The sequence below is a fragment of the Pelophylax lessonae genome (assembly GCF_965119305.1).
Source record: "Pelophylax lessonae genome assembly, chromosome: 6".
Taxonomy (NCBI): Eukaryota; Metazoa; Chordata; class Amphibia; order Anura; family Ranidae; genus Pelophylax; species Pelophylax lessonae.
The window spans coordinates 20,362,684-20,434,772 of NC_138773.1; the positions used below are offsets into that span (position 1 = coordinate 20,362,684).

Here is a 72,089-nt window from a genome sequence, read left to right on the forward strand (position 1 = left end):
CATATGTTATACCCTATTGATATGTTGATGTTGCTTAACAAAGTGCCTTTGTATCACTAGTTTACTGTTGTACTCTGTAGTTTTTATATGTTATATGTTCAATAAAACGTTTGAAATAAAAAATAAATAAATGTAACCTTACAGAATAGCTCATGTGCTTGTAAAGGCAGGTGTCCCAATACTTTGGGTAATACAGTGTATTATATTTAGGGAAGAAAAAAAGTTAAGATTGTTTGTTTGCCAAAAATGTTATTGTAGCTAAAATTTTAATAAACTAAACCATCTCAAATTCACCCCCCCCCCCCCAATCTTCCTGCCTAGTATCTATTGCTGCAAAAAAAATATTTCCTCCCTCCCCCACCAAGGTAAGTTAATTCGTTTCAGTTTCCTCAACCAGCATATCTCTCTCCTTTGCTTTATTAATAAATTAATGACATTATAAATTATCTTCTGAACCTTTATCAGAGCTATTCTTTCATTCTAAGTAAAATGTTATATAGCTTAAATTGAGTTGTCCATCACTAAACCTTTCTCAAGACTTCTAAGTCCTTTCTACATTGGGGTACCCAAAACCAGACCACATTTTCTGGTAAGGGATGCAAATATGGAATCTCTTCTTCAAAAAGTTTTGTAAAAGAAATCCTGAAAATGTAATTCAAGAGGATAAACCTTCCTCCTATATAATATTTACATCAATTGAAGATATTATAATCAGAAATGAAAAAAGCTTAAGAGTGTTTGCCAAAAAACTATATTGTAGCCAAAAGTATAAAAAAATATATATTTTTACGCTCTCACCCCCCCCCCCCCCATTTCCTCCCCCACCACCAACATAGGCACACTCTAAATAAATAACAGAAAAGAGTAGATTTTACTTATTTTCTAGCCAACTTTTCCATAAGCAGTTAAATGAGCAAAATTTCTACTTTGGTCAAGTTTTGCCAAGAGCAGAATTAGTAATTTTGCAGCGAAATGATTAATCCTTGATCATTGGAAGCACCCCCCCCCCCCCCCCTTTACCAATGATTTCAGGAATCTTTAGGTTGGCATGGAAAGCTTAGATAGACAGTTCCCAGTTGGGCAGCTCATTGGAGGCCCAATTTTATTTGGTTAAACCTTTTCTTTGGTAGTCCTCCCTAAGAGCTAGGGTTAGAGCAGAATTTCTCAGTGAGCTACTTACCTGTGGCAAATAGGATGAGTAGAGTAAGCACCCCCATTCCGGCACAGTGCAGGATATTCAGCAGATATCTCTCTCTCAGTATTCTCTGAAGAGCACAATGTTCTGTTCATGAATGTAATCCCTTTCAACTTCGTCATTCTTTTTTATTACTTATAAAGTTTTTATTTGTTTTGCAAGAGCAGAGCATGATATATATATAACTTAGTTTCTCTGTTTTACTTATTACTAGAGTTGAGCAAACACCTGGATGTCCGGGTTCAGCGGGTTCGACCGAACTTGAAAAAAAAGTCTGGGTTCATGAACCGGACTTAACCCGAAACTTTACCCCGATCCCGAACCCCATTGAAGTCAATGGAGACCCAAACTTTTGAGCACTAAAATGCCTCTAAAACAAACATGGAAAAGGCTAGAGGGCTGCAAATGGCAGCAAACTCATCTTAAGAGCATGACAAGTGCTCTGCAAACAAATGTGGATAGGGAAATAACTTAAAATAACATAAAAAACAGAAAAATAAAAAATAATCATCTTGAATGATGAAGGAGGAGGACGAGCCCCATATGGAGTAGGAGGTTGAGGTGGCGGTGGATGTGGCGGTGTAGGTGGAAGCGGCAGTGGAGGAGGACGAGGTAGCCAACACTGGTTTTTGTTTTTAATTTTATTTCTTTTTAAATTAGGGTACACCCCAAAAAGAGTGAGAAAGATCAAAAATACAACAATGGCTGGGTAAGGCCGGTATATATGTCTATTCTGCACAAGGTACGGACAAGTCCTCTGGGATCCATGCCTGGTTCATTTTAATGAACCTGAGCTTGTCCACATTGGCTATGGACAGGCGGCTGCGTTTGTCTGTGATAACGCCCCCAGCTGTGCTAAATACACGTTCAGATAATACACTGGCTGCAGGGCAGGCCAGCCCCTCCAAGGCGTAAAGGGCAAGCTCAGGCCATGTGCCCAATTTGGAGAGCCAGAAGTTGAAGGGGGCAGACCCGTCATTCAGTACGTCTAGGCATGTGCTCACATACTGCTCCACCATGTTAGTGCTGGGTCGTGGTGCTGCTGGTGGAGCTCCTGTTGCAAGAAGAGGACGTGGTCGATCTGTGCCAGTTACACGCACAAGTGAAACACCTTTCTCAGCTGCGAGTAGGCGACCGAACCTTACAGCAGTATTTGGCAGGGCCTAATGCGCCTCTACAAATCTTGAGGCCAGAACAAGTAGAGGCGATAGTAGATTGGGTTGCTGACAGTGCCTCCAGTTCCTTCACATTGTCTCCCACCCAGTCTTCTGCTGAAAGGTCAGAGTTGGCACCTGCAGCCGATGTCCATCAATCTTTCACCTCACCCCCTTGCAAATTAGCCAAGCAGTCTGAGCCCCAAGTCATGCAGCAGTCTCTTCTTCTTTTTTGATGACTCTGTTAGCATGGTTTCCCAGGGCCATCCCCCTAGCCCTGCCCCAGAAGTGGAAGAGATTGAGTGCACCGATGCCCAACCACTTTTGTCTCAAGATGAGTACATGGGAGGACCATTGCAGCACGTCTCGGATGATGATGAAACACAGGTGCCAACTGCTGCGGAATTACGAATTGTGGAGACCGACAAGGGTTGCAGGGGTGAAGACTGCGTGGAAGATGATGTGGAGGACGATGAGGTCCTCGACCCCACATGGAATGAACGTCATTCAGGTGACCTCAGTAGTTTGGAGGAAGAGGCGGTGGTCGCACAGAGCCACCAGCACAGCAGAAGAGGGAGCAGGATGCAAAAGCGGAGCGGCCGTGCCCTAGACACTACGCCTGCTACTGCCCAACGCAGTAAGGGACCGAGCACACCAAAGCCAGCTCAAAGGAGTTCCTTGCGTGGCAGTTCTTCAGACAATGTGATGATGACAGGACACGAGTGGTTTGCACGCTGTGCAATCAGAGCCTGAAGCAAGGCATAAACCTTCTCAACCTGAGCACAACCTGCAATACCAGGCATCTAAGTGCAAAGCACGAGCTGCAGTGGAGTAGACACCTCAAAAAGCACCACCGAGGATTGCAGTGCGCTTCAGTTTGCCTCCTGTTCCTAACTCCTCCTACTCTGCTTCCTCATCCTCTACCTACTCCTCATCCAGTCAGCGTAACACCTTCACCACCAACTTCAGCACAACCAGGGGTAAACGACAGCAGGCAGTTTTAAAACTTGCCTGTTTGGGGGAAAAAAACACACACCGCGCACGAGTTGTGGAGGGGCATTGAACAGCAGACCGATGAGTGGTTGGTGCCAGTGAGCCTCAAGCCTGGCCTGGTGGTGTGCGATAACGGGCAAAATCTCGTAGCAGCTCTGGACTTAGCCGGTTTGACACACATCCTTAGAAATTACCCCGATATGTCAGAGCTGCTGCAGAAAGTGCAGGCCGTCTGTGCGCACTTTCGGCGTTCTCACCCTGCTGCTGCTCGCCTGTCAGCGCTGCAGCGTAACTTTGGCCTTCCCGCTCACCGCCTCATATGTGAAGTCCCCACAAGGTGGAACTCCACCTTGCACATGCTGGCCAGACTGTGCGAGCAGCAGCAGGCCATAGTGGAGTTTCAGCTGCAGCACGCACGCATGAGTCACTCTGCGGAACAGCACCACTTCACCACCAGTAACTGGGCATCCATGCGAGAACTGTGTGCCTTGTTGCACTGTAACATATGCAGACTAGGCAGCAATTTAATAATTTTTCCCTAAATGGGTGTTTATTGAATAGCGGAATAGAACAACAGTATCCAAAGGGTGTATCTCACAGTAACATATGGAGACTAGGCCGCAATGTAATATTTTTTCCCTAAATGAGTGTTTATTGAATAGCGGAATAGAACAACAGTATCCAAAGGGTGTATCTCACAGTAACATATGCAGACTAGGCCGCAATGTAATATTTTTTCCCTAAATGGGAGTTTATTGAATAGCGGAATAGAACAACAGTATCCAAAGGGTGTATCTCACAGTAACATATGCAGACTAGGCCGCAATGTAATATTTTTTCCCTAAATGGGTGTATGTTGTATAGCGGAATAGAACAACAGTATCCAAAGGGTGTATCTCACACGTACAGATACAGACTAGGCCGCAATTTAATATTATTTCCCTAAATGGGTGTTTACTGAATAGCGGAATAGAACAACAGTATAGAAAGGGTGTATCTCACAGTAAAATATGCAGACTAGGCCGCAATTTTTTTTTTTTTTCCCCTAAATGAGTTTTCATTGCAATGCGCAACACAACAGTATGCAATGGGTGTATTTCAATGTAACATATGCAGCCTAGGCCGCAATTAACATTGTTTTCCCCTAAATGGGTTTTTATTGCAAAACGGGATACAACAACAGTATGAAATGGTTGTATCGCACTGTAACATATGAATGAAAATCCAAAAAATAATTGTCCCCTTAATTGGTGCTTGTTGAATAGCAGATTTGAAATGCAGTGTCTAAACTCTGCAAGTCACAGTAAAATATGAAGGAAATTTTTTTTTCTTATTTAAATGCAGATTAAGCAGACACATATGCACTGAGCTTGCATTAAATGTGCAGCACCGCACCCCGTCCACCTAACAGACTGACAAAAGTTTTTTTTTTCTCCTCCTCACTGGGCTCAGGTCAGGGCATAAAGATTGTGCACTGCACCCCGACACAATACAATCAATGTAGATCGCTGTCTGATTAAAAAAGATTCTTTCTATTATTTCTCTCAAAGCGATCTCCAGCCTGACCCTACAGTAATCTCCTATCTCTCCCTCCGGGCAAAAAGATCGTGCACTGCACCCCCACACAATCAAATCAATGTAGATCGCTGTCTGGTTAAAGAAGATTGTTCCTATGCTTTCCCTCAAAGCAATCTCCAGCCTGACCCTACAGTAATCTCCTATCTCTCCCTCAGCAGCAGTCAGGAAGCTCTCCCTAGTATAGTTTGAGCAGAGTGACACGCGGTTCTATGTGACTCCAGCTTATATAGACTCTGGGTCACATGCTGCACTGGCCAATCACAGCCATGCCATTAGTAGGCATGGCTGTGATGGCTTCTAGGGCACACTAGTTAAACGCTTGCTGATTGGCTGCCTTGCACCTGTTGAAACCGCGCCATTAAAACCGCACCAAAACATCAAATAACATTACCAAACAACGGACAGTACCCAAAAATACAGTGAAAGGTTCGGGTCCGGGTCCGGGTACTGAATACTTAAAAGTCCGGTACGAACCCCAACAAAACAGTCCGGGTTCGCTCAACCCTACTTATTACAAAACATATTGTTCTGCATCAATTCTGAGTGGATAGACAAGACACAGGTTGGGTTAGGGGAGGCAGGAGAGGTACAAAGCACAATTTGGAAGAAAGGCCACTAGCAGCAATTTTCTTATATGGTTGTTTAGCTTGCTCATTCTTTTTTGCTTATTAAAGTTTTTAATAGCTTTACAACAGCAGAAAATGTGCCATATACAAGTCATTCTATCTCTCTTTTTGTTTGTATACTTAAAGTTTCTATAACAGTTTTGTGGGGATAGACAAGACTCAGCTAGGATTAGGAGGGAGGATGGGAAAGGTACAACCTGGAAAAGAGGCCGCTAGCAGCAGTTCCCCTTATCGTTTTTCAGTGCTAAGCACATAACACCTGTATAATATAACATAATATAATATAATATAATATAATATCATATATATTTACACTATATTACCTAAAATATTGGGACGCCTGCCTTTACACACATGTGAACGTTAATGGCACCCCAATCTTAGTCCATAGGGTTCAATATTGAATTGGCCCACCCTTTGCAGCTATAACAGCTTCAACTCTTCTAGGAAAGCTTTCCGCAAGGTTTAGGAGTGTCTATGGGAATGTTTGACCATTTTTTCAAAAGCACATTTGTGAGGTCGTGCACTGATATTGGAAAGAAGGCCTGGCTCACAGTCTCCACTCTAATTCATACCAAAGGTGTTCTTTCGGGTTGAGGTCAGGACTCTGTGCAGGCCAATCAAGTTCCTCCACCTCAAACTCGCTCATCCATGTCTTTATGGACCTTGCTTTGTGCACTGGTGTGCAGTCATGTTGGAACAGGAAGGAGCCATCCCCAAACTGAGCATGAAATTGTCCCAAATGTCTTGGTATGCTGACGCCTTAAGAGTTCACTTCACTGGAATTAAGGGGCCAAGTCCAACCCCTGAAAAAAACCCCACACCATAATACCCCCTCCACCAAATGATTTGGACCAGTGCACAATGCAAGGTCCATGAAGAAATGGATAACGGAGTTTGGGGTGGAGGAAGTTGACTGGCCTGCACAGAGTGCTGACCTCAACCGGTAGAGTGGAAGCTGTTATAGCTGCAAAGGGTGGGCCAACTCAATATTGAACCTTACAGACTAAGATTGGGATGCCATTAATGTTCATGTGCGTGTAAAGGCAGGTGTCCCAATACTTTTGATAATATAGTGTATACAGTATATGGACAAACAGTCCCTTGGTATGATGCCTCTGTCTGTTCTAGGAATCATTGTGGAGTAGTGTTATGTTCAATCTTTCGAGTGTTCATTTGAAGTGGAGTCAGCCAGCCTAGATTTTAGAATATTTATCATACGTAAAAATATGTGAGTTCCTTCATCAGCCTGATGCTTCTATGAAAAACCTTCCCTTTATCAATGGAAAGGGTGAATGCCAATGTTTCCATATAAGCGATGGGGTATGATTCATTTTTATGTATGTAGCATTGCCCCCTTGAGGACTGCTGGATTTCTCACCTTTTCGGATCCCTCTGGGTTACCGGTAGCAACTGTATGTAGAATCTTAACACTTTTACTCTCCGGCTCAGTCATTAAACAGTCTAGGGGTTGTTGTTTTAATATAAATAGGGATGGGAGAAGGGAAGAGTCCAAAACTTGAACTATTCACAATGTTGAGGACTTCTATCTGAGGATGCTGCTAGGCCACAGTTTCACCTTGCCACTAGATGAATCTGAGGTGAAGTTCCTGAACAGACAGCTTGCTTAGCACTTATCTTCAGGGTACTCGCCTAGCACCCCCTTTCATTCCACCAGCTGACACCCGTCCTCTGACTACTCTACTCTGGAGTGGCCGCCTTCCTGGTAAGGCCCTTACATACGATCCCCTGTACTCACGATACTGTTTTTCCAGGTTGTCCAGTGTCTCAACTCCTCTTAGTCAGCACCTCTGGACCTCTGGGTTCAGCTCCTGCCTTCTGGCTCACCAGGCTGACTGCCTGTGACCATATACCAACTGCTGCAGAAGAGAAGGCAGCGGCCACCCTCCTTCTGGGACTCTGCTCACCAGCCAAAGACATCGAGCACATGTGCTCCTGGCTTTTATATCACACTCCACAATGCACAGAGACTATCAGTCTGTGCCAATCCTTGGATCTGTATCAAAGCCTGTGTACTCATTGGCCAGGTTTCCTCCACTGTCCAATGCGTCTCCCCATTGGACCAGTGGGGACACTCCCCAGACCAGATGAATCACACACACTGAGCACATTGAGCAGACCTAACTTACAGATCCTGCTCCCTGTTAAGCAGAAAGCAATATAGAATTCACCTGCTGCTTATCTGATAGGTAGACAGAGGCAAAAACTATACTCGCTCTCTAGCACCTACCTAGGTGCTAGAGAGCGCCAAACCGAGCCACGTCCTCACTGGCTCTGGGGCAGCCGCCCCCTACAAAAATGATTTCTCAAAAATATCTGAAGAGTATGCCACAAACCTGGAAAAGGGAAAATACCAAATGTACACAGGCAATCTACATAACAAATTATGTGAAAAAATAGATACAGTATATAGCTTTGCTGTACAATATTCACAAGGGCATTTACTCATAACAGGCACATTAAACGTCATGCACCCCCCTCCCCAAACAAAAATCTGCTTGAGCAGGTGAAAAACGTCATCCTGGCTGACTAACTAGACACACTATTTACATTGCAAATGGTGCAGGGCCTAGCCAGACCCGGATATCCAGTGCAAGCCTATCGAAAAGGATTGAAAGGATCCTATTCTTCCAAACTTTCCTCCATGGCCGAAGGCCTAAATTTCTTCATAGAGTGTCCCTTTAACTCTGAGGTAGTGAATGATTCCTGGCCCGATGGCCCAAAGAATCTTCATTTTAGCAAGATCATGTGATTACTAGAGTCCTTCTTTAACAAGAGTGTCTTTGTAAAGTTACAGGATCAGCCCTCCTTGATGAAACCACCCAGCGGTGGTAGCTTTGCTGATTTTCCCATCCCTTTTGCAAGGATAGAAGGGAAAGGGGTATTGGGAATAGGGCTTTGGTCCTAACAACAAACTTGAACTGTGAACTGTAAGTTCAACATTACCTTCGGGCACTCTAGCCCCTCTTCTTGGTCTCTAGCCCCTCTTCTTGGTCAAGCAAACCTAGGCTAGCAAGCCTTAACACATAGCCCTGCAAAGGGTAACATCCTGCATCCTCAGCAATAGTAGTCTGGATGTGGGACTCAGACAACTTTCCCCTCAGAGTCTTTCACACGGATGGACCAAGCCTGGCCGAATCCATTTGGGCGACGGACAATGTAGATGGTCCGCCCCAAATTCCAGTTGGCTTTGACAGACAGAAAGGTCTTCCACAGCTCAGACTTAGACTGGTTGCGGTGGGGTTTCAGGATGTAGAGAAAGTCCCATACAGCCTCATCACACCAAGCTTCTCTCCTGGCCTCTACAGTGCCTTGCGAAAGTATTCGGCCCCCTTGAACTTTTCGAACCTTTTGCCACATTTCAGGCTTCAAACATAAAGATATAAAACTGTAATTTTTTGTGAAGAATCAGCAACAAGTGGGACACAATCATGAAGTGGAACGAAATTTATTGGATATTTCAAACTTTGTTAACAAATAAAAAACTGAAAACTTGGGCGTGCAAAATTATTCAGCCCCTTTAGTTTCAGTGCAGCAAACTTTCTCCAGAAGTTCAGTGAGGATCTCTGAATGATCCAATGTTGACCTAAATGACTAATGATGATAAATAGAATCCACCTGTGTGTAGTCAAGTCTCCGTATAAATGCACCTGCACTGTGATAGTCTCAGAGGTCCGTTTAAAGCGCAGAGAGCATCATGAAGAACAATGAACACACCAGGCAGGTTCAAGATACTGTTGTGGAGAAGTTTAAAGCCGGATTTGGATACAAAAAGATTTCCCAAGCTTTAAACATCCCAAGGAGCACTGTGCAAGCGATAATATTGAAATGGAAGGAGTATCAGACCACTGCAAATCTACGAAGACCTGGCCGTCCCTCTAAACTTTCAGCTCATACAAGGAGAAGACTGATCAGAGATGCAGCCAAGAGGCCCATGATCACTCTGGATGAACTGCAGAGATCTACAGCTGAGGTGGGAGACTCTGTCCATAGGACAACAAGCAGTCGTATACTGCACAAATCTGGCCTTTATGGAAGAGTGGCAAGAAGAAAGCCATTTCTTAATGATATCAATAAAAAGTGTCGTTTAAAGTTTGCCACAAGCCACCTGGGAGACACACCAAACATGTGGAGGAAGAAGGTGCTCTGGTCAGATGAAACCAAAATCGAACTTTTTGGCAACAATGAAAAACGTTATGTTTGGCGTAAAAGCAACACAGCTCATCACCCTGAACACAACATCCCCACTGTCAAACATGCTGGTGGCTGCATCATGGTTTGGGCCTGCTTTTCTTCAGCAGGGACAGGGAAGATGGTTAAAATTGATGGGAAGATGGATGGAGCCAAATACAGGACCATTCTGGAAGAAAACCTGATGGAGTCTGCAAAAGACCTGAGACTGGGAAGGAGGTTTGTCTTCCAACAAGACAATGATCCAAAACATAAAGCAAAATCTACAATGGAATGGTTCACAAATAAACATATCCAGGTGTTAGAATGGTCAAGTCAAAGTCCAGACCTGAATCCAATCGAGAATCTGTGGAAATAACTGAAAATTGCTGTTCACAAACGCTCTCCATCCAACCTCACTGAGCTCGAGCTGTTTTGCAAGGAGGAATGGGCAAAAATTTCAATGTGCAAAACTGATAGAGACATACCCCAAGCGACTTACAGCTGTAATCGCAGCAAAAGGTGGCGCTACAAAGTATTAACTTAAGGGGGCTGAATAATTTTGCATGCCCAGTTTTTCAGTTTTTTATTTGTTAAAAAAGTTTGAAACATGCAATAAATTTCGTTCCACTTCATGATTGTGTCCCACTTGTTGATTCTTCACAAAAAATTACAGTTTTATATCTTTATGTTTGAAGCCTGAAATGTGGCAAAAGGTCAAAAAGTTCAAGGGAGCCGAATACATTCGCAATGCACTGTATCTCCAACATTATCTCCCTAGGAGCATAAGGATAGTCGTATCCATATTCCAAGGCCACCTTTCTCTGTATCAGCTGTTGAAGTCTGGAGAACCTAATAAGGGTTTGTCTGTTTCCTCTCCCAGGTGGGGAATACAGGGTCTCTTCATGTTTGATGAGAGAGGCATAGGCCTTGTTTTGTTCCCGAGCTTAGGCGTAGGTTCAAGGTGGGAACAGGTCTGGGACCCGTGTAGCATAGGTCTTGCAGAACCCCAGATTCTTGGGACACTGTCCACATATCACTAAATCCCTTGTCTCCTCATAAGGAATGCTAGGACTGGCCGAAATACTCCTTTAATCCGTCCCCCAGTCCCACTCTGTATCTTCCTCCGACTTCCAAGCATCAATCCCCTCCTCCAAGAATCCATAGCGATGTTGGAAGCTAGGGGACCCCGTATCAATTTTCCCGGCATCTTCCTCACTGCTCACACTGACAGTCTTCCCCACCGCAGACCATCAACTCCCCTCTGCCACTCTTGAAACAGGACCGGTGTCTGCTGCTACAGTCTTCTGTGCATCAGGTGGCTGCTCCTCAGGCCTCACTACCTGCATGCACATTGCCTCTGTAGTGCGGGTCTCCCTTATTTGGCACACTGTAGTACAAACAGGTGTTACTGGGCCCAGCCCTAGCAACATCTTGAGTACTCCTCTCCCTCTGCACACAGGGATTCCAGGTTCAGAAGCCGACAGGACTTGAGTGACCTCAGTCTCCCACAACACATCCAATCTTCTGGGCTGACCATCACTCTTCTCTGCCCGTAGCAGCAGATTGCCACAGTGCCCGTACTGGCTCCACACTTGCAGCTGCATGGTAACATTGAAACACTAACTACATACCAGGCCCAGATGTTCCATGCCAGCTTCGGTACACAACGCCAGTCATCCATCTGCCACAAGTCACACCCCTGTGTCCCACAGGGTCAACATCAGCATTCCAGTCCACTTCGCAAGCTCTCCGCCAACACATGGGATAGCCTCCGCGTTCCGGTGCACCCGCCATCTTGCTCCTCCACACGTGTCTCCCTCTCAGCTACACCCGAAAGCGGAAATAATTTATGAACTCCCTTCCTCTTTCTGGATTGGCTGTTCATGGACGGTGACTCCGCCCACAATTACAGATTAGCTCATTCTCCGGCAGGAGCTCCTCCTGGTAGCCAGAACTCTCCAGCGCGCGCTTTCCTGCGCGATACAGTAACCTCTTCACTGCTGCTCCAACTCAGCTCAGCCAGCATGAAGATCACTGTACAGCAGATCGTGCTCCTCAATCTGCACGCATCCGCCATCCTTGTCTGTACCTGGGCCTCAGTTGCACCTAGATCTCGCCAGGCCAACTGATCTCCCTTGTTATTTTGGCAAATTGTCACGCTGTCAGGCATTGGACGGCCGACAGTTTTCTTTATAGCACATGTACAGACAACACTCGCCATACTATTTTGGAAAATTGTCAAGCTGTCATAAATTGCATCTCCTCCGATATCACTCTCCACACTATTTGGGAAAAACTGTTCCGCTGTCATAAATTGCACGGTCAACATTTTTCTTTATAGTGCATGTCCAGACATGACCCCTGACACACCGATCCCTGTGTCCCGGGTCCCCACTTTCTCCATCCACACTTGCACTGATCACTGTAAAGCAGACACAGTCCTTTTGTACAGTATGATACATCTCTTCTCCTCTAACTCTCCTGCACATTTCTTGAAAGAACAGATTACTTTTTTTGACAAAAATCCATCCGTTGCTGTTGGCAATTATCACTGTGAACTTGATTCTTCCTCCAACTCTCCCTAGTCCCTGTAGTGCAGACATCACTCTCTTTGCTGACACTCGAGTACATTTCTTGAGAAAGCCGGATCAACCAGCTCAGGCTCTCAGCGGCTCACTGAGTGGCTGAGCTGAGTGCCCGTCCAGGCTTGTGGGCAGATCCCAACTCTATTGTGGTGATGACGTCCAAGCCTGGACTGACTCTGTGACATCAGCAGAAAGCGGACTTCAGCCCGCTGTCTGTTGAAAATTGGTCACAGGAGTGGAGAACGGACTGTAATCCACAGGAGAAAAACAGCCAAATGACCTGTACATCTCTTTAAGATAAAAAAAACATCCTGCTTTCAGAACCTATTTAACCCTGATCTGTGGTCAGTGACCACAGAGCACGCCGGATGTGCACCACAGTGGGCGCGTGGGGGCATGGTTCTGGGAGGATGTCCATGGACACCCTCCCAGAACTGGACTACCATGCTGTCTGGCTATAGCGTGGTCTTGAAGAGGATACTTCAACCACTTTAGCCCCAGAAGGTTTTACCCCCTTCCTGACCAGGCTATTTTTTGTTATACGGGATCTTGTTGCTTTAACTGACAATTTTGCGGTCATGAGACGCTGTACCCAAATAAAATTGATGTCCTTTTTTCCTACAAATAGAACTTTCTTTTGGAGGTATTTGATCACCTCTGCCGTTTTTATTTTTTGCGCTATAAATAAAAAAAGACAGACAATTTAAAAAAAAATATATATTTTTTCCACTTTCTGCTATATAACATTTCCAATAAAAAAATGTAAAAAATCTAATTTCTTCATCAATGTAGGCCAATATGTATTCTGCTACATATTTTTGGTAAAACAAATCCCAAAAAGCGTTTTTTTTTTTTTTTTTACAAGTAATCAGTGATTTTTAACGGGACTTCGACATTGCGGTGGACAAATCTGACACAAAGTGACCCTTTTTGGTGATTAGTGACACCAATACAGTGATCAGTGCTAAAAAAAATGAACTGTCACTGTATAAATGACACTGGCAAGGAAGGGGTTAACATCAGGGGGCGATCAAAGGGTTAAGTGTACTCCTATGGGGTGCTTTTTAACTGTGGGGGGAGTGTTGTGTCCGTGTTTCTACTTAGCAGAAACACAAGATCTCCATTTTCCTCCCTCACAAAATGGCGATCTGCCTTGTTTACATAGACAGACCGCTGTTCTGCCTCTCCTCTGAACGACCGTCAGGTCCCGGCAACCATCGCATACGCCAGACCCGCTGATTGGCTCCTGCTATATCCAGCCACAGCTGAAGTTGGGGCACGTGCCCCAGACCTTGTGCACAAAATCACATATATGTGCATGATTTCACGTAGCCTGGGCCTCCCTGCTGCAGTATATCTGTGGTAGGCGGTCTGGAAGCGGTTAAGGTAGTTATAGGGCTTTTATGCCACTTCATCATTATCTATGAATAGTTGGGTATTTAGGGTGGTAATGGGGATCATCTTTGTTGTTGTAGAACAGCCTTTTTCAACCTTTTTTACACAGAGGAACCCTTGAAATATCTTTCCGGTCCCACTGAACCAATGCTAAATATCTACAACTCATGATACATTAGTGTGATGGTCAGTGGGAAGAATGCTCCTTACATTTGTGGTCATTGGAAAGAATTGTGTCATTGGGAACTTAACTGAGAGGCAGAAAGTGATTTCTCAAGGAACCTCTAGCAACCTCTGGCGGAACCCTAGTTGAGAATCCCTGTTGTAGAATCATCTTGCTGTGACCTCAGGAGAAGCTGTGGCTCCCTTAGATGCTCCTGTATCTGACACTGATAAGGAGGGGTGATGAGTGATGATGCCTTTGGTGCCAAGTTTGGTGAAAATGTTTTATTTCTTAGGGTATGAAATAATATTATCATGTTGTGTGTTGTATCGATTATTATACTATAAAACTATATTATTCTAATTTTGATTGTATTTCTTAATTTACTATAGATCTTACCTCCATTCAAACTCCTGATGAAGAAGTACTTCATTGAGTCAAACCTACTGAGGGTCACCGGGGAACCAGAACCTGAATAAATATCCTGCATTTTCATATAGCAAAACCTTAAATGTTTAAAAAAGTACAAAAGAAAGTTGCACCACTCCAAGTTCTGTGTATAATCCTCTGGTCCTTATTTACTCCAGGTGCTGGCTCCCAAGAGTTTGTCTCATTCGGCACAATACTGAAGTACAAACTGAATCCGCACTCCATGATGTCAACCCATAAGATTTATAAAAAGAAACAAGCTTCTTGACACAGTCCCTGCCGTAAGCCACACAGGGAATAAGACAGTGTTATCTGGATATGGATCGTAGATTTGAAATCTTCATAAAGTTTAAGGAACCAGTTGGAAGTCTCAAGTGTAGGCAAGTGGGGTTAAAATCATTACAACCATTAAAATTGGTACGATACCAGGCTGGTGTAACCAAATGTAGAAGGGCCAATGTCCATGGTTTAATGAAAGAAATGACTGGGACATAACCATACCAGGGTACTCTTTATACAGAAGAGACAGAGAAGGCAAGAAAGGAGGAGGAGTGGCCCTGTATGTGAAAGATAGCATTAAATCTAACCTAATACAAGTTGGTGAGGCCAACATAGAGTCAGTTTGGGTTACGTTGCAGTTTGCTAATCATGCAGTAACTCGTGTAGGTGTGATATATAGACCACCTGGTCAAGTTAAAGAACTAGATGATCTACTAGTTGAAGAAATAGCTAAAATGACAATGAAAGGAGAAGTTATCATTATGGGAGATTTCAATCTTCCAGATATAAACTGGAAAACCAAAATAGCAAGTTCTACCAGGAGTACAGATATTCTAAATTCCCTACTGGGGTTGTCTCTGCAACAAGTGATTGAGGAGCCAACCCGGAGGGAAGCCATTTTGGATTTGGTATTCACAAATGGGGATTCGGTATATGATGTCATTGAAGGCGAAACCTTGGGATCTAGTGATCACCAGTCAGTGTGGTTTAATATAAGAACTGTGAAAGAGTCACACCACACAAAAACAAAAGTTTTAGATTTTAGAAAAACAGACTTTTCAAAAATGAAATTAGTCATAAATGAGTCCTTATCAGACTGGAACGGATTACATGGAGTCCAGGAGAAATGGGACTACTTAAAAGGTGCATTATTGAAGGCAACAGAAAATTGCATTAGACTTGTCAGTAAAAGCAAAAAAAGGAAGAGACCACTGTGGTACTCAGCAGAAGTGGCCCAAATCATTAAAAATAAAAAGCTAGCATTTTGTAATTATAAAAAAACCCAGAGCAATGAAGATAAGGAAATCTACAAGATTAGGCAGAAAGAGGCCAAGCAAGTTATAAGAACTTCTAAAGCGCAGGCAGAAGAAAAACTAGCTCAGTCTATGAAAAAGGGGGATAAGACATTCTTCAGATATATAAATGAAAAAAGGAAATTAAAACAAGGAATAACTAAATTAAAAACAAAGGACGGAAGGTATGTAGAAGAGAATAAAGGGCTAGCCGACTGCCTTAATGAATACTTCTGTTCAGTTTTTACAGAAGAAAAAGAAGGAGAAGGACCTCCACTTGAAAGGATGACTAATGAATCGTTTGATGCATGTGTCTTTAAAGAGGAAGACGTTCTAAGATTGCTGTCTAGAGTGAAGACAAATAAGTCACAGGGTCCTGATGAGATACACCCAAAATTATTAAAAGAGCTTAGTGGTGAGCTGGCAAAACTATTAACAGATTTATTTAACCAATCATTAGTAACAGGAGTCGTCCCGGAAGATTGGAAATAGGCAAATGTCGTGCCCATTCACAAGAAAGGTAGTAGGGAGGAATCGAGCAACTATAGACCAGTGAGTCTGACATCAATAGTAGGCAAATTAATGGAAACCCTATTAAAGGATAGGATTGGAACATCTTAAATCCCATGGATTGCAAGATGAAAATCAACATGGGTTTACTTCAGGGAGATCATGTCAAACAAATCTTATAGATTTTTTTGACTGGGTGACTAAAATAATAGACGGTGGAGGTGCAGTAGACATTGCATATCTAGATTTTAGTAAGGCTTTTGACACTGTCCCACATAGAAGACTTATCAATAAACTGCAGTCATTGAGCATGGACTCCCATATTGTTGAGTGGATTAGGCAGTGGCTGAGTGACAGACAACAGAGGGTTGTAGTCAATGGAGAACATTCAGAACAAGGTCATGTTACCAGTGGGGTACCTCAGGGATCTGTACTGGGACCAATTTTGTTTAATATCTTCATAAGTGATATTGCAAAAGGCCTCGATGGTAAGGTTTGTCTTTTTGCTGATGAAACAAAGATATGTAACAGGGTTGATGTTCCTGGAGGGAAACGCCAAATGGAAAAGGATTTAGGAAAACTAGAAGAATGGTCAGAACTCTGGCAACTGACATGTAATGTGGATAAGTGCAAGATAATGCACCTGGGGCGTAAAAACCCAAGGGCAGAATATAGAATATATGACACAGTCCTGACCTCAGTATCTGAGGAAAGGGATTTAGGAGTAATTATTTCAGAAGACTTAAAGGTGGGAAGACAATGTAATAGAGCAGCACGAAATGCCAGCAGAATGCTTGGATGTATAGGGAGAGGTATAAGCAGTAGAAAGAGAGAAGTGCTTATGCCGCTGTACAGAACACTGGTGAGACTTCACTTGGAGTATTGTGCGCAGTACTGGAGGCCATATCTCCAGAAGGATATAGATACTCTAGAGAGAGTTCAGAGAAGAGCTACTAAACTAGTACATGGATTGCAGGAAAAAACTTACCAGGAAAGGTTAAAGGATCTTAACATGTATAGCTTGGAAGAAAGAAGAGACAGAGGGGATATGATAGAAACTTTTAAATACATAAAGGGAATCAAGATGTGTATAAAGAAAAAGTGTGCTGGATGGGGTAAGTGAAAAAGCAGCAACCTTAGAGCCAATAGGTGATATGAAATGAAAAAGAAAATCAGGTGCGCTAAATTCACATATGTCACACGTCAAGACTTGGGTGTGACACTATAATGAGTGACCAACCAACCTCTATAGTGTGTACCTGAGTTGATGTGCACTAAGAGGGTATATGGTGTTACCAGATACCCTGGTGCTAGCAAATGATAAGTGATGGATGAAGTAATGGTATATCAATGTGATAATATCAACATAATCAAATGGTGCTTCACAAATAATTCCAAATAAAGTCCAAAACTCCAGTGTGAACCACCTAAAGTGTATATAAACCCCTGGGGGGTACACAAGTCCCAAATTCCCACACAAATAATGATGCAATCCACAAAGGTGTATTGGGTGAAACTGTGAGGGTGCAATGGTTCCACCACCTTGATGGGGATTGGCCTCTTACCATAGGAAAGAGGTCAAGGGCGGATAATCAACCCAGTGATATCCTAGGGGTCCCGGGGATCACCATGGGATGTGCAGACAAAATTGGCCTCTTACCAGATCACTCAAAGTGTGGGCAAGTTGTCTCACTCTTGGTATTATGTCCCAATCCCGGTCCTCTATCTTCCTGGGAGTTCTCTCTATTATCCCGGATGGAGGCTTCAACTTGTGGCTCATGAAAATAAATCAGACCATAGTGCAGTACCTTGGGTGGTTTTATTAACAAAAGTAGATGCACTTACATTTAGACCGTCCGTTACGAATCACAAAAGCCAATTCCAATAATAGAGAGGCCGAGACCACCTGCAGTGCGGTCCGGTGACTAACGATGACGGCGCGGCGCTCCTCTCTGACGCGTTTCCACTCAATAGTCGTCTACGGAGATAGGAGTATACTCCTATCTCCGTAGACGACTATTGAGTGGAAACGCGTCAGAGAGGAGCGCCGCGCCATCATCGTTAGTCGCCGGACCGCACTGCAGGTGGTCTCGGCCTCTCTATTAGTGCACATCAACTCAGGTACACACTATAGAGGTTGGTTGGTCACTCATTATAGTGTCACACCCAAGTCTTGACGTGTGACATATGTGAATTTAGCGCACCTGATTTTCTTTTTCATAAAGGGAATCAACTCGGTAAAGGAGGAGAGCATATTTAAAAGAAGAAAAACTACCACAAGAGGACACCGTTTTAAATTAGAGGGGCGAAGGTTTAAAAGTAATATGAGGAAGTATTACTTTACTGAGAGAGTAGTGGATGCATGGAATAACCTTCCTGCAGAAGTGGTAGCTGCAAATACAATGAAGGAGTTTAAGCATGCATGGGATAGGCATAAGGCTATCCTTCATATAAGACAGGGCCAGGGACTATTCATAGGATTCAGATATATTGGGCAGACTAGATGGGCCAAATGGTTCTTATCTGCCGACACATTCTATGTTTCTATGTTTCCACTGGGTCCGGCGGGCAGGATGGAATCGATCCGGTGTGGTGTACAGCAACCACCCGCTGACACTGAGCCACAGACATCTCTCTAAGAAATCTCTGCTAAGTACCATCTGCATCTAATCAGTCCTTCTAACATAACCCAAATGACATCCAGTATACATCTACATGGAAGGTGGCTGGTGGCCAGTGAGTAGAGTTATATGAAGCACAAAGTCCAGTAATGTACTTCAGCGCAGTTTCTGGTGGAAGAAATTCCAGAGCCTCTTGGCCTTACTGGGCAGTCTTGTTTCCTTTTTAGAGCTGCTGTAAGCCACGCCTCCAAAGCATTTTGCCCCAAATTGCTTACTCATAGATACATGATGTTACCTGAGCAGTGGTAACAAAGGGAGGCTGTATATTTGGAGTAGTGATGCAGATGTAACATTAACCCAAAATACATTTGAACTCTTCATGGTTCCAGCAGCACATAACATTGATTTCAATGGCACCCGTTCCCATATATGCGACTTTGAAAATCAACGACTTTGAAAAGGTATCTGCACTACTTTGATGTAACTGTTGATGCAACTTTGATCGAGAGAGTGTAAAGTTGGATTAAAGTTGCACTCAAAGTCGCACTCTAAATCGCACAACTTTAGAGTCGCACTAGTGGAAATGTAGCCACTAGGTTAGAGTGGGACTTTGAGTGCAGCATTGATCCAACTTTAGACTCTTTGGATCAAAGTTGCATCAAAAGTTGCATCAAAGTAGTGCAGGTACCATTTGCGTAGATGGGAATGGGTGCCATTGAAATCAATGGGCTGGGAATTGTCATGTGACTTTGTGTGTCCAAAGTCGCATCACTGCAAGCTGACTGAGCCCCTAGAGCGCTTCCAGCTACACTGACTTCCTTCTCCTATGGTAGTCTTTATTAAACCTCCCTGGCGGTATGCTTCTTTCCGATTTTAGGTGCTGAAAGCAGTACCATTATTTTGCATGTAATTCTTAAGAATGAGCAGCCCAAACCAACTATTTACATATGATTTTTTTTTTTTTTACTGTGCGTTCTTCTTTATAACATCTCGGGTATGATAAAGTTTGAAACACAAAATCATAAATTATAATATAATAAATAACTATAAATAAGTTAAAATATGTATGTATGTATGTATGTGTATATATATATATATATTTATATATATATATACATAAAATGTACAGTAAAACTGCAGGAAAGGGCACTGGGGGGCAAATTAATGTGAATTTATTTTATATTGTAATGTATCAGTGTGTTTGGTGAGTTTTACTGTTTGAATTTGCCGCCAGTTCCACCCCCCTGTGAGCGTCACATCGCAAGAGAAGGAAGCCGGGGCTCAGAGCATCAGGAGGAAGATCCGGCTGCCGCACACCGCCGGGATACATCGCTGGATCCCGGGGACAAGGTGAGTACCCTCTCTACCAGGATCCAGCGATCTTCCTAGCGGTACCCCGAGTGTGGCTCGGGGTTAATGCTTTTGGCACTGAAATTTAACCCCGAGCCACACTCGGGAATACCACTAGGAAGGTTAAAGCCCAGCACAGCTATACTGTATATGTGCATCTCCCCACCCAGGTCCTGTGTAATTGGCTCTTTTTTATTTATTAATTTACTCATGAATTAGGATGTATAATGCAACCTTACTGATGAGAGAACACTGGGCGGAAACCTATGATTAGCTCCTCCCATCCTGTATATGCCCACTGGCTACATAGGAACAGTGCCCTTCCCTGAAAGTGATGTCACTGGCTTTCAGTAGCCACACCCACTCGCTGCTCTTGAATTCAGAAGGAAGAGGAATTGAAGTCATGTGACAGCACTGAATACTGCAAAATAAAGGGAAAAAACTGGGATTTTTTAATTTTGACACATAAGGCTGAACTCTGCTCACATTAGTAATTGCAGGGGAGAATTTAAGGTATTATGCTGTACTTCCGCTTTAGGCGTTTCTTTAACCAGGCTGTTTGCTGTGTTTGCTGCCTTATTTTGTTAGTGAACGTGCACCCTTCACTTGCCAAGATTGTGGTGCCATTACCAATGGATGGCACTGCAAGAACAGCATAATTTTTTTGGCCATTTTGCACACCCTTATATGCTATACAAGTGTGGATGCAGGCTTAAAGAAGTTGCAAAGTCAGAAGGTTTTTTATCTTTATGCATTCTATACATTAAGATAAAAAGCCTTGCTGTGTGCAGCAGCCCTCCTCAGCCCCCCAATACTTACCTGAGGTTCATCTACATCAAGCGATGTTGCAAGAGTGTCTAGGCTGCCCCTCCTCATTGGCTGAGACAGCAGCGTGGAGCCATTGGCTCCCACTGCTGTCAATCAAATTCAGTGAGCCAATGAGGAGCGAGAGGAGGTGGGGTAGGGTCGAGGCACCATATCTGAATGGCCACAGAAAGCTGTGACTCAGCTCAGGTGCCTCCAAAGCAAGCTGCTTGCTGTGGGGGCACTCAACAGGAGGAAGGGGCCAGAGAGACAAAGAGGGACCCGAGGATGGAATGTTTTTTTTTTTTTTAACTCAACGTTAAAGAAGAAAACATTTGCTAGGAAACTTCAGAGCGAGTTAAGCAAGCTGGGGCACACTAACTCCATGGCTTCTTCCCAATGGTCACCAGTCAACTCTCCTACATCCTCCTCCCACTAAGCCATGGCTCTACAAGTATGGTTCTCCAAATAAGTAGTAAGAATCATATTATAACAGAAATAAAATTAGCCCTTTTTTGTGTCCGATTGTCGCATCATGATAAAAATAGGGGTAGGGGAGAGGTGCATGTCTCCAGAGAGGGTTTGGGCCTTCATTGCATGTTGGAGGAGGGTGGAATGTTTTTTGTATTTTTTGGCATTCGGTTGAACTCAATGGACTTGAATTAGAATTTTTTCCCTTTTTTTTTGATAAAGAAAAACTAGCTGGCAGGGAAACACAATGTTTATTTCCTTGTAAAGCATTTTTGTGCACTTTGTCAGTGCTGGTGTAGTAGGTTGTATACATCCTACTTATGTGCCACTTCATAAGCAGTTTTAGGGCACTTCTAGGCAGGTTTCTTTTGGAGAAATGTTGCTTTAAAATGACATTTAAGCATTAAAATTGCTGCTCAAAAATATGTTTTGTATTATTACATGTCCCCCAGGTCAGTGCCTCCTTGCCATTTTTTTGACAATCCTCAGCCTTACAGTCAAGAAATTGCTATTATTGATTTATAGATTCAGATCCAGTTGATTTTATTTGTGTTTCGATTCAGTATCCAATGTTCTTTGAACCCTGTTCAAACAGAACCCAATTACATTCAGATAGTTTCCACTCCCCAGTCTGAATGTCTCTGACCCACCCATTTCATTCATTGAATTCCAGTTCTTTTAATCATGGAGGCTTAGCATAAGATGTGAGTGTTATCCAGGGTGGTCTGCATGCAGATGCTGCCTGCCTAGGTCTACCCACTCCTCCAGTTTCACACCCACCCATCAAGGCATTTTGATATTTTCATAATTCTTCCCAAGAGCCAGCCTATGTTTTGCATCATGGCTAAGGTACTGAAGCATGAGACTTCCAAAAAATATCACAGCGCCCTGCCAGCCCCTCCCACCAGCCACGGTCTACCTGCATTGTATAGAGAAGCAATAGACCTAGTGATGACACTGATCACTGCAAGTTTTAAAAAAAAAAAGTGTGGAGGGGCTTCAGAGGCAAAGAAGCAGCCGGCCCATGCCCAGCAAAACCGGTCAGGCGTACTTATTATCCATCTCTACTCCTAGCCCCATTTGTGATCGGTTGGTATAGAAGTATGGACTTTTGGGAGATGCACTCATCTGTATGAGAACCATGGTTCCACTTCTTTATAAATCTACTGGACAGATGAGTATACTACCATTTGCCTGTTTCTACAAACATAGCCATTAACTCTGTGACCTGAGGGTCCTATTTTGATCATTTGGAGGACATCTATTTGCCTGGTTGTGCGAGGGAGGTTTTGTTCACACAGTCCATTTTGGAATCAATCACCAAATGCTACATTCAGCTTGTGTATCTGTCTTTGCTGAACATTTATCCGCCTCTGGACTACACTAGCTTATATCTTCCCAAACTATTGTGGAAAATTTAACGGTATAAGCTAATCGGAAATGTATGTTTCCTCATTTGTCGTTCCATTTGGTGTTCTCAAGTACCAGCATTTATGAGGTTTCCATCACCTTTTACAAGGACATCACCATTGAATGATCTAAGGCTTGCTCTTCAGTAATATTGAACTGTCTTTTCTCCCATAGTTCTATTACCATACATGAGATCACCATTTTCAGCACTTTACTCCTTGAATGCTTTTCTAATACATTGATATATATATATATATATAGGGGTTCATATGCAGATACAGTATATGGAGTGAAAGAGGTGGATATGTGTGTGTGTTTTTAGGTGTATGACGTGTATTTTGGTACCATTTTTATGCAACTATTTTTGCACATTTTTCACTGTTTTGTGATATCCCTTTTTTGAATCATGAAGTACATTTATTCTTTACAGCCCAGTAAGTATTGTTATATACAATTTTATATAACTTTTCCTCTGGGTGGTTGAGTTCAAATCTGTTTTTTCTAACTCAGTTTCTCCAAATAATGGAAAGGATTGAACCAAGTGCTAAGAGCAATATTGTCCACCACTCTACCACAAGGGTTGCACTATGAACGCCATATATTAAATATTATACATAAAAAGGGGGGGGAGGGGGGATAAGGAGTTGAGATAAACAACAAAAAGCAGAAAAAAGGGGGGGGGGAACTAGATCAGATAACATTTAATAGAAAACTGACAACTTTTGGGTCTACCATCTCTAAAGAAGGTAAGAGGTGGTTTAAGACAGCTGCATGCATAAGGCAACCTTCCAAAAATAAAAGTCCAGTAACTATCCTAAGTGGTTATAGCAGTATAGTCAAGTGCAATCAACCATTCTTGCATGTAATATGTGGAGATATAAGAACAGAAGAAAATATAAGACATGAAAAGTGGGGGGGGGGGAGTTTGGGACTTTGGATGAGGCGTGTGGTCATGACCATAAATTATACAAATAATTATAAATGTATGTATATTCTCATATGGGTAAATTTATTAATATGCACAGATGGTAACAGCGTAAAAACAGTAGATATCATACATAATTCCAATGATCAAAACATGTCAGGAGATATACATTCGCATGTCAGAATGATATAAAAAACCACACGCCTCATCCAAAGTCCCAAACTCCCCCCCACTTTTCATGTCATTATTAGGGATGGAGATACAAACAATCCTTGTAACCTCACTCAAAGTCCCGTTTTCCCTTTCTCTGTCTTTATCCAAATAGGGATGGAGGCGTGTGACCATCATTGACCATACCCTGTTGTTCATGCATTGTCTGTTACATTCAGGGAGCAGGCCCTATTAACTCGGGGGTCGGCAATACTACTATATAATTATTTGATGTTATATAATCATATTTAATATACACACTATCATGCTTGGACAATGGTCTTGTCGGGAGCAATAGACATTGCTGTCATGACCATTTTCCCTCGGGGCTTGCTGTTTGGTGGATATCTTCTTTCTTCCCTCTGCTCCGGGAGCTGCGACGCGCCCTGGCCGCCATCCCCCTCCTCCTTCGTCCTTGTGACGCGGAGGTGGGAGCGGCCAGGCCGCGGCGCGTCGGCGCCACGCCCCTTCTGTGCGGTACTAGACGCCAATCCCTTGGTGCTCTGGCCGGCACGCTGACGTACCATCCACGTTCCTGCACGAGGTTGGCTTGGTGCCCACTCTGGTTTGGCAAGCCGCCAGCAGTTGCTGGGGCTTCCCCCCTGGAACAGTGAGCGTGACGCTGGGAGCTTTTCCTGTGCGCGCTTGGATGGAACTCTTTCAACTTTTCACTCTCTCATTGGATCATTGTTATTGCTATTCTTTTCCATTCCTCTCCGGCCCTATTTGACCTTGGAAGTCATTCACCCACAATTGGTAAATATATTTGGGTTCTTGGCTACTTCTTTTCCTTCCTATTCCTCCATTTCACTCTCTGTATAAACGGCTTTCCTTACTACACAGTTTTCATCTTGGTTATCCCTTCCTACCCATTTTTGTCTTCATATTTTCCTTTGCTACTCACTGGTTTGTTCATACTCATTCCATGGTCACTCCAACTATGCTATACTCTCATCACAGCTTTACTTGTACTCCCATTAGTACACAGCATGCATATTTTTATGGGGCACCTCTTGCTCATCCGTACTATTTGGTTTTTCTTTTGGATTTTCCTCTGGCTTTGGGAGTTTTCCATACTCTCTTCTTTATCTACTCTTGAACCATCTCACCATTTCGTCAATATACTCTATTATAACATATCTACTCCAATTTACTCTTAGAAACCATACGAAATGGACTATTGAGATGATGATTTTTCTCCCAGCCAATATGATTCTCTTATCCCATTCTAACGGTTCACCCCCATGCGTGCCTGGCATTGCTCCCTCAGCTCCCGGGGCGGATGGTACAGGGGTTCTTCCACAGCAGGTCACGAGAGGCAACAGCTCCAAAATCCAATTTCATTGTAAGCCATCTTTAATATTTACTCATTTGCCCAAGATAGGCGTTTATATATTCTCACATACATTGTGACTCTCATTATATTTCCCTTTCCATAGTCAATCATTTGCACCAGCTACTGAGGAAGTGTTACACACACGAAACGCGTAGAGAAATTATGATGCAATTCTGTGGATTATGTATTTATTTTGTTATACAATGTTCCTTGTTCTTACAATTATCTTTTTTAAATCATTCTGACATGCGAATGTATATCTCCTGACATGTTTTGATCATTGGAATTATGTATGATATCTACTGTTTTTACGCTGTTACCATCTGTGCATATTAATAAATTTACCCATATGAGAATATACATATATTTATAATTATTTGTATAATTTATGGTCATGACCACACGCCTCATCCAAAGTCCCAAACTCCCCCCCACTTTTCATGTCATTATTAGGGATGGAGATACAAACAATCCTTGTAACCTCACTCAAAGTCCCGTTTTCCCTTTCTCTGTCTTTGAAGAAAATATAAGAGGGGGGAAAGGAGTAGAAGACCAAGTGGAAAGTGAAAGCAGAAAAGAAAAAAAGAGTAATGTTCTGCTCGACCTTCCTTCCACAGCCTCTAAAGTTCCCCAACGTATATTAGTGACTGCAAATACCTAATCCGGGGGATCCAAACTCTTTCAAATGTAGCTTGTTTGCCCTGTAGAATGCAGGCCAGTTTTTTTTTTTTTTTTTGTGAAGCATGATCTAAGATATTTTATTGGTTAGTCTTAGATTTTAGTGGTTGCGTAGTTGGAGTTTCCCATGCTAGGGCTATGTATATCTTAGCAGCCGGGAGGATGAAAAGAAATGCAAGTTCTGGAGTGTTTGGGGATCTCATCCAAAAGGTCACTGAAAAGTGTAGTTTTTGGCTATAATAACACTGGTCACTAAATATAAAAGAATGAAAGTTCTGGTCCAGAATCATTGAACCTTCGGATAAGACCACAACACATGATATATAGTACCCTCTTGCCAACCCCCCCTATAGCATAGGGGCAAGTCATCCCAATACATTTTGGTGATTCTGGATGGGACTAGATACCAAGGAGAAAGCACTCTGTAATTTGCCTCAGCAATCATAGTATTCGGGATTTGTCCGAAGAAAAGGAAAACTTTTCAATTGAAAAACAGATGGCAAAAAATCACAAAAAACTGAAAGAAGTATTTACACTTTTCACACTCTATCCAAAATAAAATAAAAAAAATGGCTGTAGATCTACTTTAAACTGACCCATAAAGTTAGACATCTCAACACTTTCTGACCATCTCAAGATGTTTGCAGGATACTCAGGTGATACAAGAGCTCCTGTTAATGCTGTGCAGAAAGGTGAGGATTATTCTCAGTGATCTGTCATCCATCAGTATGAGGCCACCATAAACATTTTTTCTTTTGAGGAATTTTTATTGATTTTATAAATTAAAAAAAAAAGTTACAGACAGCATCTCAAATAGAACACAATTCAACAAAATAGTAAAGTGAGTAGCAGAGCAGCACAGATGAAAAAACAATAACATCTTAGAAATCAATAAAGTAAGTTAACATTGAGATTTAGCCAACCATGAGGAGCTTGTCAGGTGGTTTAAATTTGACATTTATGGACACCTCAAAGGAAACTTGTTATCACCGAGACATGAAGACTACCACTGCTAATCTCTGCACCTGAAATTCCGATTTGACTGGCTTTGTTTTAAGACTATCTATCCCAAATACTTTTTTAGATGATTAACTTTTTGATCTCTTACATTCATGACTCAGAAAGTGCTAAAACCTCCATGTTTTATTCTTGACAGGTTTTCTTAAAGATTTCCCAAAATTAGGATGATTCAGACCACATTTCAGAAGTTTTTGAAAGTTGGGTTAGGCCAGGACTAATCAACCTTTCTAGGAGTTTGCTCATTCCTAATTTCCTTTACTCTGCGCTGTTAAGCAATGAGATGGATAAGGTGAATGCCGACAACTAAAATGTTGATGTGTCAGATTCTGGAATGCTTATTAAAACTAAAGTTTAAGCATAAAACATATTTAAACAAGTATGTATTTATTTAAAGACATTGGATATGTTGATGAATTTGTACATAAAAGTAGCAGCAGTACCTATAGTAAATCTGTCTTACTGCCAGCCTGTTCCTTTACTTGGCAGCTCTAAGACTGGGGGAAGGCAACTCACTTGAATTGATGGCATTTGGTGGTGGAACTCACCTTAAAATGTGACATGGGTGTAATTTTTGCCACCGAAGCAGCATGTGCACCACCCAATCTGGCTGGCATGTAAGGTCAAGATGGGCTGTAAAACTGTGCCCCAACCTCATATTTTTCAGAATCTCCTGATTCTTGCCAGCTTCCAGCCCTGACCACTCGTGTGCAGCAGTGTGAATGTAGCCTAAAGGAAAAGTTTGGCAATAGACCCCCTATCAACTGATTTTGGGTCTCAAAAGAACAAAAATAAAGGTACTGTGTGACCCAAAAAAGAAGTATGGATGAGACAGGTTTGACCATACTTCACTTTTAATATTTTTCTCATAATATAAAATTTCCTTATAATATTATAAATCATATACCTTTCATCCACAGCACAGGACTCTAGTAGTAAACTGTCTGTGCTGACAGCTATCCTATTGCCTGTCCTAGATATGTAGTACTTTATGTTAAGATCAATGACAACAAAAAAAAGTTAGGAGGTCCCTACTAAATTTTGTTATGGGGCCCCAGGATTTGTAATTATACCCCTGACAGGATTTTACATCTTTTAACAACTTCAGATTTCACACCTGTTCACCCTTCTATGGACCAGAGCAATTTTAACCACTTACCGACCGCTTACTGTATATTAACGTCGGCAGAGTGACACCTACAGGCAGAATCACGTTAATAAACGGCATCTGCCTGGGAGGAGCTAGGGGGCGAGCAAAAGTGCTCCCACCCCCGATCGTCAGCGAGGAAGCTGGCGCATGTGTCAGGCAGCTCCGATTGCCGCCTGACACCCTTGATTCCCCCCTGCTGAGAGAGAAGGAGGGTCTGCTGATGTAAACACAGCCGTCCGTCCTTCTGCCTGCAATGATCACAGAGCCCATGTGATCCTTCTATATAGGATCGCATGTCTCTGTGTAATTTCAAAAGCCCAACCCCCCCCCAGTTAGAATCACTCCCCTAGGCTCACATTTAACCCCTTGATCACCAACAGTATTAACCCCTTCCCTGCCAGTGTCATTATTATAGTAACAGTGCATATTATTTAGCACTGATTACTGTAGTAATGTCACTGGTCCCCCCAAAAGTGTCAAAAATGTCAGTCAGGGGTCCGATCTGTACACCACAATGTCGCAGTCCCGCAAAAAAACACAGATCACCGTCATTACTAGTAAAAAAAAAAACACTAAAAATGACAAATCTTTCCCCTAGTTAGTAGACGTGATCACTTTTGCACAAACCAACCAAAATACGCTTATTGCAATTTTTTTTTTTTACCAAAAATATGTAGCAGAAAACAAATTGGCCTAAAATGTTAAAAAAATTTGATTTTTAATTTCTTTTTTGGGAATGTCATATAGCAGAATGTGAAAAAAATATATATATATACATATATATATATATATATATATATATATATATATATATATATATATATGATCATATAGGTGATCAAATACCACCAAAAGAAAGCTCTATTTGTGGGAAAAAAGGACGTCAATTTTATTTGGGTACAGCGTCGCACGAACACACAATTGTCCGTTAAATTCACGCAGTGCCAAATAGGGTCTGGTCATTAAGCAGGAAAATCTTCCAGTCCAGAAGTGGTTAAAACTTCTGCTAAGAGCCTGGTTATTAGGTGATAAATTTGTCATTACGTAAGATAGCAATGTAATACATATATTGCTTTTTGAAGGTCAAACAAGGCTTTCTTTTCATGAATATTGTCCTGCAGCAATGATTTTCACAATTCTTTGGACAATTTCATATAATACAACTAAACAAAAGGCACGTTTTATTTTTTGATCAGTTTTAGTTTAAAAATAAATAGAGTTACTGCATGTAAAAAGTGTACATTTCATTCTGTAATTTGTCCTGTTTAAAACAACACTAAAATTAGGATTTTGGTAAAAAGCATTGCAAAGTTATTTAACAAATGAAGTAAAGAAGATTTTTTTTTATTTTGCCCTTTTTCCAGTGTGATACATGTAAAAATATTAATACATTAAGCAAACAAAAACAGAAAAAAGTTTAAATATTAGTTAATAAAACAGAAAAAAAAAAAACAAATCACCATGAAAATTATAATTTAATGGAGAAGGAGAATAAGCAGTTAATAAAGGAGTAAACTAAGGGTTAATAAGGTTTTCAACAGAGGAATATCTATTTAAAAAACTTTGTTGCTTTAGCTGACTTAATTGGAAAATCAAACTTCATTCCATTGATCTGTAGATGAACAAACAGAAAGTTACAAAATGAAACAATGTTTCGTTGTATCTTTCTGTAATTGTTGCTGAGCAATGTTGTTGATAAACACTGCTAGACTGCTTTTTTTTTTTTTTTTCAGTTCCTGCTGCTTGGACCTTCTCTGTGTACTCGGCAATGCACCTATGATTAATCAGAGCTAAATTGCTGTGTATTATGACATGGGACTGGAGGTACTAGAAACATCTTGTGTACAGTGATGACTTTTTTCTGGCATGCCCAGAGTCTGCAGCTGGTTAAAGGCTCAGATAGTTCACACATCTGTGTATGCAGTCTTTTGCCTGGAGTTCATGTGTCAGATTTCAACCTTCCCTCACTGCATGCAAAAGAACTGAATGTGGCAATCAGAAATGTAAACTTTACTACAAAGCAAGCAAAAATGTCATCTACCTCTGCAATACGTGTAAATTTCCTCATGTTTTGTCTCTTTAAAAGAGAGACCCAATGGAAAATACCTACAGATTTGCCAGAAAATCAGTGAGCTCTTAAATTGTTGTGCCTGTTTTGAACTTGCATCCCAAGTCATGTGGACTACAGAACCCCCCCCCCCCCCAAGTGAACATGATAAGAAAGGGAGGTGTTCTGTTGCCCAAACACCTAGCCCTAATGTAGCCACCACATTCAAGGACTATTAAGTAGACTATATTACATTTTTGTCTTTGACTTTGAATAGGCTTTAAAGCAGTTGTACAAGGCTGAGGAATTAAAAAAAAAAAAAAACCTGTAAGACAATGGCATATTGTGCTAGTATGCATCACACGTACCTTACAATAAAGCCCTCCAGTGATGCCCGCTCGCCGCTGAGATGGCGTGTGGGAGCTGCGGTTACCTGTATGGCCTCTGAAGGTCCAGCACTGTTAGCCAGACCTTCAGAGCACATGCGCCGATCATGTCATCAGCTGCATGCACTATGAATATCTCCTAAACTCTGCAAGTTTAGGAGATCTTCACAGTACCTACAGGTAAGCCTTATTATAGGCTTACCTGTAGGTACAAGTGGTGTAACAGAGTTTACAACCACATTAAAAAGCTCCTCAGCCTAAACAAATACCTCCGTATTTCCATAAAAACTTAAATTATTTTCCATATGTTGGCAAAAGAAGACAGTTTGGTTGATTTATTAAATGAGTAGAACATGTTCAATTTGTAACGTGAACTTTTTGACTTAGCTCGTCCTAATTACTTAGCACATCCAATCATGTGTGAGCTCAAACACATTTTTTTTTTTTTTTCCATCCATGCAAATTGGCATTCTATGCAAAATGAACTTTCTCTATGCCTGTCTACATCAGCAGAGACGGCTGTTTATGGCTATATTAGTGTCAGCAGAAGAATAGTTGAGACCAGGATCACCCAGCGATAGTGTGAAAGACTGGAAGTTAGTACAGGAGCATTGGTGTACCCCGTGCTGGAGAGACTTCCTCCACATGTCATCGTTGGTGTAGGGATATTTGAGACATAATTGAATGTAACAGTCAAGTAGGTGCTGATCCAGGCTTGGTAGGATGTCACCTGTGTGTACACTCCAGGGAAGTTGGGGTATGCGCAGCCTATTCCCGAACTCACAATTCCAACCTGGTACCATACACCCTGGACCTTACACACCAGAGGTCCTCCTGAGTCACCCTGTAAGACATCAATAATCATTAGCTGCACCAATATCTATCTGTTCAAGATGAATCAAGAAAATGTTTGAGTCTTGGCTTTTCTTTTAATGTGTCAATAAAACTAGTTAAACACTCAGTAAATGGGTACGGAATTGGCACTGCGCAAGAACTTTAAGAAGTTGCAACCAAGTCCATGGTTATTTGCTTAAAGCAACTTTGTTGTAAAGTAAAAAAAAGTAAAAAATCAGGACCTGCACAGGAAGAAGAGTTACACTCTTACCCACCCTTCCATACATTCTCCTGTTTGCACAGCAATGGACTTGTCGTCACATCTAACATACTTATGGGTGTGTCACATGATTGGTCCCTGACTGACTTTGTGGTTTCTCAAGCAAACTTCTACATCCCTACAGGGCACAGTAGCGATGGTCAGCAGATGGACCCACAGTGCATGTCGGGGGTCACACTGGTTGAATGTGAAGGTCCTATTTTACATTTTTGAACTTAGTGATAGAGTCAAAGAAATAGGGCAGCGAGGAGAGAAATGGGGTGCAGGAGAATGGTATGTAAATGGTAACTGGAACGTAGAGGATTTCTAACCCTTGTGTATGTCATATGCTTGCTCTGTCGTTCTTTTAGCCGGCTTCTAAATCCCTACACAGCACAGTAGTGATGACCAGCAGATGGAACCGCAGATCATGGTGGGGGTCAAATTCGAAGATTCTTGTTGCTGAGCAGAACAAAGATTGGAGAAATGGATGGTGAAGGTCATGCGATTTGACATTTTTGTACTTAATGACAGTGTCAAAAAAAATGTAGCGGGGGGGGGGGTATAGAAGCATGTAAATAAGGAAAGGCACATAGAGGGATTCTAACCCTTTTGTGCATCATACTCATACATATACAGTGTAGGTTGGAGTTGAACTCAAGCTAAAACTATTTTAGTGTAAAGGGCCACCTAATTATAACATTCATGCAAGTGTAACAAATAATTCACAAAATGTTTGTAATATGTGTGTAATAGTTTCCTTGCTGTCTCCTTGTTCCTTGTTGGTAAACTTAAACTCATAAAATGTGATTCTAAGAGAAAAAAAGCTTTAGAACATTTGACCATGAGAAAAAAAAAATCGAAATTAAAACCCGCGCTAAAAAATAAGTGCAATTACTACCTGCATCAGCTGTACACTTAGATAAAACTAAGAATATAAAGGGGTTACAATGTTAAAACAGCGCTACCAGGTAGGTAGGTGTAAACAACATAAGGTGCATCTGTGCAAAAATACAAATATTAGAATGCACTATAACGTATTAATATAAAAGTGCTCTCGTGTACAAAATATATGCTCATAAATATATGCTGTGCTTATAAATAAATACTAATATAGTAACACATATATGATTAAAACCACAAATATATGTGCCAAATTGTGCAAAAAAAAAAAAAAGGTGCAGTCCAGAATAGTGAAAAGTCCACTTAAAGTGCTGATAATCGTGCTCCACGCAAAAAAGTGCCAAGTGCTTGCAACAGGCCCTCTTGGGGATCCACTCACCAGATCTTGGTAATTCACAAGCCTTTAACAAATACCAAGCAGACACCTCCAAACCAGCCTCCAACCTCAGATGAGTAGTGCTAATGAGCCTCGGTGTCCCCAAATGGACAGTGGGAATAAGCCTCCAAACATTCCTCCAAGATAACTCTGCACATAAACCCTCAGGCAAGAAGAGAGGAAGGAGCCAAAAATAGTGAAGCCCGTAGGTTGATTTTTATTATAAAAGCATAAAATACTACTTACAAACAGACGATAAGTTTAGGCATTAAAGAAAGTCAATCTCCAAGATTATCCAATACACTTCCGGGTACGCTGCGGGCGTGCGTTCCAGGGTGGTTTGCGGAAGTGACGTGGTATGACGATCAGCTAGCAGGAAATTACGTCAACGCGTTTCGCCCGCCTATCATGGGCGTCATCAAGGACTTGTCAAAAAGTGCCAAATTTGGCCCTTTTTTACATATATTTGTGGTTTTAATCATATATGTGTTACTATATTAGTATTTATTTATAAGCACAGCATATATTTATAAGCATATATTTTGTACACGAGAGCACTTTTAGGCCCCGTTCACATAGGGGCGACGCTACTTCGCACCGCGACCTCTGAGGTCACGGTGCGAGCAGCGCGCCGCGACCTCGGAGCGGCCGCCACGGACTTCATAACATTGAAGTCTATGGCGGTCGCCCTCCTGGTCGCCCCAAAGAAGCTCCGGACCCTTTTTCTAAGTCGGAGCGACTTGTGTCGCTCCTATTAGAACGGGTCCGCAGCTTCCATATGGGAGGTGACCTACGACGACCTGTGAGGCGACCAGGTCGCCTCACAGGTCGCCTTAGTGTGAACCGGGACTTATATTAATACGTTATAGTGCATTCTAATATTTGTATTTTTGCACAGATGCACCTTATGTTGTTTACACCTACCTACCTGATAGCGCTGTTTTAACATTGTAACCCCCATTTGACCATGAGAGTTCATAGGCTAGGAACAATCGACCGGTGAGGGAAACACTATGTGGGAGACTTGTGCACTGTGTGCAGCCTATGGTAAATTTTGTGCAAAAGGTCCAATGAATAGATGTTTGGCGAAATGAACTTCCAGCTGTAGAGTGACGTGATATGTCTAGCAGTGGTATTATTACTATTGATAAATGTGTCAGCTTCTTTCTTGTTGTTATTAGGTGACAGAGCAGGAAAGAATAACTTTGTTTAAAAAAACAAAAAAAAATCTGGCGCTGGAATGAAAATGTTAGAATGTTCTTGATGTCACTCACCTGGCAGGAGTCCTTTCCCCCATCCTTGTATCCGGCACAGATCTGATCATACTGGATAGTGATGTCACCTCCTGCATTGGTATACATTTTTTGACATGTACTGCGGTCTATTAGGGGAACCATGACCTCCTGGAGGGTCCCATAGGACACTGCACTCCCTGGTGATAAAACACAGAAAAGAAGATGAATAAAGGTCATCCTTGGCTGGGGCTAAACATAGACTGATCACCTTTATGTTCTGTTCACACATGTGCATTGTGCGATTGCACTTAAAATTGCGCGGTTTCTCATAAAGCCCAAAAAAATTTGTTTCTTTTTTACAAAAAGGACTGCAGTGCTATTCATTTTTAACAGCACCTCAATGCACCTTGCTAAAGTGAGTAAGAAATCAAGCAAAAACAATCATGCTTGCATAGTTCCATGCATTTTGGTGCGATTTAGATGCAGAAGGCAGCCTATACATCTCTAGCATCTGGGCGAGTTGCGAGTCATAGGAATGCTGGACCTGTCTTATGGTGTCAGAGTGGAGATGGGGGATATGTTCTACCCCCTCCTGCCTCGTGGCCTCTGCTTGAATGTCCGTTTTTAAGTCTGTGATAGCGGTGGGCTGTCTTAATATACGCGGCTACCTTTTGCAGGTCTAGCAGGCTTAGTGGGAGTGCCATGGGCAGTGGGAGCGTGTATACTGACCCCTCCATGTGTGCGGCCATGTCCGATTCACTCCCAGGCAAGCGTGGTGTTGGGGCCTGCGACGCCGCCTGGCTGTCTGAAGTTTGAGTGTGGAATAGATCCGATATGTTTGGGCCCGAAGCCTTCGGTGTCCGTGAGGCCGATACACTTCGTCCGAGTCTCCCCATGGTTGTTTCAAGGCGGTGGGACTCCCACAAAAGAAAATTATACACCTTGTTGTGCCGGAGCTCCTCTGTTAGGCGGCCATCCTGGTCTCTGGTTAAGCCACACCCCCTCATGTACCTCTTTGATGAGATTTAGATGCAGTAGGCAGACCATTCAAAGAATGAACAGCTCTACCACAACACAGAAAAATGCATAAAAAGAAAAAAAAAATATATATATATATTTATATATATATATATATATATATATATATATATTTGTGCTCCCACATCACATATATATAACCCTAGCCTTAAATCTGAACTCTGGGCAAAAAAACATTCTTGTAAATATATTCCTCAGTCACCACAAAGGATATTGATCCACTTTTTATACCAAATGCCTTTGTAAACCCAACTTTAATTGAATAAATCTAGCAGTGACATCATTACTGTGCTGTACAGAGCCTGTGCAGAGAGCAGAGCTGTTGGAGGAGCCCAGAAGGGAGGGACCCAAAAGGCTCTACTCACTACAGGCTGCCTGCAGAAAACTACATGAGGGGGCGGAGACAAGACCAGTCACTCTGTACAAAGAGAAAGTGCAGCAGTGACTGGTCTTCATTACAGGAAGCTCCTGCACAGATGTAAAGTTTCACACTGGATTACTGCACAGATCTGGAGGAAATACACAAAGCACACCATAATTGAAGTTATACACATGCAATGTTTGCTGACTCTGGACCTCAGCTTTAAAGAGTTACTACCCCTTTCTCCAAAACATTTTTTTCTGCCAGAGAGTTTTTATTTGACAATAAATAATTTGGTATATGCGGTATATCATATGGCCAGAACATTATGTTGACACACCATAAATCATTGAGACATGGATTCACTAGATCTCTGAAGGTATGTTGTAAAATGTGACACCAAGCCATCAGTATCATATTCTTTTAGTTCATTAAGTTGCGAGGTGGGGTCTCCACGGGTCAGCATGGACACCATGACCAGTCTGCGGCTACACAGCGCAATACACAGTAAATTGCAATGCTCTGCGTGTTCTGACACTTTTCTATCAGGACCAGCATTCACTTTTTCAGCAATTTGAGCTACATTAGCTGACCCTCATCAACTATTGAATAAAACGAGAAAATCTACCACCATCATCCAGGAGTAGAGTTTGTAATGAGGAGTTTTTTTTTATCAGAATCATAATTTTAGTGTAATTTCAAACCGAACAAAACACAGAATAAAATGCATTTATTTATTTATTTAAAATAATTAAATTTTGTTTTAAAATAATAATAATAAAAAAAAAATAAAAAATTAGTGTTGCTAGTTTTGTTGCATTTAATTGTCTTAGGATTGAAAGCCTTGTTTGTCTCTAAAAAAACAATATACAGTATGTATTACATTGTTGTCCTAAGTAGGGATGAGCTTCGAGTTCAAGTCGAACGTAATTTCGACTCAAACATCGGGCGTTTGTGTGTTCACTGAACACACGAACAATTGGGGCGCTCGGCGGGAAGTTCGCCTGCCGATGAGCGTCCCATAATGTACTGCACTGGTGTGGTGAATAAATTACTGATTGTCTGATGATTGGCCAAAGCATGCACATGACCTGTATGCTTTGGCCATTCACAGCACAATGTCCGTGATTGGCCAAAGGCTCATGACGTCAGGTTCCTATAAAAGAGCTGTCAAACTCAAACAGCTCATTACGCAGGAGGCGTGTGAAGAGGCAGGAATTTCTTTCTTTTTTTTTTTTTCCATTTTATGGGTGCAGCGGTGGGCGACGTGATTGATGATAGATTTACATCGGGGTACACTATTTTTTTATTTGTATTTGTTAATAAAGGACTTGTGAAAAACTGTTTTTTGTCTTTGTTTTTTATGTACACTTTTTTGGTGAATGGGTAGGGGTACGAGGTACCCGATATCCATTCACATGGGGGGGGGGCAGGATCTTGGGACCCTTGTCCCCATCTCCCCATGTTGATGGCAAGTGGCTGGGTTTGGTTCAGGAATGAGGGGGGGGGCGCCCCCCCTCCCCCCCTATCCTGTCCAGCCAGGCTGCTTGCTCGGATAAGGGTCTGGTATGGATTTTGGGGGGGACCCCATGTCGTCCTGCTATGGACTGGGGGGGCCCATGCCATTTCTTTTCATTTTTTTTATCTGTATTGCCGGGAGCCGACAATACATTACAGCTGCGAGTAAGTTTAAATAACATTTTTTGCTTTAGAACTGTCAGTATTGCTGCAGCAGGCTACAAACATCGCAAAAATGCGCCACTTTACAGGCACATTAATGCCCCCCCCCCCAGGCAGGATATATAAAGGAATTTTTCATTTTTATTGTTTCACTTTAAGCATTATTAAAATCAGTGCTCCTGTAAAAAGGATAGTTTTTAAAACATTTTTTCTTGCATTGGTACATATACCCGGGTCCCTATACACTTTTTTGGGCAATAACTTGAATTTAAGCCTTTAAAATTAGGACTTTTGATTTTTCATGTTCGAGTCCTATAGACTTCAATGGAGTTCGCATGTTCTAACAAACTTTTCTTCCATTCGCGGTGTTCTGGTGCGAACCGAACAGGGGGGTGTTCGGCTCATCACTAATCCTAAGTAATGACAAAATGATCACAGAATAAACAGGCCCAGAAATGTAAAAATGTCTCTGGTCCCTAGCTGGGAGTAAACAGCTGTGAGAGGCAAAGTGATTGATCAAGAAATAAATATTGGAGTGTATTATTTCTCAAACAATAGTGAGAAATATTGTGCACAGTATGTAAGCACCTTTGTTAGGCCACAAATTAGTAGGGAGAGACCAGGCAGATTTTATCATGAAATAAAAATTAGAGAGTAACATTTCAGACACAATAACCAGATATGTAGAACTGGGTGTAGCACTGTTCAGCATGTGTAGTAAAACAGCAACTTCTGTATGTCTTCCTACAAACACTCTGTCAGTATACACTATCTATTCCAGGTCTCTAAAATACACACGGACAAATGGCTTTTGGAAACCCTGAAGGGGCTGGACCATAGGAAAACCTCCATTATTGGCCCTTTGAAACCACATGACCAGAGTTCAGAGGTCAGGAAGCCCATTGTGGTAATTGGTTTCTATTGAAGCAAATGGTCAGATTAGTTCCCAAACTGCAAATGATTTGGGTTCAGGTTCAGCTTATGTTTGACCCAAACATGAAGCCCATTCCTACTCCTGAGCTTGTCATTGAAAAACATGGTGGTTTCTTTTAAATCCCCATGAAAGTTGCCTCAAAAGGACCCTCTCCGTGCTGTATGGTTTTTATTTATTTATTTTTTTTTTTGCTTTCCTAAATGTTCCCTATTGCAGTGTTCATCTTCCCATTCCCTTTTTGACAATAGCTTGCCTATTAGCCTTGAATATGGCCAGCATTTAGGATCAAGATTTACACTCCCCTCTTAGACTTCAATAGGATTCAATTAAAAGTTCGGGTTTCAAAACAGGACTTGATTAAACCCCTGCAAATCTAGCCCAGGTAGATTTGCCCATCATTAATTATCATGATTTATTGGATGTAAGTGACAGGTCTGGCTAACGTTTATTAAAAATGAGGGAAATCACTTTTGTTTATCATTTCATGGACTCACCTCCATAAGTTCTTGTTCCCCAGCCAGTCACCCAGCACTCCGTACCACAGGGGAAGGTGGTGAAGGAAGATGGCAGACAGATTGGCATGATGTACTGAGTATAGGTGACAGGTGTAGCCAGCCGCAGCAGGGCGATGTCCCCAGTGCTCCCAGTGCTTGTATATTGACCGTTGACGACAATAGTCCTTACATTGGCAGCAACTGTATGAGAGCTGATCAGATCCATCTGGTACATGCCCAAATATACTTTATAATTCGATAGCTGGATAGGACTGCAGAAAGAAAACAGAACATAACATGTATAAATGAGGATCCATCTGCTTCAGAAGGCAGTGCAATATCATTACTATCAATGACCTTCAGAATCTAATGAATGAAAGACAACTTGTTTATAATGTGTCCTCTATGAATGGACTGTATGTATACACACCCAATGGTAAGAACTCAGGCAAGATCATTAGAGTTTGCTGAGATGCTAAGTCGCAGTAATCTATATTATTTTTTTGTGGTAAAATCAGGGGCCTCGGCTTATACTTGGGTCGGCTTATACTCGAGTATATACGGTACTTTACTGGAATTGAGCTTTGATAAAGTTTCCTTTCTCTTTATGTAAATATATATTTTTTTTTATATTGTGTATATATCAGACCCATATGCGGTTTAAATACAATATTTTTGGGGTATTATTATGCCATTTGTTAAAAAAAAAAAATGTACTTTTTTGCTATTTGAAATAACTAGAAATAGTCCAGGGTCAGCAACAAATAAAACAAAAAGAATGTTAGTGAAGATATCAACAAACAAAGATTTAATTTGCAACCGGATTATCAGCAAGTAGGTGGCAGTACAGCAACAACAGGAAGATCCATAACTGAAGGTCAGGGTTTCAACAGAACAGAGAGACCAACAAAAGCAGAAGGACCGGATCCATGAACTGGTGATCAGGTTACGGGTACACAGGGCAGGCGCACAAAAACAGTAAAAGCTGCCAAACCTCTGTATGCAGAATGAAGCTGATGAGTGTCGCATCCTCATTTGATGAGGGGGGCAGGTGTAGGAATAGTTAAAGCAAAAGCTGCAGAACCACAACGAGATACAATAAATGAGCATGTGGCTTAGGATGAAGACTTCAAGACTTTAGGACTGCCAGAGACTTCAAATCTAGGCAGAGTTATGACATTGGCCCATTTATAATGGTGCTTAGACCTCCCCCTGCTGTCATGTAGACCTGGACCCTGCTTAGTTCTAGGCGGAGAAAAGTTCAAAGCACCCTTCATGATGTCCCAAGTGTGTTTCTAATATCCAAGTGGTAAACTTTGAGTTTAGGGTATTGTATGGGCTACTCTTTACCTCCGTCTATCTATCCATAGTGAATAAGCCTATGAAGTCAATTGCTGAATAAGGGGCCCAATATTAGCATTCATACAGGGACTCTTTGGTGATGTAAACCAATCAATAATAATCAATGGAGGCACACTTGGCACTTTTAAAGTGGACACTTTATAAAAGGTGAACACTGGATTAATAAACATGTCCATGACTGGATTTTAGAAACATTTCGAAAAGCAGAATGATTGGTGTCTGATGGAAGATTTGGTTTATAAAGGTAACATGTTATACTTACTAGTGGATGCAATGCGCTGCCGTCATAACCCACTCCTGTGAGATCAGGGAGCCTCCACATAAATATTCTTTATTTGATTCTGTATCTATAATAGCGACCTGCCAGGGCCACTCCCCATCCAAGGAACTTGTACCGCCAACTATCCGACTGGACACCAAGGGGGAACCGCACACTGAATAGTCTGCAGCAGATGAGACAAGCAAAAAAAAAAGTGTTTAGGTTATATAAAAATAATAATAATATAAACTGTATATACAGTATCTCACAAAAGTGAGTACACCCCTCACATTTTAGAAATATTTTATTATATCTTTTCATGTGACAACACAGATGAAATGACACTTTGCTACAATGTAAAGTAGTGAGTGTACAGCTTGTATAACAGTGTACATTTGCTGTCCCCTCAAAATAACTCAACACACAGCCATTAATGTCTAAACTGCTGACAGCAAAAGTGAGTACACCACTAAGTGACAATGTCCAAATTGGGCCCAAAGTGTCAATGTTTTGTGTGGCCACCATTATTTTCCAGCACTGCCTTAACTCCTTTGGGCATGGAGTTCACCAGAGCATCACAGGTTGCCACTGGAGTCCTCTTCCACTCCTCCATTGCAATATCACAGAGCTGGTGGATGTTAGAGACCTTGCGCTCCTCCACATTCTGTATGAGGATGCCCCACAGATGTTCAATAGGGTTTAGGTCTGGAGACATGCTTGGCAAGTCCATCACCTTTACCCTCAGCCTCTTTAGGAAGGCAGTGGTCATCTTGGAGGTGTGTTTGGGGTCGTTATCATGTTGGAATACTGCCCTGCGGCCCAGTCTGCGAAGGTAGGGGACCATGCTCTGCTTCAGTATGTCACAGTACATGTTGGCATTCATGGTTCCCTCAATGAACTGTAGCTCCCCAGTGCCGGCAGCACTCATGCAGCTCCAGACCATGACACTCCCACCACCATGCTTGACTGTAGGCAAGACACACTTGTCTTTGTACTCCTCACCTGGTTGCCACCAGAACAACTTAAAACACACTGAACCAAATAGGTTTATCTTGGTCTCATCAGACCACAGGACATGGTCCCAGTAATCCACGTCCTTACTTCAGCAAACTGTTTGCAGGCTTTGTTGTGCATTATCTTTAGAAGTGGCTTCCTTCTGGGATGACAGCCATGCAGACCAATTTGATGCAGTGTGCGGCGTATGGTCTGAGCACTAACAGGCTGACCCCCCCACCCCTTCAACCTCTGTAGCAATGCTGGCAGCACTCATGCGTCTATTTTACAAATACAACCTCTGGATATGACGCTGAGCACGTGCACTCAACTTCTTTGGTCGACCATGGCTAGGCCTGTTCTGAGTGGTCCTATTAAACCGCTTTATGGTCTTGGCCACCATGCTGCAGCTCAGTTTCAGAGCCTTGGCAATCTCCTTTTAGCTGAGGCCTTCTTTATGTAGAGCAATAATACTTTTTTTCAGATCTTCAGAGAGTTCTTTGCCATGAGGTGCCATGTTGAACTTCCAGTGACCAGTTTGAGAGAGCGAGAGTGATAACACCAAATTTAACACACCTTCCCCCCATTCACACCTGAGACCTTGTAACACTAATGAGTCGCATGACACCAGGGAGGGAAAAGGGCTAATTGTGCCCAATTTGGACATTTTCTCTTAGGGATGTACTCACTATTGTTGCCAGGGGTTTAGACATTAATGGCTGTGTGTTGAGTTATTTTGAGGGGACAGTAAATTTACACTGTTATACAAGCTGTACACTCACTACTTTACATTGTAGCCAAGTATCATTTCTTCAGTGTTGACACATGAAAAGATAGAATACAATATTTACAAACATGTGAGAGTTGTCCTCACTTTTGTGAGATACTGTATATACATATATATAATGAACAAAATTATAAACGCAACACTTTTGTTTTTGTCCCCATTTTTCATGAGCTGAACTCAAAGATCTAAGACTTTTTCTCTGTATATTTTTCTCAGATATTGTTCACAAATCTGTCTAAATCTGTGTTAGTGATCACTTCTTCTTTGCCGAGATAATCCATCCACCTCACAGGTGTGGCATATCAAGATGCTGATTAGACAGCATGATTATTGCACAGGTGTGCCTTAGGCTGGCCAAAATAAAAGGCCACTCTAAAATGTGCATTTTTATCACACAGCACAATGCCACAGACGTCACAAGTTTTGCGGGAGGGGGCAATTGGCATGCTGACTGCAAGAATGTCCACCAGAGCTGTTGCCCATGAATTGAATGTTCATTTCTCTACCATAAGCTGTCTCCAAAGGTGTTTCAGAGAATTTGGCTGTACATCAGACCGGCTTCACAAACGCAGACCACGTGTAACCACACCAGCCCAGGATCTCCACATCCAGCATCTTCATCTCCAAGATAGTCTGAGACCAGCCACCGAGACAGCTGCTGCAACAATCGGTTTGCATAACCAAAGAATTTTCTGCACAAACTGTCAGAAACCGTCTCAGGGAAGCTCATCTGCATACTCATCGTCCTCATCGGGGTCTCCACCTGACTGCAGTACGTTGTCGTAACTGACTTGATTGGGCAAATGCCTGTCTGGCACTTTGGAGAGGTGTTCTCTTCACATATGAATCCCGGGTTTTCTTAGATCTTTGAGTTCAGCTCATGAAAAAGGGGGGCAAAAACAAGTGTTGAATATATAATTTTAGTATTTTATATATATATATATATATATATATATATATATATATGTCACAGTTTTGAAGTGGTTTACCAGGGCCATGGCTGCAGCTGTTAGTACTGGTACGCTGAATATATTACATTTTTGTTCTTACCTTTGGCTAGCCTTTAAGAAGCACATTCCCCTCTATTTTCATAAAACTAGAATTCTTTTTTTTTTAGAAGGCAAAGTGGTTTGCCTGACAAGTCGCCCCAGTGTGAACCGGCTCTTACTAAAGAAGTATAGCATATTTACTTTGTAAAGTAGATTTTTTACTTAGCCTAACGAATGAAAGAAAGCTGTGCTGACTTCAATCCTCCAATCACATCCAACCATTTTTTTTTTTTATTCTTTCCACAGGGTTGGGTATTCTTTACAAAGTGAATGTCTTCTATTATTTAAATAAATCAAGCCCATTGTCTAGGTCAGCTGGGTTGGAAGCTTTCCATTATATTAGTTCCAGCACCATTATATTAGTTCCAGCAGAAAGAGTAGTTTGGACCAGGATCATCCAGTGATTATATGGAAGGCTGGGGGGGGGGGGGGGTCACTGCATTGTCTAGATCAGTTATGATGATGCATCATCCAGTTATTTGTGATGATAAAGTAACACTACCTATATAATGTTATTGTTGAAAATGGAACACTGGTGTATGAATAGACAGTGTCCCCTGACTGGAATTACCTGAGTTAGAGAGACTTCCTCCACATGTCATCGTTGGTGTAGGGATATTTGAGACATAATTGAATGCAACAGTCAAGTAGTTGCTGATCCAGGCTTGGTAGGAGGTCACCAGTGTGTATATCCCAGGGAAGTTGGGGTATGCGCAGCCTACTCCTGAACTCACAACTCCAACCTGGTACCATACACCCTGGACCTTACACACCAGAGGTCCTCCTGAGTCACCCTGTAAGACATCAATAATCATCAGCTGCACCAATGTCTATCTGTTCAAGATGAATCAAGAAAATGTTTGAGCCTTGACTTTTCCATGAATGTGTCATTAAAACTAGTTAAACACTCAGTAAATGGGTACGGAATTTGCACTGAACAAGAACTTTAAGAAGTTGCAACCAAGTCCATTTTGATTTGCTTAAAGCAAAGAAAAAAAAAAAGTAAAAAATCAGGACCTGCACAGGAAGAAGAGTTACACTCTTACCCACCCTTCCATACGTTCTTCTGTTTGCAGAGCAATGGACTTTTCATATCTAATATACTTATGGGTGTGTCACATGATTGGTCCCCTGACTGACTTTGTGGTTTCTCTAGCCAACTTCTACATCCCTACAGGGCACAGTAGCGATGGTCAGCAGATGGTACCTCAGTGCATGTCGGGGAACACAATGGTTGAATGTGAAGTTCCTACTTGACCTTTTTGAACTTTGTGATAGAGTCAAAGAAATAGGGCAGAGAGGGGAGAAATGGGGTGCGGGAGAATGATATGTAAATGGGAACTGGAACTTAGAGGATTTCTAACCCTTGTGTATATCATATGCTCGCTCTGTCGTTCTTTTAGCCGGCTTCTAAATCCCTACACAGCACAGTAGTGATGACCAGCAGATGGAACCATAGAGCATGGTGGGGGTCAAATTTGAAGATTCTTGTTGCTGGGCAGAACAAAGATTGGAGAAATGGACGGTGAAGGTCATGTGTTTTGACATTTTTGTACTTAGACAGTGTCAAAGAAATGTAGTGGGGGGGGGGGGGGGTAGAAGCATGTAAATAAGGAATGGCACATAGAGGGATTCTAACCCTTTTGTGCCTCATACTCATACATATACAGAGTAGGTTGGAGCTGAACTCAAGCTAAAACTATTTTAGTGTAAAAGGCCACCTAATTATAACATTTATGCAAGTGTAATAAATAATTCACAAAATGTTTGTAATATGTGTGTAATAGTCTCCTTGCTGTCTCCTTGTTGGTGAATGTTAACTCATAACATTTAATCCTAATAGAAAAATGGCTTAAGAACATTTGACCCTGAGAGTTCAGGAACAATCGACCAGTGGGGGAAACACTAAGGCCCCTTTCACACGGGAGTTCCGTATGTCTGTATATCATCCCATCCTTTTGCGGGTGATATACGGACATAATGAATGTCAATGGGATTGCGGATGTCAGCGGATGACCATCTGCTGACATCCGATTTGTGTCCTTTCAGTTCTGTTCCGTTTTTTGGAACGGAACAGAACCCTATTTTTCTTCCGTTAAAAAAACGGAACGGATGCAAAATCGGATGTCAGCGGTGTCACATAGACATACATTATGTCCATATATCATCCGCAAATGGATGGGATGATATATGGACATACGGACCTGATGACACAAGTGTCATCTGTGTCCGTAAAAAAAAAAAAAAAAAGTGCCGGAGCGGATCAAAATACGGTCCGCCCCGTATGAAAGGACCCTAAGTTGGAGACTTGTGCACTGTGTGCAGCCTATGGAAAATTTTGTGCAAAAGGTCGAATGAATAGATGTTTGGCGAAATGAACTTCCAGCCGCAGAGTGACATGAAATGTTTAGCAGTGGTATTATTACTACTGATAAATGTGACAGCTTCTTCCTTGTTGTTATTAGATAACAAAGCAGGCAAGAATAACTTGTTTTTTTTTTTTTAAAAATCTGGTGCTGGAATGAAAATGTTGGAATTTTCTTGGTGTCACTCACCTGACAGGAGTCCTTTCCCCCATCCTTGTATCCGGCACAGATCTGATCATACTGGATAGTGACGTCACCTCCTGCATTGGTATACATTTTTTGACATGTATTGCGGTCTATTAGGGGAACCATGACCTCCTGGAGGGTCCCATAGGACACTGCACTCCCTGGTGATAAAACACAGACAAGAAGATGAATAAAGGTCATTCTTGGTGGCAGGGGCTGACTGGCAACTTTCGGCCCAGGGGGCAAGTATAAACCAGAGGCCCATGGTGCAGCAACTCAGCCCCCCCCCCTCCACTCTCCCTCTTCCCGTCTCCTCCTGACCCCATTCCAGACTGAAGCTCCGCTCCAGGTACTCTCTACTTACCGAACCTGGGTTCCCGACCTGGCCAGCAGGAAGCAGTTGGGGGGAGCAAGGACAGTTCGGTTGGTGCTGGCCGGGGAAGGAGAGTCTCCAGTGGGGCATGGAACCGGCCTCTTCTCAGACACAGTTTTCACCATCCATGCTGGGGGGGAGGAGAGTGTCCAGTGGGGCATGGAATAGGCCTCTTCTCAGACACAGTTTTCACCATCCATGCTGGTGGGGAGGAGAGTGTCCAGTGGGGCATGGAACCGGCCTCTTCTCAGACGCAGTTTTCACCATCCATGCTGGGGGGGAGGAGAGTGTCCAGTGGGGCATGGAACCGGCCTCTTCTAAGACAAAGTTTATACCATCCATGCTGGGGGGGAGGCCTGCGCTCTGTTTTGGTCTTCAGCCCGCACTCAGTAGGTCAGCAGTGGGGACTTTTTACTTCTCTTCACCAGGAATCCTTTAGGCATGCCTGTGGCAGAAGCGGTGCAGCCTTTTTACAGGACATCAGAGTGGCCCAGGGGGCAATTGCCCTCCTGTCCCCTGGCCCAGTCCTCCCCTGCTTGGCAGGGCTATACATAGACTGATCACCTTAATGTTCTGTTCACACATGTGCCAGGGAGCTTGCCAGGGGTCTGCCCAGTAAGGGAACCACTCCAAGGAGAGTCAGTGGACAAAGGCCAGCACACACAGTGGGTGAGGAAGGGGGTGCCAAGATAGACCCTGAAGAGCAACTTAAAGTACTGTTCATCATTTAAAACCTTCACCTCAGTGGCAAAGTGAAGCAGCAGCCATGCCGCACACACCACAGATAAATGACCTCAAGTTGTGCATAGTTGCTAGTTGGAGTATCACACTCATCCCTTCTCCCATCCCAGTTCCAAAATAAAATACAAAAAAAACAAATCCCCTGGACTGTTTATTGAGTGAGCTGCGGACTTAAAGCTATAAGTTCAATTGACTGTTGCTATGGGTAACCCAGGGGAATCCAATCTAAGCAGCTCCCATGGGGGCAGCACTACACACATATATGAACCTAGCCTTAAATCTGAACTCTGGGCACAAAAAGTTCTTATAAATATATTCCTCAGTCACAACAAAGGATAATGATTCACTTTTTATACCAAATACCTTTTTTCGACTTGAGCTTTAAGCCCATCACTAGACTTCACCACATTGCCAGCATTGATTGGAGTTCTGGGTTGAAAATGTATTTAGGAGTAGTGATGGACGAACATCGGCCGGGGCGGATCGCGAACATCAGCTGCAAATTTTCTCAAAAGTCCGCGAACCGGCGAGTTTGCGGCGGGCCTCATTGACTTTAATGGGAGGTGAACTTTAAAAACCTTTAGGTCATATTTGCAGCCACAAAAGACGTACTAGCTGTGCACAAATAGTCCCAGCTCATGGACAATGTCATAACAGAAGTATTGCAATTGAAAAAGTTGCCCTAAATGTTTTATTTTTATATATATTTTTTTTTCATAAATCAGCCAGAACTGACAGCAGCCGGTAAATACATTGTCTAATACATATAGGGTCCATTCACACATCTGTGACAACCACAGGATACCTGGCCCTATAGTAAAGAGACTGTAATAGACCCTAAAACTATATTGGAGCACTTTAAATTACTTTTGTGGACATTGACAAAGCAATTTCTGTGTGACTGCAGCCAATCTCTAACTGCCCCTACAGCAACCACAGGATACCTCTCCCTAAGCTCTAAAGATACTAGACCTATACCGAAATACCAGCCCTGAATAGGACTTTTGTGGACATTGACAGAGCGATTTATGACTGCAGCCGATCTCTAACTGCCCCTAAAGCAACCACTGGATACCTGTCCCTAACCTGAAAAGAGACTGTAGAAGGCCTATACCAAAATACCAGCCCTGAAAAGGACTTTTGTGGATCTTCACAGGTCATCACACGTCTATATGTGTCTAGCAAACTCTCTCTGATGAGCACAGCAGACCTTTCCCTACACTGGCAGAAAGCGGAATGTGAAATGGCCGCCAGATCAGGTCTATTTATAGGGTAGGGGGACTGTCCATGTGCTGGAATGTTTCAATTGGCTGTCCCGTTCCACCTGACGGCTGTGTCATGGGTCAAAGTTCTTCTGAATGAAAAAGAAAATGGCGGCGCGGACATATTCGCGAACATCGGCAAAAGTCAAACTTTTTGCAAATTTGCGAACAAGCAAAATTCGCAGCGAACCGACCGTCGGGCGAACCGCAAGGCCATCTCTATTTAGGAGGGCAGGGGTCCTGTACCATGTGGTCAAAATTTTAAATCCACATTCCTGTGTTGCAACATTTAAGGAATCTTTATGTATAAAAGTAAAAATGGATTCCCATTTAGAATCTGAGAGCTGCATGTCAAGATTCTATGCCAAACACGAGGCACTAGAGCAGGGTTCTTCAAACTATGGCCCTCCAGTTGTTCAGGAACTACGATTCCCATCATGCTTAGTCTTGTCTGTGAATGTCAGAGTTTTACAATTCCTCATGGGATGCGTAGTTCCGCAACAGCTGGAGGGCCGTAGTTTGAGGATCCCTGCACTAGAGTAAGCTGGGAGGTCCCCAAATAATGATGAATATAATATAGAAAGAACATGTCTCTGAGGATTTGTCTTACAACAAAGAGATTCTAGTACTGTTAGAGGTCATATCCAGGAGTATGAAATATCGCACCTGGTTAAAAAATGCTTTATCTTTGTGTATGTCCACTATAGAATAGAGTGTGGGGCAAGTTCTGTATTAAGCATTTTTAAAGGTAGGAGTGAGCCCCTTCAAAAGAAATAGGAAGCTACAACATCCCTATGAGGCCAGATTTTAGAGAGGAAGTTGTCTTTTATGCCAGGGGAAAAGTCTGGATTGCCATAAACTGGGCTCAGTGGGCTAAGCCAAGGGTTTTTGGACCAATTTCTTTGCTGTGTAGTGGAAAACTTCCAATGTAGGGCCTATTAGAGGATGGGAGTTGGCGGGAGCTAGGATATGGCAAGGGTTAGTCCATGGCAGAGATCGCACGCAATGAGGAGTTATAGAATGTTCCAAAGTAACCCATTCCTTAACATTCTGGTGTATGTACCAATCTACTATGCGGGCTCAACGGGTTGCCCAATAATAGTGTAGAATCCCACCTTTTAGCTTCAGTAAGGTGGGAATATTTCACTCCCGCCATACGAAAGAGCAGACTTATCAAAAGGAAGCAAAGAAGGAAACAGGCAAATGGATGGGGATTGTTTGCATAGTGTATAAAAAGCAAGGAAGAATGGTCATTACTGCTCTGTGTAGTGGTATTGCACACAGGGGCGCTGATTCTTTTTTTCTCAGGTCCCCTGCAGGTGATCTTGGCTCTTCGTCTTCTTCATGTGTCCCCATAGCAAGCCATTTGCTATGGGGGCACACAGTGTCTGCTCACTCCTGAGCCATGTGTCTAGGGAGCCATGCTCTATAGCAGTGATGGCAACCTTGGCACCTAAGATGTTTTTGAACTACATTTCTCATGATGCTCAAGCACTGTGCAGTGTAGTTGAGCATCATGGGAAATGTAGTTCCAAAACATCTGGGGTGCCAAGGTTTGCCATCACTGCTGTATAGACACACACAGCAGTGATTAGCCCCACCCACCCCCACTTACTTCTCTCTACTTTTGATTTGACAGCAGCAGGAACCTCTCTTCCAGAGAAAGAGAGGGGAGAAGAGATGCAGCTGTGCACAGTGCATTATCTCTTCTCCCTTCTCTTCCCCTTCACACAGGGAAGGGGGAGGACAAAAAAATATAAAACACTTTTTACCTTAATGCAAAAAATGCATTAAAGTGATATTAAAGTCTTATTTTTTTGCTTAACCACTTAACCCCCGGAAGATTTTACCCCCTTCCTGACCAGGGCCTATTTTGCGATTCGGCACTGTGTGACTTTAACAGACAATTGCGCAGTCGTGCGACGCTGTACCCAAACCAATTTTGACGTATTTTTTTCCCCACAAACAGAGCTTTCTTTTGGTGGTATTTGATCACCTGTGCGATTTTTTGATCATGCGTTATAAACAAAAAAAGAGCGACAATTTTGCAAAAATAACAATATTTTTCACATTTTTTTATATGAAATTCCCCCCCAAAAAATGTAAAAATCTAATTTTTTTAACATTTTAGGCCAATTTGTTTTCTGCTATATATGTTTGGTAAAAAAAAAAAACGCAAAAAGCGTATTTTGATTGGTTTGCGCAAAAGTTATCGCGTTTACTAACTAAGGGAAAGATTTTTGTCATTTTTATTGTTTTATTGTTTATTGCTTTAGAATCACTTTAATGCATACTATACAGTATATTAAGGTAAATAACCTTCTGGGTGCAGTTGCCCCCCCCTCCCCTGTATACTTTACCTAAGCCCCATCTTGATCCAGCAATGTGCATGAGAGCAGTGGCTCTCCCAGGTCTCTCTCTCCTCGATGGCTCACACAGCAGCGGGAGCTATTTGCTCCTGCTGCTGTCAATTACATCCAGTGAACCAATGAGGAGAGAGTGGCACAGCTTGGGAGCGAGCCTGCTCGAGAGCCTCCATAGCAAGAGGCTTAGTTTTGGGGGCACTCTAAAAGGGGGAAGGGCCAGGACCCCCAGGGAGGAAATAAAAAGAAGAGGATTGGGGCTGCTCTGTGCAAAACTATTACACAGAGCAGCTAAGCATAAATACAACCTTTAGAATCACTTTAACCGCTTGCCGACTGCTCACAGTATATTTACTGTGGCAGTCAGCCCCTCACAGGCAGAGTGACGTAGGTCTACGTCGCTAGCCTGTGAGGCTCTGGGGAGCGAGCGCGTGCCGCCGGAGGCGCACTCCCACTCCCGCGTGGTCACGGACCCCCCCGCGCGTGTGACCGGCGGACATCGGGTCACTCGGCGATCGTCGGGGGAGAGGGAGAAAGTCAGGCGGCTTATGTAAACAAGCCACCTGTCATTCTCCCCGGTGTAGAAACACTGATCATACGGTTCTACAATGTAGGACTGTTGATCAGTGTTCCTACAGCTCAAGCCACAGCCAATCACAGTAAGAATCACGCCCCTAGGGACACACACAGCCCCTCCCTCTCAAATAAAGTTAACCCCTTCACTACCAGTGTATTTTTACAGTAACAGTGCATATGTATAGCACTGATTACTGTAGAAATGTCACTGGTAACCCCAAAAGTGTCAAAAATGTCAGTCAAGGGTCCGATCTGTCCACCGCAATGTCGCAGTACCGCAAAAAAAATCGCAGATCGCCGCCATTACTCGTTAAAAAAAAAAAAACAACAAAAATGACAAAAATCTTTTCCTTTGTTAGTAAACGTGATAACTTTTGCGCAAACCAATAAAAATACGCTTTTTGTGATTTTTTTTACCAAACATATGTAGCATAAAACAAATTGGCCGAAAATGTTAAAAAATTTTGATTTTTACATTTTTTTGGGGGGGAATTTCATATAAAAAATGTGAAAAATATTGTTATTTTTGCATAATTGTGGCTCTTTTTTTGTTTATAGCGCATGATCAAAAAATCGCACAGGTGATCAAATACCACCAAAAGAAAGCTCTGTTTGTGGGAAAAAAAGGACCTCAAATTCGTTTCAAATTCGACCGCGCAATTGTCCGTTAAAGTCACGCAGTGCCGAATCGCAAAATACCCCCTGGTCTTTTAGCAGCCAAATCCTCCGGGGCTTAAGTGGTTAAACACCTAAACCAAAAGTTATAAAAACACTAAACCTCACATCTTTTTCTTTTGTTTTGCCTTTTTGTTTTATAGCCTAACTGCACGTAAAAAAAAAGACAAATGAAATATAAAATAAAAAACAATAAAATACCAAAAAAAAAAAAGAAAGCTGCAATTCAATTTATTGTGGCACAATATAGAACTGGGTGTAGCACTGTTTAGCATCTGTAGTAAAACAGGAACAATATCTTCCTGCAAACACTCAGTATTTCCTATCTATTCCAGGTCTATCTGACACATGCTGACAAATAGCTACTGGAAACCCTAAATTTTATAGGGAAGGGGCTGGACCATAAGAAAACCCCCATTATTGGTCCTTTGAAACCACATGACCAGAGTTCAGAGGCCTGGAAGCGCAATGTGGTAATTGGTTGCTATTGCAGCAAATAGTTGGATTAGTTCGTGAACTACAAAGAAATTGGGTTCAGGGTAAGCTTATGTCTGACCCAAACCTGAAGCCTATCCCTACTCCAGAGCTTGTAATTGAAAAAAAATGGTGGTTCATTTTATCAAAAAAATTGTGTTTTTTTTTATACTTCCCTTAACTACTTTGCGACCGCCGCACGACTATATACGGCGGCGGTCAGCCCCTCCTGCGCAAAGCGACGTACCGATATGTCGCTCGCCCACGAGCCTCTTGGGGGCGAGTGCGCGCCGCCGGAGGTGCTCTCCTGCCCCCGCTCGTTCCCTGCCATCCCCGCGCGAGTGACCGGCGGCTCCGATGTCCGTCGGCCACTCGCGATCTCCCGCTGGAGAGGGAGAAAGGCAGGCGGCTGATGTAAACAAAGCCGCCTGTCATTCTCTCTGGTGTAACTGCAGAGATCATATGATCTTGCTATGTAGGATCGTATGTCTCTGTGGTTACATCACAAGCCACGCCCCTTTACAGTTAGAATCACGCCCCTAGGGACACATTTAACTCCGTGATCACTAATAAAGTTAACCCCTTCCCTGCCAGTGTCATTTTTACAGTAACAGTGCATATGTATAGCACTGATTACTGTAGTAATGTCACTGGTACCCCCAAAAGTGTCAAAAATGTCAGTCAAGGGTCCGATCTGTCCGCCGCAATGTCGCAGTCCCACAAAAAAAATTGCAGATTGCCTCCATTACTAGTTAAAAAAAAAAACAATAAAAATGACAAAAATCTTTCCCTTAGTTAGTAAACGCAATTTCTTTTGCGCAAACCAATCCAAACAAACTTATTGCGATTTTTTTTTTTAACCACAAATATGTAGCAAAAAACAAATTGGCCTAAAATGTTAAAAAAATTTGATTTTTACATTTTTTGGGGGGGAATTTCATATAAAAAAATGTGAAAAATATTGTTATTTTTTCAAAACTGTCGCTCTTTTTTTGTTTATAGCGCAAAAAGTAAACATCGCACAGGTGATCAAATACCACCAAAAGAAAGCTCTGTTTGTGGGAAAAAAAAGGACATCAATTTAATTTGGGTACAGAGTCGCACGACCACGCAATTGTCCCTTAAAGTCATGCAGTGCCGAATTGCAAAATAGGCCCTGGTCTTTGAGCAGCCAAATCCTCCGGGGCTTAAGTGGTTAAAGTAGCAGCGACCCTAGCACCCCCAAATACTTACCTGAGCCCCATCTCTATCCAGCAATGTCCAGGAGTGCATCAGCCATTCTGGACTTTCCCTCCTGATTGGCTGAGACACAGCAGCGGCACTATTGGATCCGCTGCTGTCAATCAAAGCCAGTTTGCCGATCAGGACAGAGAGGGGGCGGGGCCGAACGGCATGGAATGGAATGGACACACGGAGCTGCATCTAGTCTCAGGTGCTACCAAAGCAAGCTGCTTGATATAGGGAAACTCAACAGAAAGGAGGGGCCAGGAGAAAAAGGGACCCAAGAAGAGGAGGATCACACAGAGCCGTGTATAACATAAGTATAACATGTTTGTTATTTAGAAAAAAAAAAAGACAAAAGACTTTAGAATCACTTTAACCTGCCTAGCGGTATCCCCGAGCGTGACTCGGGGTGGATTTTCTATGCTGTTATCGGTATCCCCGAGTCACGCTTGGGGTAGATGTGCAGAGCGAGCAGCGGTGTTCCTTACCTTCTCCTGGTGATCCAGCGATGATCTCCCATTGCTGTGATCGCCACCGAGATCCCCGCCACTCGTCCGTCGGTGTGATGACTTCCTGGTTCCGTTCCCTGCAGCAGCAATGCTGCATGGGAGCAGAACTAGGGAGGGAAATTCAAACGTTGAACGTTGCACAAAACACAAACACATAACATTTATATTATATATATATATATATATATATATATATATATATACATATACATATATATATATAAACACATATATATATATATATATATATATATATATATATATATATATATATATACTGTATACACACACACACACATATATATAAAACGCATGAATTATAATCTAATCAATAATATAATTTTATTATATAATATAATATATATATATATATATATATATATATATATATATATATATATATATATATATATATATATATATTATATTATATATTATATAATAAAATTATATTATTGATTAGATTATAATTCATGCGTTTGTGTTTAAAATTTATCACATCTGGAATGTCTACTAGAGTCTTGTTTTGGTCAAGTTTGGTTTAAAGCGGAGTTCCACCCTTGGATTTTTTATTTTTTTTAAATACCCCCGGGACAGTCAGGGCTAGTGCATTCCACAATGGATAGCCTCTGATCTGTCCCGGGTTGCACTTACCTGTTAGGACAAATACTTACCTTGAAAACGTCTTGTCCAGCGCTGCCATCTCAGATGTGGGCAGCTTGAAGCCAGCGAGATCCTCTTCGGGGTCCTCTTCCGCCTTCTTCGGTCCCACGATGCTCTGCGCCGGCCCCGACGTCACTTCCGGGTCGCGCGCGTCCTCCCTCCACATGCCCAGAAGCTGTTTAGAAGGGGATGACGCGTGCGACCCGGAACTGACGTCGGGGCCGGTGCAGGCGCAATAATTCCTGGGAGCGATGACGTTCAGCTCCCAGGAATCATTGCAGAGCCAGGAAGTGACGATGGGCCGCGGCCGAGGAAGGAGGAAGAAGGAAGTAAGGTAAGTATATTTTCTTCGCTACGAGGTAAGTAAAAAAAAATAAATAATGCGATTATCCATTTCTTTTTTCAGGTGACCCGGAGCGAGAAGATGGAGGTAAGTATAAAATTAGGGTGGAACTCCACTTTAAGTCAGTAATTACTAAGAATTGTAGGCCTATAATACATAACGCCAAATTTCCATGCAAAAAATTGTACCGCTTTTGGTACAGAATTCCTGACATAATCATACCGCCAGGGAGGTTAAAGTTGCATTAAAAGGACCCTCTCCCCACAGAATGGTATTTTTTTGTCGTTTTTCTTTATTAAATGGCCCCAATGGCAGTGTCCACCTTCCCATGCCCTTTTTGACAACAGCTTTCCTATAAGTTTCCTATAAGCCTTGAACATGGCCAGAATTTGGTATCAAGATTTATCCCCCCCCCCCCCCAGACTTCAATAGGATTCAATGCTAAGTTCAGGTTTCATGTATTTCAAACAGGAGTTGATGAAGCCCATGCAAATCTAAATCAGGTAGATTTGCCCATCATTAATAAACATCATGTATTAGATGTAAGTGACAGGTTTGGATTACTTGGATTGAAAATGATTGAAATCACTTTTGCTTATCATTTCATGGACTCACCTCCATAATATCTTGCACCCCAGCCGGTGACCCAGCACTCCGTACCACAGGGGAAGGTGGTGTAAGAAGTTGGCAGACAGATTGGCATGATGTACTGAGTATAGGTGACAGGTGTGGCCAGCCGCAGCAGGGCGATGTCCCCAGGGCTCCCAGTGCTTGTATATTGACTATTGACGATGATAGTCCTTACATTGGCAACAACTGTATGAGAGCTGGTCACACCCAGCTGGTACAGGCCCAAATATACTTTATAATTTGATAGCTGGATAGGACTGCAGAAAGAAAACAGAACATAACTTGTATAAATGAGGATCCATCTGCTGCAGAAGGTATCAATACTATCAATGAACTTCAGAATTTATAACAATGGTGTAATAGAAAAATCTATAGATATAGATAAGCCCACAACACTAGCAGCGCTAATGAATATAGACAGTAATAAGCTTATACCACACTAAATGTCAGTCCTGCAAGAAAGGAATGATGACAAAGTCTCTGGGTGAGTCTAATCAAAATCCAGTGAGGCTCAGTCCAAGCATTGGGAAGGGTGTGAAGGATCTCTCAAACATCCACCAAAAATCCACCAATCACTGGTGCTCCCCCCTCTCTTTGGACACTCACCAGATACTAGAGCAAAACTCTCCCTTATACAATGAACCGATCCTCGAATGGTGTATCTCCAAACTCTTAGCCCCCGTTCACACTGGGGCGATCTGTCAGGCGACCTGGTCGCCTGACAGGTCGCCGTAGGTCGCCTTCCATAGAGAAGCTGCGGACCCGTTCTAATAGGAGCGACACAAGTCACTCCGACTTAGAAAAAGGGTCCGGAGCTTCTTTGGGGCGACCCGGAGCGACCTGCATAGACTTCAATGTTATGAAGTCCATGCCGGCCACTCCGAGGTCGCGGTGCGAGCAGCGCGCCGCGACCTATGAGGTCGCCCGGCAAAGTAGCGTTGCCCCAGTGTGAACGGGGGCTTAGGATCCAAATCCCATGTGACATTTAGTAGCCTTCAGAAAGTACTCCATTCATCATATCATGTAAATAAATAGAGTGGGGGCACATAGCGTAATTCCGCAACACTTTAATGGAATAAAATAAAACACAATAGCCCCTCTCTCCTCCAGGTTCTACTTACAAGAGCAAGCTGAAATGAAGGCATTTAGCAAAAGCATGCACGCTCTATGACCCCCGCTGAAGCTATCCCATATCCACCAGGAATCCGTAAAGTGACCAAGCGTGGCATCAGTAGTTGGCGACCGAGCACACAAGCCCTGACGCGTTTCGTCGTAAAGGACTTCCACTTCAGAATTTATTGAATGAAATACAACTTGGTCATAATGTGTTCTCTGTCGATGGACTCTATGTACACACACCCAATGGTATGAACTTAGGCAGGATCATCAGAGTTTACTGAGATGCTAAGTCACAGTAATCTTTACTGAAGGCTTAGAAGTGGAATGCAATTGTAAGTATACATGTGAGACCTAAAAGGTTAAAAAAAAGTTTAAAATAAAATGAATAAAAGGGCAGATATTAAAAAACACAGAATAATGCAGCTCTGTATTGATTAATACATCATTACATGCATTTTTTTTTAAATGCAAGCAGTGAAAGCACCTGAATTGGTATCAGCCTCTTATAGTCCCTCTACAGCAAAGCTCGGACTTGGAAAAAGATAGGCAGTACAAGGACAAACCAATCATGAAGCATGCTGAGAGAGATGAGCCTATCACGGTGCTGCTACTCCTTCACTGCCCAGTCACAGGTTGAAGGCGGGTCCATGACAGCATAGGCTCAGAAGAGATGGGTTGATTGATGCTGGCCGTAATTTAACCTAAAAGGCTGAACACATCTAGTGCCAAAAAAAGAAGTTCTTTTGGGAATGGCAATGGATTAAGGGTGAGTATTGCAGCAAAGCTGCCTTTTATATCCTTTTATGAGCGCTTTCTTTTTTTTTTTCTACTGGAGTTGAACTTTAAAAAAATATGTTTCCTTTGTCTTTATTTATTTGTTTATACATTTTTTATATTTTAGACCCCTACCCTATGACGACTAAAGACAATATTTTTGCGCACTATCCATGATAATAATCATGCATGAGGTGCAAAAGGAGAGTTTTGATGTAAATATCAACACACAAAGTCTTAATCCACAACCGGATTACATGCAGGTAGGTGGCAGTACAGGGGCAACAGGTAGAACCATAACTGAAGGTCATGGTCCCAATAAAACAGACAGGCAAGCAAAAGCAGAGGGACAGGATCCTGGAACTGGTAATCAGGTTACAGACCTAGACCCCGCTTAGTTCTAGGCAGAAATAAATTTAAAGAACCCTTCATATTGTCCCAAGTGTGCTCCTAATATCCAAATGCTGAACTATAAGTTTAGGGCAGTGATGGCGAACCTTGGCACCCCAGATATTTTGGAACTACATTTCCCATGATGCTCATGCACTCTGCAGTATAGTTGAGCATCATGGGAAATGTAGTTCCAAAACTTCTGGTGTGCCAAGGTTCGCCATCACTGGTTTAGGGTATTGGTATAGGCAACTTTTCACCCTTCTCTATTAACCCACAGTAAATGAGCATAAGAACTCAGAAGTGGAATGAAGATCCCGATATTAGAACTCACACTTGGGCTTTTTGGTGATGTAAACCAATCAATGTAACCAGTGTAAAGCGCTGCATACATTGATCGTGCTATATAAGTACCTGTAATCCATAGAAATAAATAAATCAATGATGATCAGTGAGGCACACTTGGCAGTTTTAAAGTGGACACTGCTTCAATAAAGATGTCCATGACTAATTTTTAGAAACATTTTTCCGCTAACTTGTATACTTCATAGGGAGAAACTCAACACTGACTTAAATCACTTACCATCTAAACAACATTTCCTAGATCAATGGCAACCATTCATGGAATCCACTTTATCTGCTGCCGATATTCAGCTTCTCTGTCAACCTTTCAACCACAAGGCGGGCCTACAATCACCTCAAAGCTTCACACCATGACTCTTCTTTACGGCGACCATGGCTTTCCTCCAGAGCCTCTTATAACCATATCTTCCCTCTCCATCCTCTCCCCTTACTATGATCCATCCAGTTTTCGTCTTCCCTGTTTTCAACAATATTTCTGTAGCACCTTCCTAGGTAGGTGCTAGGTAAAGCACAGTTATGGCCCTGTTCTGCTCATCAGGGGGGTCTGATCTGTTAGTTGAGCCTGTCACATGTTTCCAAGTGTGATTCACTGGGACTGCAGCCAATGAGGGAGCTCATTGGACAGTGGAGGAAACCTAGCCAGTGACACACTCTGTTTTATGTCAGTTCCAGTGGGAGGGCATTCCTGCAATGCATCCTGGGATTGCACATAAATAGGGGGGGGAGCATGTGACAGGATGTCTTTGGGTGGGAAGCCAGGTCCCAGGAGGAGGGTGATGGCTGTCTCTCCTCCTGTCGCAGAGGAAGGTGGTCCAGGCAGTCGGCCCGGGGACCAGGGGATGAGCTGTGCTGTGGAGGATCCAGTGTGTGTTGACCAAGTGGAGCTGTGGGGCAGGATTCTTCTGGAAAACCAGTGTTGTGAGTACTCAAGATCTGCCCAGGGGTCTGCCTAAGAGAGGGGACCACTCCAGAGAGATCAAGGGGATCAGAGAGCCAGCTAACCCGGGATGTTGCAGTAAAGGGGGTGCCAAGTTGTGAAACCCTGAAGAATAGGGAATAAAGAGGGCGCCAGGAAGGGCCCTGAAGTGTCTCAGCAGTACAGTCTGCACTACAAGTCGGCTACCTCAGGAAAGAGTACCTTAGGGAGCTTAAAGGACTTTTCACAGTCAAAGGTGAACGTAAAGTCAGCGGCATAGCCGTGATCAGCATCAGTCAGCATTAATCAGCGTCAGTCAGCGCTAACCAGCGTCAATCAGCAATTCTGTATAGTCCCTGCCTATTTGTGCATAGTTCAGTTGTTGGAGTATCCCACTCATCCCTTCTTCTATCCAAGTTCTCAATAAACCCTAAAAACCAAAGAAACTGGACTGGTTCTTGTCTGAGGTAATCACACTTGGAAACATGCTTAAATGTCCTACTGTTGATAATGGTAACCCAGGGGAACCCACACTCAGCAGCTCCCATGGGAGTAGTGCTACACTTCTATGATCATTTCATATGTCTATTTTCTACATTGTTCTCCATTCTGTCATTGTTTTATAACCAATTTGATGCTCTGTTTCAATCTACTGTACATTTCTGTACAGGCGGTTTGGGCCCTTTTACCTGACGCCCTCCTTTGTTTTGTATACTAAAAACCCAATAAAATTTGTTTAAAAAAAAAAAAGGAACATTTTTCCAAAAGCAGAATGATTGGTGCCTGATGGAAGAATTGGTATATAAAGGTAACATGTTATACTTACTAGTGGATGCAATGCGCTGCCGTCATAACCCACTCCTGTGAGATCAGGGAGCCTCCGCATAAATATGTTCCATTTGCTTCATTATCTAAAACAGCGACCTGCCAGGGCCACTCCCCATCCAAGGAACTTGTACCACCAACTATCCGACTGGACACCAAGGGGGATCCGCACACTGAATAATCTGCAGCACCGAAAACATTGCCGGCTGACACAAGCAAAAAAAGTTGAATTTTTTTAGCTTCCATAATAAAATATATACATAAATAATACACACAAAAAAATGGAATCCTTTTTATTGGTATGTGAATAAACAAATTTAAACCCACGCTACTGAATGAATAGGTGACTAGATAATAGAGTGTAAAGCGTGTATGCAGCTGCTGCAACACTAAGCAAACCTTAGGTGAAAGTAATGAAAATCAAATATATGCAGCGTTAGCATTAGTGGTAATACTCAAGTGAAAATAAATAATGATAAATATTCAATTCATCACACACAAAATATATAAATAAACTCTAGGGTGATCAAAGTAAAGTGCTCAAGTGCTGTAAATTATTATAAAAGTCAAAATAAAAAAAAAATTTCTACCACGTGAATATATAAAAAAATAGTCCTTAATCGTGATCCAAAAATAAGGTGCTGAGGTGCCAGAATATATAAAGTGCTTCAAAGTGATAGGTGCCCCTCTCGGTTCCCCACTCACCAAATTGCCAATAAATAGAAGCCTTGAATAGTACAGTAACCCTTGTTGCCAGGATCTTTAGGGAAATTTCTCCATATAACCTTTGATGTAAATAAATGGGTCCGCTTCCGCTTCCACCATTAAATAAAAGAAAGGCCGTACATGGTGAAGTAAGTATAAACTATTTTATTCCAACCATATGGCCAAATGAATACTTACAAACAGATAGATCGTTATGGCATATACAGAGAAAACTCGTATTCGCAGCGCTCGGCGTGCGTTCCACGAGCAGGAAGTTCCTGACCGGAAGTGACGTTCCGTCCGCAACCGGAAATACGTCAACGCGTTTCACCGTCAATCACAGCGTTTTCAAAGACGAAAAAAGGTCTTTGAAAATGCTGTGATTGACGGCGAAACGCGTTGACGTATTTCCGGTTGCGGACAGGACGGAACGTCACTTCCGGTCAGGAACTTCCTGCTCGTGGAACGCACGCTGAGCGCTGCGAATACGAGTTTTCTCTGTATATGCCATAACGATCTATCTGTTTGTAAGTATTCATTTGGCCATATGGTTGGAATAAAATAGTTTATACTTACTTCACCATGTACGGCCTTTCTTTTATTTAATGGTGGAAGCGGAAGCGGACCCATTTATTTACATCAAAGGTTATATGGAGAAATTTCCTTAAAGATCCTGGCAACAAGGGCTACTGTACTATTCAAGGCTTCTATTTATTGGCAATTTGGTGAGTGGGGAACCGAGAGGGGCACCTATCACTTTGAAGCACTTTATATATTCTGGCACCTCAGCACCTTATTTTTGGATCACGATTAAGGACTATTTTTTTATATATTCACGTGGTAGAAATTTTTTTTTTATATTGACTTTTTATGATAATTTACAGCACTTGAGCACTTTACTTTGATCACCCTAGAGTTTATTTATATATTTTGTGTGTGATGAATTGAATATTTATCATTATTTATTTTCACTTGAGTATTACCACTAATGCTAGCGCTGCATATATTTGATTTTCATTACTTTTTATTGGTATGTCTACTTTCAGTGGATAAAAATTCTCAGGATTTATTTGGCGTAAAAGATTTTGATGACACAAATTTTAGCCACATCTATTCAACACCAAACCCAGTCACATTTTCTTTTATTTTATTTTTTTTTTTAATGTCAACCAGACAGAGTTTAATTTACATAATAGAACTTAGGTGGCAGAATACACCTCATCCTTGGTGTTGCCCTCTCAGTAATTGTTTTCATCACAAGATGTTCTCAGTCTACTGATTTAATTGACTCCCAGCGTTCATCTATCTGGAAGACTGAGATAAACTTGTGAATGAAGAGCGTCACCACAACACCCTTCATTCACATAGGGGAGGTGGGGTGCGGACATTGTCATGTCTGTACAATTAAAAACTGCCCACCACCAGGAGAAGATCTAAAGAGAAAGAGGACCCTACACATCATGTAGTCAAATCCAATATGAAATTGTTTGCACTGTACCATTTTTTTTTTTTTTTAAACAATAATCGTTATTAATTTTTTTTTTTTTTGTACAACATGAACATATAGAATACAACAGTTGACACACACAAAAACCCCCATCACACAAAAAAAAATATATAAAAAAAATAAATAAATACATTTCCCCTCAACCTATCCTTCCATTACAGACAAGATTCCATATTATTTGTATCTTTACACACTATACCCTATTGTCTCCTCTAATAAAAGAGGTGAAAAACAGGGAATCATATCTGGATAAACTAGCTAAGGTTTCCATAGCTTAACAAACTTTTGTTAAGCTACTGTATATATATATAATATATATTTGCTGGATCTGTTGGTATTTTAGGATCCATAGGAATCTGGAGATCGAGTACCTTATTTATTATACTCAACGATTCTTGCACTGTACCTTTACATCAAATTCATTACATCAATATATGAAAATATATGAAACCTGCAATCACCAACATAGTGCAAAAATCATAGTCCATAAAGTCCACCAAAATTATTATGTTAATTATTATATAATCAAGTGACTATTAAAATCGATTGACAATCCACTTGCATCACCATTGCTATGTAGACATGTGTGATTAATTTTATTATAAATTGAAATTCAGAAATGTATTCAAATGTCCGAATCAAAATGGTAAAAAATGGAAATGAATTCAAAATATATTATAACAAATCAAATTATCTTAATTTAAAAATTAATTTATATTCATAAACAAATTTGAATTAAAATTTGAAAATGAATTTGATGTAAAAAAATTAATTTAAATTCGAATTTGAAAATTAAATCAAATTTGAAATGGAAACATATTGCAATATTTACAGTAAATATTTATAAATGTGACAGAAATGTTGGAGATGCCAGGGTTCAACAGGAGATTTCCTACATATCTGGTGGGATTGCCCCCCCCCCCCCCATCCACTCTTTCTGATCAGTTATCCACAAACAAATAAAAAAAACTCACAACATACGCTCTAGACTTTACACCGCCACAATTCCTTCTGCACCATAACGGCCCGTACACACGTAGCAATTGTCGGCCGTAAATATTCGGCCAACGTCCGATCGGCCGATTGTCGGCTTGTTAGTATGATGCTTCCGACAACCGACTGCGACTTTTCGGCCAAACAGAATCTGGTGTGCATTCTATAAAATTTTTGTTGGCCGTCACCAGAACAGCCGATTGTTCGTCAGTCAGTACAGAATTTGGCCGACAAACAGCAGATGAGCAAGACTGGGCATGCTCAGAGAAGAAAAAACACACGAAAAGTTAACCATCACATGACATCACTTCTGCAGTCGGCTGTTGTTGGCCGACAAAATTTGTGTGCAGTCTTTAGCACTTTTCTCTGTACAAGTGTTTGGTTACTCATTATTTACTCAATTTTACCACGATTCACTATTGTATTCACTAATCTTTTATTCAATAAAAATTGTTTTGGAAAAAAAAAAAGTGAAAAAAAAATGATTCCTATTTAGGCTGCTTTATAGAATAGAATAGAATAAAATAGAATAGAACAAATATAGACATCTTCCAAAATTCAAATAACGAATATAAAAAAGGAATCCGAATAGACAAAACAAATTCCAAAAATGAATCATTCTAACATAATAAATATGACTAAACAAAATGAATAACTTACTGCATAAATCAGAAACAAAACAAATGTTTCTGTTGTGCACTAAGAATCAGCCTCTTACCAAAAGAAAAGACCCCAAAAAAACAGGATGTATGGTATGGATGGCTACCTCCGACCCAATCTGCCTACACGCAGGTGAAAACGGAGTCCAGTTATATTATTTACATTAAGGAAAGAATCCTGTCCATAAACCCACCAGGTACAGCAATCTAAGAATTTTATGTAGAATTTAAAATTTTTAACTAATATTTTTGAAGTGAAGTGTTTTATTGCTATTGTAAAGAGTATCCTGATACATTTTGTTGTATGTTGTATGTATACAATCACAATAAAGTATACCTTATATATATATATATATATATATATATATATATATATATATATATATATATATATATATATATAGATATATAGATATATAGATATATATAGATATATATATATATATAGATATATATAGATATATACACACACTTACAGAAATCTCTTTTCCTCTAGACATTAAGAGTGCCCCCTTGTCCTCTGTGATGACCTCAAAGTGAATAACTCAACACCAAGTTCACTATATGGACCCCTTATGTATTTATACATGTTGATCATATCCCCCCCCCCCCCCCTATGTATTTATACATGGTGATCACCTGTACCTGTGAAGTTTCAGCTCTGTAGCATGTCCAGAACCAGAAAAAAAAGATAGTTTGTATTATGTCATTTATAGAACAGGGATATGGCTTCTCTATTTTTACACCTATATATATGTAAGTGTAAAAATACATACAAGTATGTGTGTATATATACCAAAAACCCCCAAAAACCCCCAAAAAAATGCCTGCAACAACACACCTGGGCATTTTTTTTGGCGCTAGCATTTTTTTGGGCATTTTTTTGGGTTCTTTGGAGGCAGGCAAAACATCTGAACTTGTGAATACGGGTATATATACACACATACTTATATGTATATATACACCTAGACATATATAGGTGTGATAGTAGCAGAAATCTATGCTTGCGCTAATTAAATAATTAACATTAATATGGCTCTGCTCCTATAACACCTATATATGTGTAAGTGTAAAATACAGATGTTTTGCCTGCCTCCAAAAACCCCAAAAAAATGCCTGCAACAACACACCTGGGCGTTTTTCTTTTGGCGCTAGCGTTTTTTTGGGCATTTTTTTGGGTTCTTTGGAGGCAGGCAAAACATCTGAACTTCTGTATAGGGGTATATATGTACACACACCCTTATATGTATTTTACACTAACACATATATAGGTGTTGTTGGAGCGGAGCCATATAAGTGTTAATTATTTAATTAGCGCAAGTATAGTGTTCTGCTCCTTTCACACCTATATATGTGCAGGTGTATATATACATACATGGGTGTGTATATATACCCCCTATACACATGTTCAGATGTAATGCCTGACTCCAAACATGTCCTCAAAAAATCCCTATCAACACCTGCAGCCAAAAAGCAGGCTGACCGGTGAGAAGCCATATTAGTGCTCTGAATGTGACATAAGAGAAACAATGTTTTCTCTATTGCGGTCACCCTGATATGGAAGGGTTTGGTCACCCTGCCATAGCAGTCAGTGTCAGTTCACCCTACACTACACTACGGTCACCCTGGCACTTCACACTTTCCCTACAGAAACTAATTTTTTGCATCTAACTAAAGTGTAAAAGAGCGCTTTAACTACACTAGATATCCCTTTCCTGACACTAATAAATGCTAAATGACACTTTTGAAGCAAATTTAACAGAACTGCTTCCACTCTCTTCCATGTCCCTGTATTACAATGCTAGGAATTTGCCGGGGCTATTTTATATACTGGGGGGAGTATTCACAAATGATTGGTCTAGGGACCCCCTAGTCACTCCAATCACATTCCTAGCATTCTCCTGCCCCCTCAATTGGCTTTTACTAATGGTTCTGGTCCAATCACAGGCTTTTAAAGACCATTTCCTGTACCATTGCACTTTGTTCGGTTCTGGTTGCCGAATTCCGAACTTTTTGGGCAAAAAGTTCTAAATTCGGCCGAACCTCGAACAGCCAATGTTCGGGTCGAACCAATGGTCGACCCGAACCGTTCGATCATCCCTAATCCCTAAATGGTAGGCACACCAGTCTGGAGCCACTTACAAACTATGACAGCATCTGCAACGAGGAGAAGAATGTGACATGGCCAGTCCACACTCAAAAGGGAGGCTTCCTAAAGAGGGGTAGGCAGAGTCCCTGCACTGTACCTACTTCTCTGGAACCTTTCCCTACCTCTAAGCACTGTCTCTGCCAGATGAGGATTCTGTCCCTATGATAGCCACTCTCATAAAGTGCGCCAAAGTGCAGCAGAGTCTTAAATAGACTCTACCTGACCCAAGATGGCTGCTGGAGTCACATGGGCCATCCAGTCAGACAGCTGTCTTCTTGTGACTGCAAGAAGTCATAAAGGAACCAAGTTCCTTACAACTTCCTTCCTCTTCTGCATTGCCGCATCACCTGCAGTGGGGAGTACAAACTGCACCTGCCTTCACCTGAATGTAAAAGCTGGCATTGTGAGACACAATAATCACAATGGAAAGTATGTGGTGGACATTGGGAAAATCATGAGTAGAGGCTTCAGAAATGTCCCAAGCTGTAACATTATTAGGGAACCGGATTCTGGATCCATGGCCTTTCATCAGGGTGGAGGGGGAGAGGTACTGTGAGCTTTTATATAAGGTCACGAGGAGTGGAAAAATGGCACCCAAATGCCCAAATGTGCTGGGTAGTATGAATGAACTGGGACAAGATAGGACTCCAGAACGAGCCAGAGGAAGCCATCATTTTTATCTGGCTCAATGATGAGCTTTCCCTTGCCTGCTCTGTGTTTTTTCAGAAATATCATCTGTAAGTGGTCACAGAGCTACTGGCCATTTGACAGCTCTACATTTACATCAGACTCTGTCACAAGCTTGACATCTCAGCCATCCCGTGACCTGATGGCCTGTGGGGACTTTTTACGCATTCTTATAGAAAATTTAGAGTACCAAAGATTGTTGCTGCCTCATGAGTGCATGCAGTTTTAAGGTTTGACATGTTGGGTATATCTTGACTGCATAACCTCATCCTATAAATTGCATTTGTGCGCCTAAAATAAAATTTAATGCATTTTCACTGAAATTTTGCACTTTATAAACTGTCAATTCACTAATATTGTGTGACATAAGAAATTGGAACTACAACTTTTTTATTCTCTAGGGCACAGGTGTCAAACACAAAGCCCGCGGGCTGAATGCGGCCCCCCAGGCCGCATTCGGCCCTTGCACCTCTCCTGCAGTTGCGGCACCCTTCTTGTCTCTGACCTCACCTTGTCTCAGTAGTCAGCAGCAGAGAGGACAGAACTCCTTTGCCAGATCCTGCACTCCTCTGTACAGCTTTAGAAAGGCTTTTCTTTGGCTCCCCCCCCCCCCATCCTAGCAGTCGGCAGCAGAGAGGATGGCAGAACTCCTCCTACAAATCCTGCACCTCTCTGTGCAGCTGCAACACCACCTTAAAGTAAAAAACGAAAAATGGTGCGCTTCAAAAAATATTACAACCTAATACATGTGACAATGCGTAAACAACAATGTGAATTCAAATAAAAAAGTCTCTCCAAAATATCATGTATAGTGAAAGTCTTTCAAATATTGATTGTCCACTTCAGCTATAAAAAGCATGAATGGTAGGCAAGTCCATGATGCAATGATGGTGACTTGAGCATAAACATGCAACAAAACAAATTGTGCTTGGGTGGCCTCTTACCACAAAATAATCAAATTGGTGACTTCTGAAAATACAAAATGGTGATGTGGTGAAATAGTGACAACCGGTGGTGAAGATGGGTACTTACCAGATGATCGGGAGATATAAGATTTGAACTGTTTAGGCCAGGGATCTCCAAACTACGGCCCTCCAGCTGTTGCGGAACTACACCTCCCATGAGGCATTGTAATACTCTGACATTCACAGACATGACTAGGCATGATGGGAATTATAGTTCATGAACAACTGGAGGGCCAAAGTTTGGAGACCCCTGGTTTAGGCAGAAGATCCAGTATCTAGAAGAACTAAAGTGGAGCACTCTATCGTTAGATTCTCATGGACCAATCCACTCCGGCAAATGAGAAAATCTGGTGCAGCTCAGGGCAAAAATTGCCCGGGAGATGATTCTCAAAGGAAGAAGAGAAAGGCTGATACTACATTAACCTTAAAACAATATTTATTAAAAAGCAAACACTTACATCCGCTTTCAGATTTGCACATGCAACAGTAGCTTGTTGAATCGTCACAGCCGCCTGCAGAACGGCATGTGACAAAGTGACAGCGCGACCAGCTCCTTCCGACGTGTTTCCACTTACGGGTCATCTACTGGGACTGGAGCTTGCAAATCTGGGACTGCAACTGCACTGGGACTGGGACTGCAAATCTGGAAGCGGATGTAAGTGTTTGCTTTTTGGGGGGAAGCTTATGTTTTACTTAGCATGGGGGGAAGCAGTGCCGACATTCGGCGAGTGTTGTCTCATGTTGAGGGCATATGGCCTGGTATGGTTCAGTGGTTCAGGAGAAGGGGCTCACTTATCCTCCCTTCTATTCTGGCCTGCATGCTTCGATTAGGGTCTGGTATGGATTTTGGGGGGAACCTCACGCCAGGTTTTTTTTTTGGCTTGGGGTTTCCCCTTACAATCCAGGCCAGATCAAGGGGCCTGGTATAAATTTTGAGGGACACCTCAAGCGTTTTTTGTTTTTGGCATAGACTCCCCCTAAAAATTCATACCTCATGAATATGCATCCCCGCTGACATCAGGGAAGACTCATCATTGTTGGGTAGCCAGCAGGAGCTGACTCCTTAACAACTAATGGCTCATCCCTGCTGTCCGAAAGCAGCAATGGGTCGCAGTAGTACCACACATTAAAAAATGTATCAAAATCACGTAGAAAATCCTATTAAATTCTCACTGCACTAGAGTGAACCTAGGCTTATAAATGTCACCGGTTACCAGGGAACTGAAGATCATTGTTATCTGACTCAGTGATGAGCTTTCCCCTGTCTCACCTCACTGTGTTTATTCAGTATTATCAGTTGTAAGTTGTCATGGAGCTGCTGTGCTGACCATGGGACAGCTCAATATTTAAGTCTGACTCTATGACAAGCTTGACATCTCAGCCAGCCTTTGTCTGCCATTAATGCAACATCTTACTAAAAAGAACCTAACACAGTATTATTAGGGGACTTTTTCTCCCCTATTTGATAAAAAAATGATTTAGTAAACAAAAAAACACCTAAAAAGTGTAAAAAAAATAATAAAGTTGTGGTGGTGTCTACCTTTGAAAACATCGGCGTCACTACACATTACATTTCACCATGCACACCAGAGTGAGGGCAATAATTCTAGGGCCATAATAAGAGTTAAATGATAAGTTGACCTTTACAAAAAATCTGTAAGGTGAACTTACCCTGCACCCCCTTCCTCATCCCCCTGGTCCCGCTGACCTGAAGTCCCGTGATCACCGATGTGAGACATCAGATTGCCGCTTTACCGGTCCAGGGATTTGTAATCTCCTAAATTTACCTCTCTGCATGTATGGATAAGAGGCATTATAATTGGTCGGCGCTGCCCCCTGTCCAATCAGAACCTGCCTAGCCCATCCTATCAGTGCTGGAGAAGAGCAGAGAAAGCCGCAGGGATTTCAAATCCCCGGACCGGTAAAACGGCAACCCGATGTCTCACAGCAGGTGATCACAGGCAGGGCTGCTGTTAGAAATCACAGGGCCCGGTGCAGCCTACCTACAGGAGGACCAGGATGAGGAAGGGGGAACAATGTAAGTTTATCTCACAGATTCTTTGTAAAGGTCAACTTACACTTTAACTGATGACCTGTAAAGGCATTTAAAGCGCCCCCTACAGAAAATTTTGGGTACCAAAGTTGTTTCAGGGGCACATGCAATGTTAAGGCTTGACATGTTGGGTATCTTTTTACTCTGCACAATCTCATCTTTTATATTGTATCGAAAGTAGTGCAATATGATGTATGGCGATAGATAGAGTGCAAGCTCCCTGGTGTAGTATGCTTTAATAAAACACAAAAAGAAAGAAAAATGCATTGATATGGGATACCATGTCACAGGGTTTGTACACAGTCCTCTGTTCTTCTCTGTAGGTAGAAACCGAACATCCAGGTATCTGCAAGATGACCTAGGCTCATCAGTCTGAACACAAGCCCCATCCAGCACAGAACTATCGGCACGTGTCATGCAGAGGGGGCAGTCGCTCCTAGACCTTGGAAACAGTATTGTAAGGGCTGTGATATTATGGCATAAATTAGTAAGAATTGATAAGGCTGGCAAAAGTGTAATTTTTTTTAAATTTAAACTGATATTTAATGTTTCAGTCCAGATAATTTAGAGCACTTTTTATTTTATTATTATTTTATTAATGTTTTCTTTGAGCTGTACCACCTGTTAAAACTTTGGGTAGGCGTAGGCTAGTGTAGGTATCTAAGGGGTTAGCTTTACTGAGTGCTTTCTGTCCTTAAATAGGAGCAGTAGAAGAAGCTGGTTTGTCTTGACAAAGGAGGGGTCACACCCCGGAAACATGTTGTCCCAGCAACAGGTGTAAACATCCTCCCTAATCAGCTGACAGATCTGTTTCCGTGGTCTTGGAGACACTGCACCCTCTGCTTGACACGTGACGAAGGTTCTGTGCTTGATGTGACTTGTGTTCAGACTGATGAGCCTGGGTCCTCTTGCAGATGCCTGGATGTACTGTTTCTACCTACAGTGGAGAGCAGAGGACTGTGTACAATGCCTGTAACATAGTATATGTAGCACTGCCCCCTAGGGAGCTGTTGAGATTGGATTCCCCTGGGATACCCGTAGCAACAGTCCATAGAAACTTGTCACTTTAACACTTGGCTCAGTCAATAAACAGTCCAGAGAATGTTGGTTTTTGTGTTTTATTTTAGAACTGGGATGGGAGAAGAGATGAGTGGGATACCCCAACTTGAACTATGCACAATTCTGAGGACAACTAACTGCAGTGTGTGCGGCAAGGCCGCTGCTTCACCTTGCCACTGAAGTGAAGATAAGAGCATGAACTCTTGTTTAGGTTACTCTTCAGGGTCTAACTTGGCTTAATATGGTGCTTTGGGGCATTTTCTCCTTTTTTTGTCCTTGTTTTTCCTATATGCTATTTTTGCCATATGAGTACCACTCATCTGTAATTGTTACCAGTATATGAGTGAGTGGGTTTTCATTGATTCTTTTGATTAAAACCTTCATTATTCTTTCCATCCCCTGCTGTTCTTTGGTCTAACTTAGCACCCCCTTTCTCACTTGCTAGGTGTGGGCTGACCTCCTGTCCGCTGACACTCTACTGGAGCGGTCCCCTTCTTGGGCAGACCCCTGGCAAGTTTCCCGGTACTTCCCTGGGTTGCTCTGCCTTCAGCTCCACTGGTCAGCATCCACCAAACTTCCCGGCTCAGCACCACAATCCTGGTCCACTAAAAATGACTGCCTGTGACCACTTTCCACTGTGACAGGAGGAGAGACAGACGTCACCCTCCTCCTGGGACCTGGCTTCCCACCCAAAGACACCCTGTCACATGTGCTCTTGGCTTTTATAACATATCCCAGAATGCACCACTGTTTGTGCCAACCCACTGAGATAGTCATAAAAGCCTGTGTGTCACTGGCTGGGTTTCCTCCACTGTTCAACATGCTCCCTTATGGGATACAGTGGGGACACTGCCTCAGCCCAGATGAATCACACCCTGAGCACATGTAACAGGCCTAACTACTGATCAGGCTCCCCTGATAAGCAGATGGAGCAGACTATGATTTACCTGCTACCCCCCTGTTAAGTAGACAGAGCAAACTATTCTCCCTGCCTAGAACCTATCTAGGAGGGCGCTACATATACAATGTGAATCATTAAACCAAGTATTGGTACTTTTGGCAGTGTGGGTGGTGCCAAGTCCTGCTGGAAAAGTAAATCAGAATCTCCATAAAGCTGGGAAGCATGAAATGCTCTAGAATTTCCTGCTACAGGGCTACAGGACTTCTGACTTGATAAAACACAGTAGACCAACACCAGCAGATGACATGTCCCCCCAAATCCTCACTGACTGTGGAAACTTTACACTAGACTTAATGCAACTTGGATTCTGTGCTTCTCCACTCTTCCTCCAGACTCTATGATCTTAATGTCCAAATGAAATGCAACATTTTCCACAGTCTGTGATGATTTGGGGAGCCGTGTCATCTGCTGGTGTGTTTTATCAAGTCCAAAGTCAGTGCAGCCCTCTACCAGGAAATTCTAGAGCACTTCATGCTTCCCTCTGCTTAACGGCTTT

General features: G+C 42.2%; 1 protein-coding gene across 1 annotated transcript; it reads right to left on the bottom strand.

Annotated features, from left to right (window-relative positions):
• Positions 1–31,048: 31,048 nt before the first annotated feature.
• Positions 31,049–59,972, bottom strand: LOC309558475 (tryptase gamma-like; the record flags this gene model as incomplete). Its single annotated transcript, XM_082261546.1, has 8 exons — positions 59,857–59,972; positions 55,454–55,725; positions 45,639–45,796; positions 43,655–43,877; positions 40,258–40,450; positions 38,634–38,905; positions 34,166–34,323; positions 31,049–31,363 (listed from the first exon to the last, which is right to left on the bottom strand). Exons 1-8 carry the CDS (start codon positions 59,880–59,882, stop codon positions 31,049–31,051), a joined length of 1,617 nt encoding a protein of 538 aa, XP_082117672.1. The 5' UTR covers positions 59,883–59,972.
• Between the last annotated feature and the right edge of the window lie 12,117 nt (positions 59,973–72,089).